The following is a 72,089-nucleotide window of genomic DNA, read 5'->3' on the forward strand; positions in this document are numbered from 1 at the left end:
TTGAATTCAGCAAGGAAGGGAGAGAGAGAGAGAGAGAGAGAGAGAGAGAGAGAGAGAGAGAGAAGAGAGAGAGAGAAACATCAATGATGAGAGAAAAATCATTGATCGGCTGCCTCCTGCAACCCCTACTGGCGATTGAGCCCGCAACATGGGCATGTGCCCTTGACTGTAATCGAACCCAGGACCCTTCAGTCCACAGGCTGGCGCTCTATCCACTGAACCAAACCAGCTAGGGCCATGATATCTTCTGATTCTGGTAAAGTGAAATGCAAATATTTAGTGCTGGTGTGTCAAAAAATGTATTAAGTGTTTATATCTTAAATGCAATTGTTGATGAGCCATTACTGTGAAGTTCACTACATTTCTCTAAATTGCTCACTGAGCCACCAGAGACCTAAATCCCAGCAAACATTTTCCGGAATCTGTAGCACAATCATGAATGACTACAAACCTCCTTGCACTTTCATTACAGGAATTAATATAGTGAATTGCTACATGAATTGTTGGATGCTGTGAGGGAAAGAATGCTAAAAGGTTCTCCTAAGACTGTCAGCAGTCCAGTAATTTGCAAAGTCAAATTTCTTTGTGTTTCCAGGTTGCCCAGCTCTTCTTGCTCAGTGTATCTTTCCTTCTTGGTCTAGCTGGCAGACTGCTGAAGGAGGAGAATGATTGTTCCATGGCAACCTAATGAAAGTATAACATATTCACAGGATTTGTACACTTGCCAATCCAAAGTGTACATTTTGAGGAATTTTCACAAAGTGATCCCATGCCAAGAACATGCATCCAGAATAAAATATAGAACATGACACTCTCTTGCCATCTTCTAGTCACTACCCTGCTCCCAGCTGAGGCCACCACTTTCTTGACTCTAACATCACAAATTGGTTTTGCCATGGTTTTTGAATTTTATATGACCTCCTTTGTGTGGACCATCTTTTGTTCAACATTATGTTTGTAAATTCGGAACCATTTTTGTGTGTGTTTAATTTTAAGAAAGAATGTAGGCTCATGGGTGTCAAATGAAATCATTAAACGGGAAAATATTTTGAACACATCAAATTCCCTTGCAACTGTAATGCTGAGTTTATTGCCTGGGCATTTAAGTAGTCTGGAATATTTTTATGTATTCTGGACAAAAAAAAATTGATGTCATTAAGTTATTACTGACTATTTCAGCCACACAATTTGCATTTGCAAATTTGACAGTGATTTACACAGGGCAAGTCATTTATATCCTAATAGATAAAACTATAAGATTTTTGGATATTAGGGTTCTAAAGGTCATCTTAGAAATGTACTCCCTGAGGTTTATTCTTGTACAGGTTAGTGGATAACTTCTTATAATTGACTAATTAAATGGAAGCGAAAGTATTTTTAAACCTAAGGCTATATCTTAATATTTATATCTTTTTATATGTAATTACATATATGTGTGAAGAATCTATAACATTTTCTCTCCCAGTGTCATACTATATATAGGATTTGGCTTACAGGTCTGACTGCACACTTGACTACCCTATTCTGAGAGGCTGAATATGTAATTACTAGAGGCCTGGTGGGGTCCCTCAGTCTGGCCTGCACCCTCTCGCAATCCGGGACCCCTCAGGGGATGTCGATCTGCCAGTTTGGGCTCGATTCCCACAGGCCAGGCCGAGGGATCCCACTGGTGCACAAATCTGTGCACCGGGCCTCTAGTATGCATATAAGATCTTTGGTTAATCTCTTCCCACCCTCCCCTATCCCTCTGGGATTCATTGTCTGCTCCATGTTTCCATGCCTGTGCATTGAGCATCTGCCCCCTGGTGGTTAGAGTGCGTCATAGCTACCGGTCGAACAGCTGAACAGTCGGATGGTCGCTTAGGCTTTTATATATATAGATTTTCTTGGAAAAAACATCTTTCACCACAATACCTCCCACTCCCATCAAAACCAAATTAAACCCTCTTCTTAGCAGCATAGTACAGTGGCTAAGAACATGGGGTTGCTGCTTTTGGATGTGCAAGTGGGCTCCTTAGCCTCTATAAGCTTCTTTCCTCCTCTGAAAATGATAATAACATTAATAACAGCACCTCTCACTGATGGTTGTTGGGAGGAGTCCAGTAACACAGAGAACTGAATACAATGCTCAGTGAATGCCAGTTAGTGTTGTTATAATCACTCCTTTTATAATTTCCCTTTTAACACATAGGGTTTTAATGATTTAAATCAAGTAGGCAATCCTTAGAAAAATTCTTTCTTAAACTTTAAAACAAAACCCCCTCCCCCATCCCTCAGGTGGAAAAGACTCGTTTCAACACCAACCAGACCAAAGGATGCATCTCTGATAGATTTTTATTTTTACAAAACAAAAGACCCCAAGAAGCAGTGGTATTTTAATGCTGGAATAAATGTTGCATCATTTTTCAATGTCTATCTGATGACAATCTGGTTATTAGGCTGTCATAGTTTTTTGACAAAATGTGGTGTTGGACTACCTAATTACATTGCTTCAGAGTCCAGTGGGGCTGCTGATCTGTTTCTTAATAATTTTGACCAGGGTTGTTTTTGTAAAGGCAGCCATATCAGTCATGTGAGAAATGTTTGCTTTTTATGTGCACTAGTCTAAACATAAAAAACCCACTTAGGCCTGATATTGTGGGGAGCAGTAATAACACAGAACCCACAAATCACATCCATCTGAAAGTTTTAGGTTGTTGGACAGAACTGTCAGAGAGCCAACAGTTCTGCAGGTTTTATTTTATTTAAATTTTGGTCTTGGAAAGTACCTACTGAAATCAGCAGTCTTAACTATGTTCATTTAAAATCACTTTTCCCTACCCCTCTGCCTTTGTGTTTAATTTTTAAAGACTATAGAGTGAATCCTTGGGCAATGGAGAGTACAACTAGAGAAGCACTTGTACACATCGTTGCCTGCATCAGGGCAGATTCAGGTTTTGTCAGATGCTTATAAATTTGGGAGGGGGTCCTCTTTAAGAAAGAGAATGAAAAATGATGAATACAAAATTAGATATAAAGGTTAGTATTTGTTTCAATGATTCGGTTAAATGTTTTGGTTCTCTTTCTTTCATGATCTCTTTGTCAGAAATGCTTACCTAGAAATGCTGCTTGGTGTCTCCTCCCACCTAGACCACTCCCGCCCACCTGCTCCCAGCACTGCTGGGGCCCTGCACTAGGAGGAGCCCTGAAGATTAGGCTTCATCAGCATCATGTCAGTCCTTCTATGCCTATTTGAACATGCTGCTGAGTCAGTCAGAATAGAACTGTTAGATGATATATAGAAAGTTATGATATGAAGAAGACATCTAGTTGGAATAAGCCGTGAAATCAAGTTTCAAGTCAACCTTGAGGTAGATATTACAGATTCTTACAAGTGAACTGGAAAAAAAGTTTTATAAGATTTAAAGCTTTAAAAGTACTTCTTGAAAAATAGAATAGTTCTAGGATGTAGCCTCTAAGAATAACTCATTGCAGTAGAAGATCCATTAGAAAATGTGTTGATAAAAAGAAGAGATGTTGATGTTTTCCAGAAAGCTGTGTTTCCCGAGGTGTTGACTTCTTCGTCTGACTCATGTGGTAGCTTTTCAGCAGCAGAGTGTCATCTGGTCTTGACATCTGTGTGAATCGTTAAGCTGTCTTTGGAATAAGATGATTGTAGCCCTGACCTACCATATGTGTTGTCTTTGTCACTATGGGCCTCGATGGCTCATACTCTGGAGATATCTGTTCAGGTAGGAGTTTCAGTCCTTGGCCACAGGTGCTCCGAGACCCAAGGAAATCTAAAACTCAGGTCAATCTTCCCATTCTGAATACTACTTACTTATCTATACATTTATTGTCTGCCAGTCACTTTGTTGAATACTCTGAGATACTGGTATTTGCCAACTGTAATTAGCTTATACAGAGATGAAGAGATCTTGGCTTTTGCTTAGTTCCAAGGGATGTCATCTGTTTAGTTCCAAGGGATGTCATCAGTCCACTGGTTTGGGAACGTAGATTAGTTACCTATGTTGTAAGATCAAAGCTGAGTCTAGCAGCTGTCATGTGCTGCTCATTATTTGGTGGAAGATTTCCTAGAGCTGTTTGGTGACTTTGATGGAGAGGTCAGGCTTCTGACTGGGTGGAGGATGATAAGAGGGACAGAGGTGGACAGAGAGATGTTTTAGGAGAGTTTGTGGTGGTTTAGGAATGTGATTTTCTCATCTGACATTTCTTCAAGAGAGAACATATATTTAAATTACTTGAACTACTTTTAATTATTTTTGTTTGCTTCTTTAAAAATATGTGCTTTGTGTGATAGACTAAAGCAAGCATGTCAAACTCGCGGCCCGTGGGCCACATGTGGCCCACAACGAATATTTTTGTGGCACAGCCAATATAACGGAATGTATGAAATGTTTTAATAAAAATTTTGTAACTTAATTTTTACAATATCCTGTTATAAATAATTATTAATAATGAACTACAATGTTCGCTAATTACTATAGACTGATTACTATATTCATGTTGCATTCATTTCCCTTATGCGCCAATTCTCTCCATTAATACTAGCAGCAAATATTTCAGCAGCTGATTGCCATGTCATTAGTCTTGTATTGACTTGCTTGGTGTGCGCAACAGGAAATATTTCACTTTTGGAGAACAAGAGAAATAGGTTTATTTGCATTACGCTTATTAATTTGTGCAGTTAGTCAGTGTCTGGTAAGTTAATGCTCAAGAAAAAAATATTAATTTTTATTAAAATGTTCTATTATTTTATGTTAATGATTACTCATTTATTTCAGCCCTTCGTATTCAGCATGTCCCTATTGAAGTAAACCTATGTTTTTAGGAAAATTGAAGCTTTTGTTTTTTTGCAGCCCACATAAACTTTAACCTTGTTTACTTGGCACATGTTAGCCTTTGAGTTCGACATGCTTGGACTAAAGGTTTTTCTATGCATTGCTGCTTTTCTTTTGGATTCTTCCCACAATTACAGTAGGTCCCTTTCTCTTAGTCATACTCTGTTCTTTATTGTTTCCTCATTTTTGTGGATTTCACAGCAACCCTATTAGGATCATTTTTCTCCTTTTCATTTAAGAAATGAAAAAAGTAAATACAGAGGATGTGCTTTTATGCTTTCTGCAAGATCATACAGTGCTTTCCATCTGGACTGGAACCCAGATGCCTGACTCCTACCTCTAATGCCCTACAAAGATGGATAAATAGCCCAGTTGGATAATGATGTCCTCTCTAGAATTCCATTGCAAGCAGGTACATAGAATTGAATGGTAACATCTTAATTGCCCATTTAACTTACATAGAAATGTGTTTCAAGAACACCCTGAGAAATATGCACATATAATCTGCAATTAATGAGTAGGGAATTTTTGAAGGTATACCAGTATCTAAACAACTGAAAACAAAGTTTGTCATGCCCATAGCATGTGAAAAATTCACTTTTTTTATTTCTTAAAGTATTACAAAGAGTATTGCACATGTCTCCTTTTTTCTCCCCCTTGATATTCCCCCGGCTTCCCCCACCCCCCAGTGTCTTGTGTCCATTAGTTATTCTCATATGCATGCATATAAGTCTTTTGGTTGATCTCCTACTCCCCCCAACCCTCCCCAGGGTTCCCACTGCAGTTTGACATTCTGCTCAATGCTGCTCTGCCTCTGTATCCATTTTTGTTCATCAGTCTATAATGTTTCTTATTATCCATAAATGAGTGAGGTCATGTGGTATTTTCCTCAGCTTCCCAGGGCCATCTCAGTCTCACAGGGGCCATCTCAGCCTCACAGGGGCTGTCCCCGCCTCTCAGGGGCTGTCCCAGTCTCACGGGGGCTGTTTCAGCCTCACAGGGGCCGTCCCAGCCTCACGGGGGCCGTTTCAACATCACTGGGGCTGTTCTGACCCCACCAGGGCCATCTTGACCTCACCGGGGCCATCTCAACCTCACATGGGCCGTCTCAACCTCACATGGGCCGTCTCAGCCTCACTGGGGCCGTTTCAGCCTCACCAGGGCCGTTTCAACCTCACCGGGGCCGATTCAACCTCACCGGGGCCGATTCAACCTCACTGGGGCCGTTTCAACCACACCGGGGCCCATTCAACCTCACTGGGGCAGTTGCAACCTCACCAAGGCCGATTCAACCTCACTGGGGCCGTTTCAACCACACCGGGGCCGATTCAACCTCACCGGTGCCGTCTCGACCTCACAGGGGCCGTTTCGACCTCACAGGGGCCGTTTCAACCTCACCTGGGCCGTTTCAACCTCACCTGGGCCGTTTCAACCTCACTGGGGCAGTTGCAACCTCACTGGGGCAGTTGCAACCTCACCGGGGCCGCTGCAACCTCACTGGGGCCCGATTCAACCTCACTGGGGCCGTTTCAACCACACCGGGGCCGATTCAACCTCACCGGGGCCATTTCAACCTCACCGGGGTGGTCTCGACCTCACCGGTGCCGTCTTGACCTCACAGGGGTCATTTCAGCCTCACCGGGCCCGTTTCAACCTCACCGGGCAGTTTCAACCTCACTGGGGCGTCTGAACCCCACCGGGGCCATCCCACCCCTACCGGGGCTGTCCCAGCCTCGCCGGGGCCACCTCAGCCTCACCGGGGCCGTCCCAGCCTCTCAGGGTCCGCCTCGGCCCTATGGGGGCCGCCTCAGCTTCATGGGGGCCGTCTCAGCAACACGAAGTTTAGCATTCTGTTCTTTGTTGGGCGGCTCCTTGCTGGACAAAATCTCCAGGCATTCCTGGTGGCTGAATATCTGGTATGCTTGCTTGGATTTCGTTTTCTACCAAGTGCATAGATTGCCTGTCTGCCGTCACCCAGCGTCCCATGTGAGACTGGAACTGGTGGGCCTGCCTGTGTGTTTGCTGGTACAGCGGTTCCACGTTGCTGGCCCAGCAGTGTCCGGCTCCGGCTTCCTCTGAACCTGATTCTGCTTCTTTATTGTGTCCCTTATGTATGCAAGGAGTGAAATCTGCATTCTGCTGGGCTTGGATGCAAAAGCATCAGTGGTTCTCTTTGTGTCACTAGCACAGCTTGGTTGGGGATGTAATTTGAGTAGGGCAGGGGTCCCCGGGAATCACCAGGGCGGGGCCAAGGGCAATGGCGTCTCCGCGTCTATTTGCCTCTCCGTGACTCAGTGACTCGCGTCCCCGAGTGCCGGTGAGCAGTTCCTCGAGACAGCCACTCTTGCTCTCTGGGTCGTTGCAAGGCTGTCCTGCTTCTCCCCGTAGGGGTCTGGGAGCTTAGTATCCCGCCCCAACCACGCTCAGTGGATTTGAGAGTCTGCATCCCCTTCTGATTGAAAAAAACCGCGCATCCAGTTGCAGCCAGCCTGGCGTGCGATTCCGTACCTCCGTTCTTGGAGCCTCTGCACAACCTACTCAGTCTCAATGCTCTTCTTTCTTTCCTTCCAGTTGTAGAGCTTCCACTGGGCCAGCTTTCCCATGGTTCTGAATGACAACTGTTTCTTTTATAGTTGGTAGTCTCGATGTTGTTGTGGGAGACAGCACGCACAGGTCTGTACCTTACGCCACCATCTTGGTTCTCTTTCTTTTATTATTTTTAAAATATATATTTTCATTGATTTCAGAGAGGAAGGGAGAGGGAGAGAGAGATAGAAACATCAATGATGACAGAGAATTATTGATTGGCTGCCTCCTGCACGCCCCTTACTGGGGATTGAGCCCACAACCTGGCATGTGCCCTTGACCAGAATAGAACCCAGGACCCTTCAGTCCACAAGCTGACGCTCTATCCACTGAGCCAAACCAGTTAGGGTGGAAAAATTCACTTTCTATAGAAAATACCTGCCAAATAAAGTGGTTTCATTTGGAATTTAACGGGAGGTTGGGTTGTAAAGATGGAATCCTGAGCTTTCTCTCTCTGGAGCAGTCTCTCTGTATAGATCACATTCGACAATGTAGATGGATCACACAGGTTTTAAAATCCTTTTCTGAGGCTTTATATTTAATGACATGCCTATTGATTTAGAAACTTAAAATGATAACATTTACTTACATATATTTTATGTGTTATTAAGTGTCTCCTTCCTCAGAATTGCAGGATAATTTTTTATCATGGTGGGTCTTGGTTTGGAAACCCTAAAGAGTCATCACTTTTTACTTTACAGTTAGACCATACGTAATGTAAGTGTATTCTGTATGTACCACAAGATCTTGGGGTTCCTAATCTGTTTTTTTATGTTACTTAAATACTGAGTCTTGTATCATGGGGGGAAGACATATGTTCGTACCTTCTCTAGCAACTGCCTTTTCCTGTATCCACTCTTCTGCATTTAGCCTTTAGTAATGGGACCATCCAGCCCCCACCTCCATCAGCTTTGTGAGCATTGTGTGGTTTACACATAAGTTTCCAAATAGTGCAGGTCATGATTCAACCAGAGGGCTCTTCTTTCATTGCTGTTTGTTTAAATAAAGCAGTTTCACAGTCAGCCTCCCTGGCACTGCAGAGGGTAGAGGGTGACAACAAACAGAATGCACATTAGGGACAGGCTGGCTGAGATGACTCAGAGGTACTTTAGGTGAGTGGGCTTTTAGTGAGGAGCAGTGAAGACTGGAGATCAGGCTGCTGTCGGATATGTGTATAAAGTTACTTCTCCTTAACCTGGATGGGAGCCCAAACCTCCTCCTAAAAGAGTCACTTTTAAGTGTTAAATTTATAACCTCAATTTCTTTTTTTTAAATATATATAGCTTAATAGTCTCTTTAGGTTCTCACAGGGTAGAGTGGTAGGGAAATTTTTTTTTTCATTGAAACTTTCTCCCACTCAATGCTTGTGGGAAAATGAGAACAATGTTTTGCAAATAAACCCCAGCAGTATAATGAGCCATGAACACATATATTTAACTGTGGAATACAGTCCATCAGAAATACCTTGCAATCCCTGCCACCAAAGACAATCTGGTAGTAATAAATAGTACAGTTCTTTAGAAACAACAACACACTCTGCACAATGTATGCAGGCATACACAGGCACACATACACAAACTGTTTTTTTTGTCCTTAGGTAAAAAAAAATTACGGGTAAATAACTTACCTAGCACCTTTTGTGGTAATAGATGGATTAATAAAATGTCAAACCAAATCAAAATATAACTGATTAAGTGTTTTGAAAAGATATTTTTGTTTGCTTTTCTTCCCAGCAAATCCAACCAGAATGCAACAAAAAGAGAAATTCTCATGGTACCTGGGGGAAAGATTACAGGACATACTGTAAACTGGTGACCTGCAGGCCACATCTCGCTACACGTGTACTTTGTTTGGTCTGCACAGTGTTTTAAAATTTTAGTTTAGTTTCCAGCATTTGAAAAATTGAGGTATTTAAAATAAACATTAGTTTCTAACGCATCTGGGAAGATATGGCAACATCTGGCCATCTTTCCAACATGGCAGGCTTTCCTTAGAGAATAGTTGCTGTCTCTCTCTGTCTCCTGGGCAGGGCGCTCACCACTCCTCATCCTGTCCTTGTCCCCAGGTGGGGGATGCACTGCTTATTTTGTCTTGGCTAGGCCTGCTTTACTCATTTACGTAACCGGCCTGCCCTGCCAGCTTTGGTTGGTGACCTCTCACTAAGGAGGACCACGTTAGCCTCAGCAAATGTTTTAAGTGCTGGGAGAGGAAGAGGCTTACTCTGTGTTGCGGAGAAATGCAGGTGAATAGGGGTTAGGGGTTGGGAGTGAGGTGGTGGGGCAGAAACATAGACTTTTAGCTCAGTGTCTGACTTAATTTTAGACACTTGACTTCTCTGCCTTGAACTGTCACAGGAAATAGTGGACATAGTCAGATGACTATGAAGAAAGGATTCCTCTGTTACTTTGGGAAGTGGACAGTATCCCCTTTAAGGAATTCTTCAGTGCTCAGATTTTTAAAAACATTTTAAATAGGTAATATAGTTAATAATTCAAAAGGTACTGGAAGATGTACAATGGAAAGTCAGTCTCCTTCTACTTCTTTCTGTCCCTCATGCCTCAGCTCCTCCCAGGAAGCAAACATTGTCTTTCTTATGTATCTTTCCAGTGATATTCTGTGCTTATACTGAATTAGGTATTTTTTCTTACATGAATGATAACTCTCTATATGTACTGTGCTGCCCTTGCATTTTTAAAGCAGTGATTATCCTAGCATATTGCATGTCTTGATCCTTGCATATTGGTATATGAAGAACAACCTTTTTATATTTTATTGATTTTTTTTTACAGAGATACAGAGAGGAAGGAAGAGGGATAGAGAGTTAGAAACATCAATGAGAGAGAAACATCGATCAACTGCCTCCTGCACACTCCCCACTGGGGATGTGCCTACAACCAAGGTACATGCCCTTGACCGGAATGGAACCTGGGACCTTTGAGTCCACAGCGACGCTCTATCCGCTGAGCCAAACCGGTTAGGGCACCTTGCTCCTTTTTAATGCCTTCATGATGTATAGTTGAATCATAATTTATTTAACCATTACTGTATTGAGTACATACACTGTATGTATAATTGAGATGTTCTCTATCTTCCAAGGATGAAATTCTGTGGGTCCACAATTTCCTGTGTTTGCAACCTCTCCCTTTTCCCTGTTACTTTAATTTTATTCACAGGACCGAATAATCAACGTGAAACTTTGGGTCTACCAGAAGGCTAAAAATTCAGGCTACTAGAATCACAATAAAATCTTTCTCAGAAGACACTATAAATAGTTGTATAAAAAATGATAATGGAGGGAATGTGCTAACAATAACAATCCCAGTTATGTTATCCCACAGTTTTAGATCAATGCTTCTCAAACTTTAATGTGCATAAGATTATTGGGGAAGTGCAGATTCTGAAACAGGCGAGGCCTGAGATTCTGTGTTCCTAACAAGCTCCCAGGATGCCAGGTTGTAGGTGGGCAGACTGCACTTGGAGAAATTAGACTCCAAGAACTTTGTTGGCATTCTATTTTAATATAGTGAGTAGTGTTGTTTACATTTCACAAATAGCCATAATCACCTGTTCCATAGACTGAGGTGCTGAATCTGGTGGCCAGTGTGGTATCTTTTGCCTATGTGACAGTAGGGTAAATAGTATATGCTTTGTTTTTGTTTCGGTATATTCTATAAAATTCTTGATTTAGGTGTATGATGTACTTTAGTGGGCATACTGTCAAATTATTATTTTAGTCTACTAAAATTATAGAGATTGAAATAAGTTTTAACTTATCATTTTATATTTTTCTTTGAAGATGTTATTTATATATGGATCCTTCTAGGTATAAAATTTAATTGCAAATTAAAACCAAAGCAGTTTGGCCAAGTTGGGTTACTTATTTATCTTCTTTTTTTTAAAAAAAATATATTTCATTGACTTTTTACAGAGAGGAAGGAGAGGGATAGAGATTTAGAAACACCGATGAGAGAGAAACATCGACCATCTGCCTCCTGCACACCTCCTACGGGGGATGTGCCCCCAACCAAGGTACATGCCCTTGACCGGAATCGAACCTGGGACCTTTCAGTCTGCAGGCTGACGCTCTATCCGCTGAGCCAGATCGGTTAGGGCTAGTTATCTCTTTTACTAGGCTGAGGACAAGAATTGCTTAACTGTTTGCCCTCTTATAAATTTGCTGTTGCCTGTAACAAAGACTCTCTCCTTGACCAAACTTGAGTTAGGCTCTCTGAGCCTTCTTCCTGAACTTGGCCCTCATTCTCTCTTTGGCCTGCCTAGACCCTTTTTGGCAAGAATCCTGCTAAGTGATAATCTGATCACCCTAAATATCTGATGATGGTCCTCGTCTCCCATCCTTAATGTCTAAGTCAGCGGTTCTCAACCTGTGGGTCGTGACCATCGGAAAACACATATAGCATATCAGATATTTACATTACAATTCATAACAGTAGCAAAATTACAGTTATGAAGTAGCAACGAAAATAATTTTATGGTTGGGGGTCACCACAACATGAGGAACTCTATTAAAGAGTCGTGCCATTAAGAAGGTTGAGAACCACTGATCTAAGTCCTTGGCCAGCCTCTAGCACAGATCCTGCCTGTTAAGCCAGTTTAGCAACAATATCCCTCCTCTTGATGTTTCCTCTTAGTGACTTTCCACCCACTGACCCCCTCATTCTGCTCTGTATTTAGAGTCGAACCTGATTTTTCTCCCCTATTGCAATAGTCCTGAATAAGGTCTCCTTTGCCATTTTTAACCAGTGTCAGAATATTTTTACTTTAATACTTGTTTCTTCTCCCTATGCACAATTTTTATTTCGCATCAATTCAAAAGCATTAAAAGGAGACAAGAGTTTATTTTTATCCCATTTCATTTTTCTATATGGTTTAAACTAATTTATTACAGTTAAATCATATTAGGTGAATATCACTCAAAATTTCAAGTTTTTAAAAATAGCATTTGAAATGAATCTGTATCCTTACCCACCTTTTAGATTGTTAAAAGATAATAAGATAATTTTTTGAGAAGGGTAACTTATATAGGTATAAAAATGAACATGTGCTAAAGGTTTTATTTTACTTATGTGATGTGAAGAAACCCAGCAGGTGTTGTAATTGGCTCAAAGGAAAAGTCAAAATAGCACAAATATGTACAGAATAAACTAATGTTGAGATGAATTGCAAATTGAGACAAAACTGGTTTTCCCACTGTGGGGTAGAAGTAAATTAAAATCACTATCTATCACAGTGATGGCGAACCTTTTGAGCTCGGCGTGTCAGCATTTTGAAAAACCCTAACTTAACTCTGGTGCCTTGTCACATATAGAAATTTTTTGATATTTGCAACCATAGTAAAACAAAGACTTATATTTTTGATATTTATTTTATATATTTAAATGCCATTTAACAAAGAAAAATCAACCAAAAAAATGAGTTCGCGTGTCACCTCTGACACGCGTGTCATAGGTTCACCATCACTGATCTATCAGTTACTTGCAACTTACAAAGTGGTCCAAATTAGCTCAAAAACAGTGAACTGGGCTAGAATTGGACAGTTGGACAGCTGGGCAGGGTATGCTATAGATGATACAGTTTCCTATTGAAATGAAACACTTTTTTCTACAAGGTGAAGGACATCTTTGACTTAAGGTGTATGCCTTAAATATTATCCTTCAACTTATCTTTGAAAAGTACAAAATGATCCAATATTTGAAGATGAACATATACAACTAAATGACAAAGAAGGCATGGAGACCAATATATTATGTATTGTTACAAAGCACTGGAAAAACTGGAGACATTCTGTAACAGATAGCCTCTAGTCTTCGACCTTGTAGCCTGAAGACTGAGAAGAAAAAGTAATATTTTCCTTGTACTGGGAAAATTTAACTTTGTGCTGTGAATCCACTATCCACCCAGATTGGGCTGTTTGTGAGAATTTATTTTCATAATTGAGCATAGTCACTTGAACTATTAAATATTCAGAGAAGACAAGATAGTTGGAAATCCACAAAAGCAGTTTGAAACCATTTCCTATTGTTTAAGAACCCAATTGAGCCAGCAAATGTGGAGTGGAGATACTGTTCCCTCCTTTCTGGGAACACAAGTTGGACACAGCTGCTGCTCAAGTTGAAACGGGGGTGATGAAGCCCTGTTAGGAGCTGACTTATGATTTCCTCCCTAGGACACAGGGTCAGGAAAATGAGACCTCCAGGTGAACTTGGCAAGGAGCGCCTCAGGCAACTGCCAAAAGGTCAAGTTCTTTCTGAGGCATCTTATAGCCATTCTTTGCATATTTATTTGTCACTCATATTTGAAATAACATTTCCAAGAATGTTTTTTACTTCTATTTCTGTGAATTAATATCTTTTCCTCAGAGGTCTGCAAACTTTTTCATTAAAGGGCCAGATAGTAAATATTTTAGGTTTTGGATTCTTTCACAGCTGCTCAACTCTACTTGTAACTTGAAAGCAGCCATGGACAATAGGTAATGTGGTTGTCCCAATGAGATTGTATTTATGGGCACTGAAATTTGAATTTTATATAGCTTTCACATGGCATAAAGTATTATTATTTTTTAACAATTTAAAAATGTAAATATCATTCATAGTTTGAGGCTGTACAAAGAGGCAGCTGCCCAAATTTGGCCCTTGAGCCTTACTTTACCAACCCTTTGCTTTGTAGGAGATAGTTGCTACATCAGATTTCTGTTCTGTCACCTGTTGAGAGATCTTGGGCAAGTAAATCTAGATTAAATCCATCATGTTAAAGCAGATAATCTACTCCTAACTCACCTATTCTCGTGGCTTATATTTGCACATATTGGATTTTCATATTAGACTTTCTGTGTCAAGATAAGCTTTAGTGTGTGTGTGTGTGTGTGTGTGTGAGAGAGAGAGAGAGAGAGAGAGAGATGAGAGAGGCTTTCCCTGACCACCATGTCTGTAGTTGCTCCCCTGGGCTTCTCCAGCCCCTGCAGAGATGTAGGTGACCACCTCTTCTTTATCATTTCATGTTGCTCCTCCACAGTGGCCATTCCTGCAGTCTGGGGCTCTTTCCTTTCCTTGTTGGATTAGTGTCTGCTTCCCCCACTCTTGGGATGGCAAGTAGCACATCTGCCTGATTCATTGCTGGGTAGCCAGGGCCTGCTCTCACAGTACCCAGTGAAGAGGACGTGTTTTAGGATACTTGTTGCCAGAAGGAATAGATAACATTTATGAAGGTGGCCATATTTTAGGAGCAGGGAAGATGCTTCATAGCTTTCTGTATTACAAGTGTATATTTGGTAAATTGGGTTGTTAAAAGGCTGGCATCAAACACATTTGAGTTTAACATGAAGTAAATGACTATACTAAAAATAAAACAAACATACAACAGAAGGGACCAATTATTGCTAATAATTAGGAGTTTGCAAATATGGACTGCTCCTTTAAATGTGAGGTTTATAAGTAAGGACAATCAGAAGAACCATATGCCAGGGTCCAAGGAACTCTTTAAAGAATGTCAGGCATATTTTATTCTACAATGTGTCTAGTGAGTGTCTTTTTCCTTAGGAAAGTGATATAAGCAAAAACAGAAGCATAGGCAGTGAAGAGTAGAGGGGAAAAGCACTAAATTTGGAATAAAAATACCTGGGTTCAAGTTCTGGATCTGCAGATGACTTGGAAGGACCAGCATTGTGTCATTGAGAATATCCACTGAATTGTCCAAAATAACAGGCTCAATTTTTTGTGTGACAATCAAACAGCATGTGTGCCAAGTGCCTGCATAACCTCTTAAGCACTGTACACATCTACTAGTAAGTTAGTATATTTTATTATAAATCACTGACAAAAAAATGGTGATATCAACCAGTTTTCTCCTACTCTGGGTGTCCAGGCCTTAAGAGTCTAGACATGGTGATGATGATGATGGTGGTGATGGGAGTGGTGATGAAATGAATGAGAAATGCAATAGCAGATATAATTTAAAATGTTCATATTTTGTCAGTTGCTTTGCTAGGCAATTTATATATATTACTTAAAAATTCTCATAACAATCCTATGAGATAGTGTTGTTATTATCCAGGTGAGAAACTCAGGTGTAGAGAGCTTAAGTATTTTGCCCAGGGTCTCACAGCTATAGATAGTGGAGTCTGGGTGACTCTGAGGCTCATCTTTATTCTGTGAGAGTGGTTTTCTAACTTTGTCAAGTATCAGATTCACCTGTGGGTCTTGTTAATACCCAGATGGCTGCCTCCTCTTCCAGAATTTCTGATTCAGTAGGTCTGAGGTACAGTCAGAGAATTTCCAAGTGACAGTGTTGGTGTAGGGACCGCATTTTGAGAAACAATCCTCTAAACCAGGGGAGGGCAACCTTTTTTCTGCCAAGGGCCATTTGGATATTTATAACATCATTTGCTTAATATAATTCACTTAATATAAATTTATGTGGCCCTGAAAAAAGCTCCCAGATTTATTGAATTTCGAGTCCCGCCTGCGGTTGCCTTGGCAGGGCCAGACCAAGTGATTTCGCAGACCTACACAGCCAGATGTTCCCCACCCCTGCTCTAAACCATGCTGCTCCTGTAACATGTAGGACTCAAGCTGGTTCCTTTTTTGACTTTGCCTTTGATCTGGTTTAAAATTCTCAGGAATTCCAAGGTTCTCTTGGATTTTAGAAGTCTGGAGGAGGGGAGAGGAATCTTAGATGGGTTCTGTTCAACTAGGTCCCTTCTAAAGTCTGAAGGAGTACCATTGTACCCTCCAATAGGTTATCTCCATGGTCTTCCAAATCATTGGCATTTATATCAGAGTACAGTGTCTCCTTTTCCTTCTTGGTTGGCTTTGGTCCAGATCTATTCTTCTGATTTGTAACAGGAGTCTTCATAGCCCAGTCCATTCATTGATCCCTGGATCTATTGCTTTATTGATGTATCAGCAAATTTGCTGCATATATTTGAACCCTCTGTGTGCCCAGTTCCTTGGGGAAGCTAGGACTACAATGGTGTGCACAACCAGATATGGTCCCTGCCATTAGAAAACGTTGATTCTAGTGAGGAAAGCAGACATTAGTCAGAAAAATTAGATAGGTAAGTGTCAGTGGTAAGTGCCACACAAAGGAGTGGTATATGGTGCAACAGAGCATATAACAGGGAGATCTGAGCCTGTTTGTGGAGAGAAGGGATGGTCAGGGAAAGCTTGTTTGTAAAAATAATGAGTGAGCCCAAACCTAAGAGCAGATAAGGGATTAGGAGCGGTTCTCAACCTGTGGGCCGTGACCCCTTTGGGGGTCGAACGACCCTTTCACAGGGGTCACCTAAGACCATCCTGCATATCAGATATTTACATTACGATTCATAACAGTAGCAAAATTGCAGTTATGAAGTAGAAACGAAAATAATTTTATGGTTGGGGGTCACAACATGAGGAACTGTATTTAAAGGGCCAGAAGGTTGAGAACCACTGGGTTAGTGGGTCCAGAGTCTTAAGTAGGGAGGAGGCAGAAGAATGGTATGTGCAGAGGCTGTGACAGGAGGGAGTATGGCACAGCTTAAGATTAAATCTGGTTCTTCTCATATTAAAGGATAATTCTAAAATAAAAGGCAAAATTGTGACTCATATTGAGATAAAATGAATATTTATTAAAGATTATTCAACCCATAATGAGAACACCCAGTCAGATGTTATAAACAGTCTAAAGAGAACCCAAAGAACACATTTGTAGATCAGGAATACTGAAATGAATGTTACAAAGGCAAAAATGGTTTCTAGGGGTGGGTGGTAGTCAACTGAATCTCAATGGCCAGGACATAATCTGCATGTCTATAGACGAGAATTATCCTGTATTACTATTAGTTATCTATAATTTACAAAGTTGTAAAATAACTCTCATAGAATCTGATAACCAGGAGGTTTCCTTTACAATGTTCCATTGATGCACATTTTATTTTCCTATCATTATTTTGATCATGACTTATTTTTATAGTTTGCAGCTAGTTGGATTTGATCTCAAGAAGTACATGGCTCATATGTAGACACTCCAAAAAATATGGGGTGCAGTTTACTGCTAGACCATTCTTACTGCACCTTGAGTATGACCCACTATGATGAGTAAAATGCCCTGCTGGTCACCCTTTGCTAAATACCTTTAAACACAAGTCTAATCGATGTCCTATGGCCAATTCCTTCCTTCCCATGGCAGAAAGCAAGAAAAATATCTTCGAGGGAAGGCAATCAGAAAGTGAGACTAGAACTTGGCCTTCATTCAGGAGCCCCTCTGAGAACAAAGGGAGACACCTTTCCAATGAAGTGGAAAACCAAAGTAGTTTTGCCAAGTTGAGGTCTGGCACAGCCTCCAGAAGGTTTGCAACAAAGAAGGATTTCTTCAAGTGTGTCAGGTGCCCTCTTAACTAAGAGAGGGGTAATCATTTGGTCAATTAACAGGATGACTGGTACTGGTGAGTTTGAATTGATGATTTGTTTTGTTGATTGTTAAACCAGCATTGACACGTTCTACAACACCTTAATTGGCAACCCACTCAGCAGCCATGTGTTAAACGGTTCCTTAATGTTTAAGAGCATGAATCACCCTCTTTTTTCCATTATAAAGTGGGTGTGTAGTGCAGGCTCCCTGTTTTCTATGTCAATGCCATACTGTACTAGGAGGCAGAATTAGAAAGGCCCCTTTTAATTCAATTTGTAGCTGATCAGAATTCAAAACAGCAGTTTCACAAATGTTTGATAAAAATGTCACTGGTTTTTATTGAGTTTTGTTATTAACCTCTAGCAAGTGTCTTTATTTTGTTTTTTGTTTTTTTTAATTAATGTGTCAGACTTCTCAGTAATGCATGCTGGCTCTAGTTTTGTTTCTGCTAGAAAACTCCAACCACTGGAATAATGCATTTCATTGGCTGGTTTAGCACAAGACTTTAAATAAAGAAATGGCGAAATAAATAAGTTACCTACAGGAGATAGTGCTCTTGGTATGTTTTTTCCTTCTCCAAAAGTAGTAAAAGATATTAAAACTGTCTCTTAAAAATAGCAATTTGTTTCCTTCTGCTATAATCACAGGTGAAAGTGCTGTGAAATGTGTATCATTTATTTGAACTCTAAGTGATTTAGTTAAAAGAAAAAAGTAAAAAATCCACATCCCAGAAACAGCAGTCTTTTTGCTAAATCAGACCTCTAATAGTAAACAGCTCAAAAAGCCTTCCATAATATTTATGAACAATTTCTCAATTTTATACCCAGGCATTTCTGTCATACTCTGCAAAGAAGTTAATCCTGGCTGAACAAAAGAGAAAAGCCTTTTTTAGATCCAATAGACTGGACAATTCAGTAGTGAAGTAAACGATTACCCATCTTTCAAGCAAAGCTTTTATGTTAGGCAACTTTATAACTTCATCTACTCCAAAGAGAAAAGCTTTAAAGACCATAGGGAAAGTAAAAGGCGAAAGAGAAATATAGAAGAGTTGTATCCTTTACATCTCTATGGCCACTTGTTTCATAACCAATATAAATACCACAATGTAACTTTTAAAAAGGTGTTTCACTGTTCCCATGGCAGTCAGTCCTCACAAATAAGCGAACACGACCACCATTATTTTTCTTTGCTGTATTGTTTTAAAATATACTCATCTCTTCTGTGTTTTATTGTGTACGAAAGGGTAATAAGAGTCATCAATAATAGCCATCTTAACATGCTGCAGGAACTGTCAAGAAAGTGATTGCTGGGAAAAAAACAAGAGATCTTTCTAATTTCCTTGTGGCTCACAGAGTAATCTAAGTCAAGATTTCCAAGGTCCTACTTTTCCAAAGAAACAAATACAGTTATTTTTTCCCTTGAGGAGTTGAATCCATGTGCATTGATTCCTGCCTGTTGGATCACGCATGTTTCCCAAAGCTCACTTCTCCAACCATCTGCACTTGCAAAGGAGGCACTTGCAAAACATGCTGATTCCTGGGCTCTCTCCTGGGCTGGCGTAGGGTGGGGACCAGGAAGATGCAGTTTTCTCAAGTTCCCCAGGTGACTTGTTAGCACATTTAAAATCTGAACTTTGCTTTATGGCAATGAAAAGCCTAGTGATTGGAATAAACTGTTGAAGGTGATTTAGGAAGAAAATATGTAGTAGTTATGCAAATGTGTATACTTTATTAATTCCTTCATTTTCTGGTATAAAAACTCAAAACATAGCCTTTTTAACCTGGCATCAAAGTTCTGGGGAACCTCTTCTCATAGAAGCAGGCACGTGCACACGAAGGTCTCATTTTGCACCCAGTTTCAGGGGTTGATGAGTCCTTTGCACTTCATTCATGGGTATCTATGGATGTGCCTTATATCTCAGGAACCCTTCACCAGATGGGGATTATTTTAAGGGGAAAAGGGAAGCAAAAACACCAAGTGAATAAGGAAGAACAGGGCATAGGTATCCAGACCACCCTTATAGTTGAACAAAGGTGCCTGAACAAAGGTGCCAATCTGGGGGTGTGGATGGGCTGAAATGCTGCTGTATGCCGCTGGCCATGTTGTACACCCTGAGGTGGGACTTTGTCTCTGAAGGATGGGGAGGCTTTCTATATTTTGCCCTGTATGTATAGATTTCATCAAAAACACAAGCCTAACATATTCTACCTGTCCATCAATGAGGCAGGCTAATTTCCTTAGTGTCCCTCTCAGTGGATCAAAAACTTCAGGAAGACCAATAGAAAATATTAGCCCCATTTATCTCAAAAGCATTATCTCAGATCACATTGCAAAAGACACAATTATTTATCAAGTATTATTAAAATAAACTACAACTTTCAGTCTAGACCAGGGGTGAGGAACCTTTTTTCTGCCAAAGGCCACTTGGATATTTATAACATCATTTGTGGGCCATACAACTTAAAAAGTAGCCTGCTATATTTGGTCAAACATTTAATTAATTCACCCCTAATGCCTTGGCAGGGCCAGACCTTATACGGCCCATGGGCGGGACATTCCTCACCCCTGGTCTAGACCAAAGCCAGAGAAAGATCAGGTATTTATTAAAAGAACCCGTATTTTTTTTTAGGGGTAGTAATATTGGGCAATCATACTTGGGTCTAAAAAAAAGTAGCAGCAACACTGGATCCTGGATCCATACCCAATATCATGAGACTTTACCCAGTCTACTTCTTTTAAGCCATCTAGTCATCGCAACTGCTAGAAGGACTTGTCACCTTGTCATATACTGGACTGCTAGGGTTAATTATGGTGTCTGGCAACGTGATTCCCTTCCCTGACATAGTTTATAGAGCTTTTTAAAAATAAGGATCATGTGACTGTGTCTTCTCATTTGCTGAAAAGCATTCGTTCTTTTGTTTCTTATAGAACCCACTGCAGTAGTGAACTAGGACCTGGTGTTGCTATTTTATAAAAATGTCCTCAAAAGCAAATATCGTTGAATATAAACACATTTCCAAAGCAGTTGATGATATGAAGAAGGTAAAAGGAGTGAACACATGTGAAGTGTTTTGATCTTTATGTCAGAGATGAAGCCATATTTGTAAGTGGAGGAAGTAGCAAGGACTGCCTTCATGAAAGAGTAAGGGATGAAATGCCTGTGTTAGTTAGCACTACACATTTAATTAGACACCTCTCTTTAATTTACAGTTTCCTGAAAAGACTTGAGTTCTTCTTCTGGCTGCTCATGGTTTTATTTGGTTACCAATAATGGAAACTAGTTGTTTTTCAGGAAAGGTGTGCGTAGATAATAAATCCTGTGCCTTGCTCGACATATTGATAGTTCTGTTGATGAGAGGTTGCACAAAGTCGATAGTTGATTCTGCTTTGTGGTGACATTTGCATTTAATAAAAAGTCATGTTTATTGCAGCTGCCGTACAAACACAACTGGCACTTAACGTGTTGTGGCTAAAAATGCTCCGTGGAGAATTTGTGTTTGAGAATGAAACATAGGTAAGGATGATTATTGTTATTTTTTGTTTTAAAACAATTTGGGCCTAAGGTCACAGAGATAGATTAACTATAATTCTTGGTTCATGACACACTGTCATCCTCAGTTCATGCGTCAACCCCATTCTGCTTTATTTATTTACTTCATAATATAACAAATAGTCATGAAGCTAAGAACGAAATATTACGAGTAACTCATATTCAGTGTGTGTTCTTTTAATTCCTTCTCTGCCTCCTCCTAAGAGGTAATTGCTAATCTTATGCTCATCATTTCTTGTTCTTCTTTTAAATTTGTATAGATATTCCCATCAATGGCCATTTGGTTTGTTTCTTTTTCTTTTTTTTTGAAGAATGGTGCCACTATGAAAGTTCTTACACACATTTCCTGGTACCCATGTAAGAAAGTAAAACATTGCGGGTAATTGAACATAAGCAATGATCAGAATAAGCCATAAACAAAGCCGTTCTGTAGCCCTATGAAATTACTGAATATCCCTCTCTTCTGACCATCACTGCCTTTCTCTATGTGATCACTACTTCTAGGCCGATTCCTGTCTGCTTTGATCCCCAACCCCTAGAAAAAGCCCTTATGAAGATGCTCCCAAGGTTCTCTTGGGGTAAGTTTCTCCTTTGCTGTCTAGAAAGTTGAAATGCTTACCTTGGACTGCCTGTGTGTTTCTGATGGCCTTTCACTGGTGGCCTTTGAAACACATGCTAAACTTTATCTTGACCATTAATATATATTCTTAAGAATAAACTTGTTGGATGATGGGGAAGGGTATGTGAATACTTGAACTTATAACTTTCTCAAAATCTTGTCAATTTCCATCCAAGTGCATCCTATCACATTTTATTTTCATCCACCATGAAAAAAGTCTACCTGACTCATTGCTGCACACAAATTAAGTGCACAGGGCGATGTGTGTATAGAGATGTGTATCCCTTCCAGCATATGGGAAGCTCACTTCTTTAAAGAAATACATCTTTATTCTATCTGTTGTCCTATGGCATTTCAATAGTGGAATATGGTTAGCATAATTTCTTTTGCATTTTAGCTTGTGGTGCATTCATATTTTTAAAAAGTCAGCTGAAAAGTCAAATCTATGTGGTTTTCTTAATAGTAGTTTTCTTTCTAATTTTGAGAGCGACCTAGATCAGGGTTTACAAAGTTTATTAGACATATATGGATCATTCCAAAGATCTCCATTTGAACAAGAAATGCCAAAGGATTGTAAGGTGAAGAGGGTCCTACAATGTGTTGCGAATAGATCTATTAGTTGCCAGAGCAGAGAGGGAAGCTCCATCTCTCAGAAGATAAAGTATTGGATGATCTTGTGAATTATAAAATGATAATAATAAAGTAGATGTTAATCTGAATGAGCACATGTAAGGATTACACAGTAAGTTTGTGGTATTTAGTGAATGAATTTGTGAAATGCAGGGGAAATTGTGGACACTGCACCTCTTAAACTGGAGGTTTAAGGTATGGTATTCTCTTGAATCTTTAAAGAAGTCATACCTTCAGTACTCATTGTTAGGTATACATGGCAAACCAAGCATATATAGTTCCTACCTTCAGGGAGCTTAGAGACTTGAGTGGGAATATAGACCATAAATAAATAATTGCACATTATGCAGGGGCAGTTTTGATAAATGCTATGAAGAAGAAGTTCAGGGTGCTATGAGAGTGGGCAACGGGAACCTCCCCTAGTTTGGCAACTCTCTAAGGTCAGAGATGTTTTCATGAAGAAGTGAGGTTTAAATTGAGGTAGTCAAATGGGTCAGGGATCCCAAGACCACACCCAGGTTCATGATTTGCTTAGAGTACTCATGGCTCTGATTTATTACAGCAGAAGGATAAAAAGCAAAATCAATAAAGGTACGTGGCATATGGGGTGAGGTCCAGAGGAAATTGGGCACAAGGCTCTGAGAGTTGTGTCCCAGTGGAGTCACTCAGGGACTGTGCTAATTGTGACAACACGTGTGAAAGGTTGTCTTAACAGGGAAGCTTTTTAGAGGTTCAGTGCCCAAGGATTTTATTGGGGCTGGTCACTTAGGCACCCTCTGCCCAGGACATATCAAAACTCCAGACTCCCCAAAAGAGAGTGGGTTTGGCATCAACCATATTGTTTGTGCAAACAGTTTAGGTAAAGGGAGCTACTCTTCTCAGTTCTGGGAGTGGTGGGAAGCCCCTGAAATTCAAGTTCCCAGGGGCCAGCCAAGAGTTGACTTTGTGAGCCAGCCTTTCTTAGTGTACTTTCCACAGGCCTGCTGTGTTAACTTCTTCTGTACAGCAGAATGCCTGAAGAAAGGAGGGATGAAATGACATGAGGTATTGGCCTTGCTTTAAAACAGGGGTCCTCAAACTTTTTAAACAGGGGGCCAGTTCACTGTCCCTCAGACCGTTGGAGGGCCAGACTATAGTTTTAAAAAAACAACTATGAACAAATTCCTATGCACACTGCACATATCTTATTTTGAAGTAAAAAAACAAAATGGGAACAAATACAATATTTGTATTTGCATGTGGCCCGCAGGCCATAGTTTGAGGACCCCTGCTTTAAAATATTCAACAAAGAAAAAAAGGAGGGGATATATGAAGCAAATGTGGGAAATTCTTGATCGTTGTTGGCCTTGAGTGGATGGGTAGTGGGAGGTTTGTTACATTGGTTTCTCATTCTGTTTGAGAATTTTCATAATAAAAAGTAAAAAGAAACCAGAGCCCCCAAATCAAACTATAGATATAAAAAGAAGAAAGAAAGGTAAATGTTGGCCAGGAGGCTAGATTTTGCTTTAGTTCAATTTGGTTCAGGTTAATTATAAAAATGTAATTTAATAACTAATTCAGTATAATTCAATTAATTCAAGATTTTTTAATTTTTTTATTTGAAGCCTATTATTTGGCAGGGCTGTAGCTACCTCCTGTGAAAGGTGCAAAGATCAACAAGACACCTGATCTTCGTGTCTCTGGGCTCATCTATGAAATGAGTGTGTTCATGAGTTCCCCCTCATTTGGGTGTTGCAAGGAATTGTTGGATAGTGAGAGAAACCAGCTGCTGCAAGTTCCATTAGCAGTCGTGAATGCTATAATGCATGCAGATTGCCACCATGGGGAGGCATGTGATCCTCTCATTGCCTTAGAAGAATATTCAGTGAGCAGAACCTTCCTGAGGGGAGAGGAAATGATGACAGAGTGTTTGCCTTGGAGCATTGCCTTGGCAGTGGCCTGGCCGGGGAAGAGGGCCTGTCAGGGTCCTCCCTTGGAGGAGATCTGGATGAGGAAGGCCAGATGATGGGCGCTAGCTTTTATGTAAAAGGGAATAGATAAGCTATTGAATTGAAGCACATCAGAGGTGGCTTTATTTGAAAATGCTTTCAAAAGCTGTTTTGACAAGATCAGGGAGGAGGCGATGGTATCATTAAATAAGCTGGCAACTTTTGTAACCAGCTTTTTGGTTTTCCACCTCAAGGGAGAGCCAATAAACTTTGATTCCCAGCGTTAATGTAATTATTTTGATTTTTCTGGCTCATTCTAAGTAAGGCAGCAGAACTGCAATATTAGATGGCCGAAAGCAATTCAGAAATCTCGTGTCCCCAAGGACACCCGCTGCCATTCAGAAGTAGCAGGAGAGGGGGTGGAATAAATTATTTCCTCTGATCTTGTTAGTGTTGAGCATATTATGGGGAAGCAAATGCATTGCAGCACTAATGCCAGAAGGTTACTGCAGGCAGAGGAAAAAGAACAAAATTTCTCTGCTTTTTCAAAGGTTTACTTTAAACATTATTTCCTCTTTATATATTTTAAAAATTGTTGTGTGAGGGGTTTTCCTCTTCCCTTCTGATTCTGAAGGGTCTTCCTTCTATATCATCATGCTGCCTGTCATCCAGGGATTCTCCCTGATACTGCCCCTGGCAGCTGTAATAGACTTCTTAATGTCTATTGTTACTCCAGTCTGTGTTCGGTTCATTTAGCGTAAATGGTCCTATCATTCTGGGAGGTTTCCTTGGGCCCAGTGAGAAATGGCTTTCATGAATAGACAGGCGTGCTTGGCTAGGCCAACCTGCCATGGTGAGCCTGGTGATCCACCCCCCCCCCATGTCCTCTTGAAAATACACTGTATTTAATTTTTTTTCGTGTGTGTGTGTGTGTGTGTGTGTGTGTGTGTATTTCAGAGAGAAAGGGAGAGATAGAAACATCAGTGATGAGAAAGAATCATTGATTGGCTGCGTCCTGCTGGGGATTGAGCCCGGAACCTGGGCATGTCCCCTGACCAGGAATTGAACTCTGACTTTCTGATTCATTGGTTGATGCTCAACCATCTGAGACACACTAGCTGTGCTGTATTTAATTTTTAAATACCAGCTGATTCAGGGTTTTTAAGATGATGGACAGTCACAAAAGGAATACAGTAATTAAAATTTTCTAATGATGGAACAGAGGCAAAGAATATATTCATCTTGAGAAGTTATAACAACTTTGATCCGAGGATATGTATATAGTTGTAAAATTTGTCCCCTAAGCAATAAATTTAAAGATGATATGTATGCACTTATATGATTCTTTTTTTTCCAGTTCGAGGGTTGTTAATAATTTAATATTGGGCTCCTCTTACTGTAAACGGTAAACAAACCTCGAGGACTAGGCCACTGGCATTGGCTATAAATCATCATCTTCACATCAGTAGTGACAGCTAGGCCTTGACTTTCATTGCGCTGTGAACATTGTTTCCTGGAAGCAAATTTTACCTTGAAGTTTTAGGCCTCTGATTTTGGAAGGCCAGCAGGCCAGGCAACATTCCTTACTTAAATATATCTTTACCTGAGAAGGGATTTTCACTTTTATTTTCTCCAGTGTCCTTCTCAATTTTATATCTACATCACCAAAATTATCTGTCATGGCAATTAAAGACAAAAGAACAACTGAAGCCAACTCATTAGATGTTTGGAATTTTGAGGACAGGGGAACCTGGCAAATTCACATATTTCCAACTGGTGTTCATTGTCATTGATCATTTGATTAGTTTCCATACCCTACTTTCTACCTACTAAATTTTTATTTCATCCATTCAAAGAACCATAGGTTTTCCATATTTTACTCTTTCTGAAATTTGAGACCTTATAACTGATATGCTCATTTAGTGTTGATACCGAACCCAGGTTTGGCTGCCTGCTTCTTCACATGCCAGTACTCTAAGAGACAGGTGCTGGTGTGAGGAAAGGCAGTTTATTCAAGAGCCGGGCACCTGAGAACATGGGGACTCTTGTCACAAAGACCACTTTTACATCTCAGTGCAGCAGGGGTTTTTATGAGCCAGGAAGGGGAAGGAAGAACAAAGGAACCCGGAGGGGTTGTGGACTCTGTTGAGGGTGCTATGTTCGAGGCAGCAGTCTGCTCCAATAACCGTCTAGAGCTGGACAAGCAATGGTCTGGTTTTTGTCAGTCAGAGGTGAGCAAATGTCTTGGAGCTGCAATGCCTGAAGGCTGGAGTCTGCTTACTTTCAGGTTAGGTCCTAGAATCCTTTGAGCAAACAGGCTATTTATTCATAGCTACTTGTGAACTTAGAAGTCATCATTTACAGAAACAAGTTAAAAAAGTGGCAGGGTAGGTTACAGTGTCATGTTGTCTAAAAAGAACATTAAGTCAATGTTCTTCCAATTTATGGCATCTTAGATTCCAGGATGTCTGTTTTCTCTCAAATTCCTCTCATCTTTGCTGTTGTCACCTGAGTCTGGGCCACTAATGTCTCTTATTTAGACAATTGGAACAGCTGTGCAACTGGCCTACCCACAGCTGTCTTACCTATTTCCAGTCCATTTCCCATATGGATGCCACACTGATCTTATATAAAATGCAAGTGAGATTTTGCCATTCTTCTGTTTAAAGTCCTTTAATGACCTTTCATTGATTTGAAGATAGAGTTCCGTTTGTTTTTTTCTAATCATCATCAGAGGATATGTTTCTATTAATTTTTAGAGAGAGAGAGAAAGAGAAAGATGTGTATGTGAGAGAGAGACATGTGAGGGAGAAACATCTATCTGTTGCCCCCTGAATGTGTCCCAACTGGGGATCAAACCTGCAACCTAAGTTTGTTCCCTGACTGAGGATTGAACATGCAACCTTTTTTGGGTGTATGGGATGATGCTCCAAGTCACTGAGCCACCTGGCCAGGGCAAAAGAAAGACCTTTTAAATAGAGGTCATTACATTGGCCTGCAGGACTTTGGATGGCCAGGCTCTTGCTTCCTCATCCATCTCATTTCAAACTCTCTTCCCTCCCTCCACCTCCATGCTGTAGCTCAGAGCATCCCCCAGTTCACTCATCCAGGAGCCCTATATTTACCATATTCTTGTCCCACCTGTACTCATATGCACTAAAACAAAAATTTTGCTTACGTTTTCTTAAATTTATTTTAAAGGGAAACTTTGTCTTACTACTCCAAGTGGAAAATAGAATTCTTTGAATATATATTTTCAGACACTTTATTAACATTTAAAAGTTAGCCTTTTTCTTTTTTTATCAACAACACCAACTTCAGTGTTTCACTACCATCTTTTAGCAACAATTTCTCCAGCTCAAGTTCTCTGCTTTCTGTTCTCTCAGTGTTTATTTTTATGATTTTTTTTTACAAGAGGAGATCTGGCTTAGAGGGTTTGGCCTTCCTTTCTGTCTCTCCTGACCCCTTCCCTCCCATCAGCTAATCTCACTCATCCTCTTAGTTTCAATTTAAACAACCACAACTCCAAACTCAATTAGCGTGAACTATCTAATCCCATCAGATAGACTGCCTTCTTTTTATAAAGAAATTTTTGAGAGAGAAATGAGAGAGGAACATTGATTGGCTGCTCCCATAGGCACCCTGACCAGGGATCGAACCCATAGTCTTTTGGTATACGGAAGGACGCTCCTGACCAGGGCAAGAATATTTTCTTATGTCTTCTTTATTATCATGAAATTCATAGATAATATTATCTATCTCTCCACATACTTTAAAAAATGTTATAATGGTTTAACTGTAATATAAAGAAAAAAGAAAAGGGAAGCAATTTACAATAAACTAAGTGTAAATGGTGCAACTACATCTGAAGACACAATGTATTAGTTAACTGCTTATGTCCACTTGATCTGAATAAAATTGGACTTAAGAGATAATCAGAAGCCCTTCAGTTGAAGGAGTACTGAAAGGAAAGAAGAAAAGTATTGGGACAATAGAATAAAAAGTAGTCTTAGGATAAATAATAACATATATGATGAAATAAAGAAGGAGATAATCTCAGTTGAAGTAGTGCTAACATGCTAAATAGATGACACAGTTTTGAGGTAGAGAACCTAACAAATATGATATTCCTGGAAGTGAGTTAGACTTGTTTATAAGAGTAGTTGCAAAATAATTTCTTATGTTTTGATAAGCGACTGCGTGGTATTAAAGAATTGTAAGAAGAATACCTCAAATCTGGAAATCCTCCCTCAGCTTGAGGCATATATTTGGTCTCTAGTTCTTAAAAAGCTCTTCAGTAGGCACCTGGGAATAGGAAATGGATTGGAAAAAGAAACAGTAATATAAAAAATCATAAAGATGTTGTGTATGAGATCTCTAGGGATAGTTTCAATGTAAGACTGAGAAACAAGAGGCAACTTTAAAAAATAAGTAAATAATTTTAATTAGTAATTTTTACAATATAGATTTCTTATCGTGCTACAGGGTTTTTAAAAGGCATATATTATGGCAATAAAGTGAAATATTTAAAGACACTCTCCATGAATGCAATTTGGTGGTATCCTGTTTATCATGTATCATGGCCAATTATAATATTTGCTGCTTAGCCTGTTTCTCTCTTTACATATTTGCATGTGACAGATATGGATGCAGACTGATGCATGGTGTTTTATATTGGTAGTCTGAGTGTCATACGCCCCATTGCTGTGAGTGATGTGATTTTATGAAATAGTGAACAACCGGTAAGATGAACAAAACAAAGTACAGTCTTCTTTTGGTTTACATGCTAGTTTCATTCCTGAAAAATTCAGTGAAAATTAAAAATGTGCAAACAATACTTTGGGTTGTAGGTTGTACATAGAACAGACATTGTGTTCCTTTTTTTCACCTCCCTGAATACCTGTGGGACATTTGAAAGTTATGGGGACACAGGGCAGGTTTTCATTACGTGGGCCTGTCCTGCATATTGCAGAGCACCTGGCGTACCTGGAACCCTCTGCAAACACTGGTTTCTCCCCCTCAGAATTCCAGAAAGTCAGCTTCGGGACAGTATCAGCTCTGTTGAGAACAGTTCTCAACTGCCAAGGAAAAGCCTTTCAAAGGGCTTGCATCGTCCTCCTCACACTTAGCATACTGCGTGGCTTTTTTCTCGGACAGATTGAAGGTTCTGTGAGCCCAGGGATGACAGAGCTCATTTACCATTGTATTCCCCATGGCTGGGGCCACGGCAAACAGCGAAGACTTTCAAAAGTTATGTGTTGAATGAACGAAAGGACAGAGGCAGCACCTTAGGTTCCATGTACTTAGTTACCTTGATAGGTCCATTAAAAGGGTTGGAGGTGACACTTGACTAGCGTACCTACCAGTGCTAGGACTAGAATTGTAGTTTGCTTAGGATAGTCCCAGTTTGTATCAGATTTCTCTGCATCTTGTCAAGTTTGGCATTTGTCCTGGGCATAGATCTAGTTATCTAGCTATGGAAAGGGTTCAGAATATGTCACTTCCAAATATGCCCCTTTGGCATCTTAATTATTTTGAATTAAAGGTACATATTTAAGAAACAGCCAATGCAAGAAGGACACTCTGTTCCTCCTTTGTCCTCCTGTGGGCAGGAGATACATCTGTGTGGAGGGAGCCTGCCTGAACCAGGAGGAGAGAAAACATGGCTATCACCAGAGACAGGGAATTTAGCCCACAAGGCTGTATAAACAAAAGGTGTTAAACTGACCTGTATCATCCTAGTTAACATCATTACTATTTTCTTCACGAATTCATTGGTTCTCTGTGTGAAAGATATAAAAGCTTCTTGCTCTGGTCACTTCTTCGGGTGTTTTATTTTCTTGTGAGGGTTTCCCATGTACATATAGAAATTCAAAAAAATTCATATTTTATTGAAATTTGTATTTCCTCCTTTTAATCCATGTTATTTCAGTTTAATTCTTAGGCCCAGCCAGACACCCAAAGAGGGCAGAGAAGAGTTTTTCCTCCCCTACAAAGCACACACACACACACACACACACACACACATACACACTTTTAAAAAAATAACTTTATTTTTGGAAACTATTTGCAATAGGACTATTTTTTATGCCTGTCAGTATAACAAAACCAATTTTCTAGTCAATAAGTGAATATCTTAAAAATTAAATAATTATATTCATTTTTAGAACCCCTTTTTAGTCTCAAAAGAGGGTATGGGGAGATAAATGATGATGAAAAAAAGAAAAGAAAAGATATCCAAATGTCCATCAATGGGTGAATTTGTTACCATTGTAACTAGCTAGTTATCTTATCTAATAAAGAGGGAATATGCTAATTGACCCTCTCACTGTCACAAAGATGATGGTGCCCACAGCCAATAAGGAGGGAATATGCTAATTGACTGCCATGCCCTCAAATATGGTGGTGCCCACAGCCACAAGATGGCGGTGCCCAGTCCCCTCAGCCCCGCTGGGGCGGCAGGTGCGCGGCCACTCCATGTGCCTGCCTCCGGAGACCCCCAGTCTCCTCAGCCCCGCAGCTGCCCAGGGCTGCCCGAGGCTCATGTAACCAGGGCCGGCCGAGGGTGTGCTGACAGCAGTGGCAGCAGCAGAGGTGTGATGGGGCGTCACCTTCCCCTGATCGCCGGGTCGCCTCCCGCCCCTGAGGGCTCCCGGACTGTGAGAGGGGCAGGCCGGGCTGAGGGATCCCTCCTCCAGTGCATGAATTTTCATGCACCGGGCCTCTAGTTAATAATAATAGTAAAGGAGCAAAGAGAAGGCCAGACATTATAAGCATGGTCATTTGGGCACCTTCACCAGGAAGCTGCAAATTCACACTCCCCAGGGAACCACCAGTCCATTCCCTGAAAAGATCACTGGGGGAAGGGGTCCAACAGAGAGGAAGATAGGCGCAGGCATGTGAAATTGGGGGGTCTCAGGAAAGGTGCTTGTCAGTCTAACCTGGGGAACAAAGATAATAGGCTAGAGGGGCTGGAGTCACTGCAAGTGCATGAAATCTTAGAAGGTTAAAATCCTCAGACAAAGGAATTCTCTCTCTTGTGCCTCTTGTTTCACTCCTGCTTCCTCCACAGCCATATGGCCCTAGAAGCTGCATGGCCCATGGCAATGTGGACCCCACACACAATGGACTGCAGCTGGGAACACAAGCTAAGCTAGCCTGATGCTGGATTGGACTGTGCCAATGTGGAACGGAAACTCTGGACACTAGCTTTGATCTTAGTTCTGCTGAAGACGAAATGGGACTTTTTCCTTGGCAGGACAGTGGGAAATTGGACCTTGGAAACTCAGGGGTTTATTTCTACAGAAATAAAGCTTTCCAAGATACCTCTTCCTCCTGTGGTGGCTTCTGTAAATTCTTATTCCAGTGGCATCCCAAGAAGCCCACTTCCACCAGCAACAGAGGGGCACACAAAGGACACCCACCAATAACAGTACTATGGGATACTACTTCCCCCCAAATGAGCAACTTATATATACAACAAAATAAGTACATCTCAAAACCATTATGTTGACAAAAGCCACAAAGCAAAGAGTACACACTGTATGATTCCATTTATATAAAAGTCAAGAATCAGCAATATGAATCAATGGTAATAGAAGTCAGAAAAATGGAGGGATGGGGAGACAATTGCCTGGAAAGGGTCATTAGAGAATTTTCTGGAAATAAATTTATATCTTGTTTTGGATGGAGGATCATTGGGTTCATGAAGATGTTATGGATCTACACACTTAAGATTTGTGTAATATATTGTATGTAAATTATCCATCTAAAGCAGGGGTAGGGCCCTAACTGCTTTGGCTCAGTGGATAGAGCATAGGCTTGCAGACTGAAGGGTCCCCACTTCGATTCTGGTCAAGGGCACATGCCTGGGTTGCAGGCTTGATCCCTAGTAGGCGGCATGCAGGAGGCAGCCAATCAGTGATTCTCTCTCATCATTGATGCTTCTATCTCTCTCTCCTTCTACCTTCCTCTCTGAAATCAATACAAATATATTTTAAAAAATAAAGCAGGGGCGGGGAACGTCTGGCCTATGGGCTGTATGAGGCCTCCGAAATCATTTGGTCTGGCCCTGCCAAGGCATCAGGGGCGAGTTAATTAAATGTTTGACCAAATATAGCAGGTTAATTTCTAGTTCATAATTTTGTATGGCCCGCAAATGATGTTATATCCAAATGGCCCTTGGCAGAAAAAAGGTTCCCCACTCTGATCTAAAGCATAGAGGAGAAAAAAATACATGTAAGAAGTTTCTTTTTCATTAATAAGTGATGTGTGCTTGTTTAGAAATCAATAAAAATTCAAAGAAACTAAGTCATTTAGAGTCTCATCACACAAATAATTTCATTAGTTTTCTTCCAGCCTTTTGTCTGGGCATGGGTTATTTGTTTTGTTTTTCTTTTTTTCCCCTCTTGTTTATTTCTCTTTCTTTACTCCTTGCTTTGGCTGTCTCTTTTTGACATATTTAATGTTGTTGTTGTTTTTTAAAAAATATATTTTATTGATTTTTTACAGAGAGGAAGGGAGAGGGATAGAGAGTTAGAAACATCGATGAGAGAGAAACATCGATCAGCTGCCTCCTGCACACCCCCCACTAGGGATGTGCCCACAACCAAGGTACATGCCCTTGACCGGAATCAAACTTGGGACCCCCCATTCCACAGGCCAACGCTCTATCCACTGAGCCAAACCGGTTAGGGCTAATGTTGTTGTTTTTAACTGGACTTCTGAATCTGGGAATTATTCTTTCTGAAGAAAAATGATTGTAGAGGAAATTATTTTGTTTATTTATGAAGTTATATACATGACAGAAAACCTTCACATTAAAAAAAATCATGAATATAATGGCCTCGAAAGAACTTGGGATTTATTTATTTATTTTTCCAAAGGAAGAAAAAACTGGTTTTCTTATAGCTGAATGATATGTTTCCAGGCTTCTTGTTAAATTTTTTTTTTTAATTTTAAAAATTTATTTATTTGTTATTATTTTTTTTAAAAAGTCCTCATTCTAGGATATGCTTGTTGATTTTTAGAGAGAGTGGACAGGAGAGAGAGAGAGGAAAAGAGAGAGAAAGAGAGAGAGAGAGAGAGAGAGAGAGAGAGAGAGAGAGAGAGAGAGAAACTTTGATGTGAGAGAGAACATCAATTGATTGCTTTCTGTACTTACCCCATCTGCAATTGAACCTGCAACCCAGGTATGTGCCCTGACCAGAATTGAATCACAACCTTTTGGTATACAGGCTAACACTCCAACCAATTGAGTCACACCAGCCAGGGCAGAATTTTATCTTTTAATGTTCCCTGCTCTCCTGTTGTACTTGTGAGCAGGGTTGCTGCTGTAGACAAATCATTCTAAACCCATGGATATGAATAGTATTTTGTATATTTTTATATATTCAAAGGTCTTCTGCAGATCTTGATCAGTTTTTTTCTTATCTTCAAGGAGTGGCTATGAAGGTTTTTAGTATTGGGAAATTTGCGGGTATTGTGCAACCTGATATTGCAGCATATTAAAATTGAATCCCCAGATCCTTTATAGAAGAACCTTGGCACTCTGACTCACCTTATATTGAGCCAACATGACAGAAAAATACATCATTTTTTCCTACCATGAAAGGAAACAAGTGTGAAAATAATGGAAAAGATGCATAGTTTATAACTGGTTTCCAACGTGGGGCACTTGCCCTACAGGGAGACAATTTGATTTTTAAGGGGGGAAATTCAAGAATGAGTTATTAACAGTGAATTTTATTCATTTCTTATGGTTCTATGGGCCTCTATACAGTATATAAATATATATTGTGACATATTTATGCATTTCAGTTCTTTATTATATGTTTTGAAACTTTATTTGCTATTTTTTCATATCACTTCATATTATTATTATTTTTTAACAGTTTCTTAGTGATTTCTTCCTCAGTACTTCAACTGTCCTTTTGTTCTTTTATTTTTCTCTTTCATGGATGCCATGTTCTTTGGAAGCTAAGTTAATCGCCTTTTAGGCTTCCTCCATGTGAATAGGAGTTCACTTTTTTAATAATAAGAATTATATGTCACGGGGGGCATCAGGATTTTAGAGATGCTTACGTGTGGCATGGCCAAAAAAGGTTGGGAACCACTGGTCTAAAAGCAACATAATTTGAAGTGTGAGTTGCTTAATGTATTATGCAGTTATTATCTCACTTAAGCTCCCCAGGTAATATAATTGCTAATATTACAAAATCTGTTTTGTTTTGTCACCTCAATAGAATGTTTTACCTTGGGACCTAATTAATGCATTTCTCTGTTAAGCATATGTTTTAGACACAATGGGGTACCCTTAAATAACCTTAGGAACACCATGCATTTCTGCACTCGTTCACAGAAAACAGCAATAAAAAGAACTTGGGACTGTATATGCTCCCTGTAACCAGAAGAGAAGTATTTTGTTGGGAACATCTTTATTAGAGGCAGCTGTCAGTATGGGATTTTCCCCCAGGATGAAAACAAAAGGTACTACACAGGAATGTACATAAAGATAGCACCCATGAGGCATTAGGATAAATAAAAGTAGGCAATATTAATGATGCTCATTAGCAGATGTCACTGTTGGGGATGAAGTAAATTCCACACCAAAGTGTTTCATATATTACACTTTTCAAAACTGTCAACTTTTTGACTTTGATGTATGTCCACGTGAATAGTTTTAATAAGTTCTACAGCCCTTTCTTTGCATATATCCTAAAAAATCCTGGGCAGTTGCTGGCTGCAGTATCACAAAAACTTTTTTGCCTAATGATTGGTGCTTCACTGGGAAATGTGAAGGCTCAGATCATTACATTCCCACTTATTCGTGATGCAAATATTTGTCTAAGAATTAATTTAAAAATATTGTATGACCAAGCAGATTTTATAGGTTAAAGCAATCTTCCACAGGCTGTTGCCTGTATAACTAATAGAATTACGTATGCATAAATTGGCTTTTCCTGTAGAAGCCCAAATGCAGAATAATAGCTTGTCAACTGTCATTTGCAAGTGAGATCATAGATTTTATAGTCCAAATTAGGTTGTGTTCTTTTCCTTTTTGTCAGGTCATATTCTAATAACCATATTGTGCACTAAACCCTGTGATTATCCCAATACTTGACAGATGGTAGGCTGTTAATTTATGTGTAGGAGACAGTGATTGCCAGCACCCTAACAGCATTCAACAAAATGTGAAATGTCAGAATTCACTTCTGGTTACGTTTTGCTTGACTTCATCTTAGCAAGGTAAGAAGAGTTTCAGTAGCTTATTTTATGTTTAATTTTATTAGTCGGAATCATTTTACTAACCAGTAGAAATGGAAGGAATTAAAGAAGAAGCAATTTTTCTCGTTTATGTCATTCTTTCCACTTTCCTGTGGAGAATGGTCATCAAGCCTGAGGGGTTAATTGAAAGGGCTGCATGAGAGATGGGAAAAGACAAGATTTAACTGGTCAAAATTGAGGATAATTGTTGCATAATAGTAACATAAACTGATGTTTAGAAGTATGGTGGGGATCAAAATAATTTAAATGTTAAACTTAAAAGTGCATTGGCAAATCCACTACAAACTTTTAGAATGAGTAAGCGAGTTCAGTAGTATGGCAAGATACAAGATCAATATGCAGTAATCATCCCTGGCCAGTGTTGCTCAGTGGTTGGGGCATTATCCCTCGCCCTGAAGTTGCAGGTTCGATTCCGGGTCAAGGGCACGTATCTGGGTTACAGGTTTGATCCCTGGCCCCACTTGGGGTACATGAGGGATGTTTCTTTCTCTGTTCCTCCCCCTCCCTACCTCCTTTCCAACTCCATGTAAATATCAATGGGAAAAATATCCTCAGGTGAGAATTAACAAAAAATATGGTAATAATACAATAATTTTATTTTATACAGTTGCAAGAGCAATCTGAAAATAAGATTAAGAAAATCCCATTTACAATAGCAACAGAAAATTCATAGGAATAAACTTAACAAAAAGTACAAGACTCATAATGAAAACTATAAAAATTGTTTAAAGATATTAAAGAATAAATAAATGAAAATATATCCCATATTTATGGATCAGAAAACTTAACATTATTAAGATTCCAATACTTCTGCAAAGGACCCACAAAGAAAATGCAATTCCTTTCCGAATCCTAGGTGGGTTTTTTTTGTGTTTTTTTTAGAAATTAACAAGCTGATCCTAAAATTGATATGGAACTATGGAACAGACACAGAATAGCCAAGACAATCTTGAAAAAAAAAGATCAAAATTGGAGGACTGACACTTCCTGATTTTAAAACTTACTACAAAGTTACAGTAGTCATGAATATGTGATGCTAACATAAGAATAGTTCAGTAGATTTTAGGGTCCAGAAATCCTCATTTTTATGGTCAATTGTCTTTTGACAGAGTGCCAAGACAATTTAGTGGTGAAAACATTAGACTTGTCAACAAATGTTGTTAGGATAAATTGGGTTTCCATATGCAAAAGAATGAATTTAACCTCTACCTCACACCATACACAATAATTTTAGCTCAAAATCAATTATAGTCCTAAATGTAAGAGCTCACACTATAAGGCTCCTAGCATAAGACAGGAGTTAATCTTTTTTACCTTGGATTAGGTTCCTTTGTTGCAGAAGACCACAGAAAAACCAAGCGACGCTTTAGAGAAAAGGAGTGACACTATTTATTTATGCTGGTGGACTCAGGGAATAGCTTTCCAAATCTGAGTAAAGTAACATGCAGGGGGCTTCTCTTTATATCTCCCTGTGGTCTTTGTCCCGCTAATATAGATTATACTTCCGGTCCTTTTTGCGGGCCTTATAAGAAGGCCCCCAAGTGTTGGGGGTCTCCAGGCCATATCTGATGGTTTGGCCTGGCACCAGTGTTAATAACCCTCCCTCCGGGGCAGTGCACTGTTCACAGTTTTATGGCCTCTGTAAAAGGTTCTGCAAGACCAGTATCTGGGAAGGAGGTAGTGACTTAATTATAGGTTATCAAGAATGTACACTGAGCTTGCTGGCATGGATTCAGATCGCTAGCCCCCCAAATATCAGGGTTACATTGGAATTAGCTTTTTAGCCTCCTCACCTTAGATACAACACCAAAAGCACAGATGACAGACTACAAAATAGATCATTTGACTTCAGGAAAATTAAAAACTTTTGTGTGTCAAATGACATCATCAAGAAAGTGAAAAGATGGCCCATTGATGGGAGAAAATCATATATCTGGTAAAGAAAGAACTTCGTGTGAATATATAAAGAACTCTTACAACTCAATAATGAAGACAAATAATCCAATTGAAAATGGACAAAGGGTCTGCCTGGCATGTTTCCGAAGAAGATAAACAAATGGTTAATAGGGATATGGGAAGGTCCTCAGCACCATTCATCATTAGGGAAATGAAATAAAACCAATCAAAACCACAATGAGATACCACTTTGTATGCACCAGAATGGCTAAAATAAAACAATCAATGACAGTTGTTGATGAGGATTTAGAGAAACTGGAACCTTCAGATGTTGCTGGTGGGATTATAAATGATACAGCCACTATACAAAACTGGTTGCCAGTTTCCTAAAATGTTAAACATAGAGTTATCATATGACCTAGCAATTCTCCTAGATATATACCCAATAGAATTGAAAAATATATATATATAATTTATATATACTATATATATACACACAAAACCTTGCACATACTTATATTAGTTGAAAAGCAGAAAATCCCCAAACATCTGTCTACAGTTAAGAGATAAACAAAGGTGGTATAGCTATATAATGCAATATTATTCAATCTTACAAAGGAATTGAGTACTGATACATACTATAACATGAATGAAATTTGAAAACATTATGCTAAGTGAAAGAAGCCAGTTACAAAAGGCCACGGGCTTTAGGGGTTAAGGGAAATGGGGAGTGGCTGTAATTGATCAGGTTTCTTTTTGGGGTGATGAAATATAAAATTGAATGTGGTGTTAGTTGCATGACTGTAAATATAATAGAAATAAATAAATTGTACATTAAATGGATGAATTTTATGGTATGTGAAAGATATCTCAATAAAGCTTTAAGAAAAAAGCACATTGGCAATAACATCAGCAATAAAATAGAAAAGACAATTCATTTATTATGCTAGCATGATAATAATTCCCTAGACTGACAATACTGCATTACTTAAAGAGAAAAGAATGCAATTTCTCATTCAAAAAAACTCCAAAAACAGATCTGCAGAAAATTCTTTTTAGGTAATGATTTTCTTGCCATATCTGAATGCTAAGTAATGACAAGACCAAGACTGGTCAGTTCCATAACTGTTTAGAAATGTCAGCAACCAGTGGTTTTCTAATTGTGAGAGTCTATGTCTCAAAGCCAATCATACACATAACACATACATGATAAACATGCACTGTATATATTATATGCCATGTGTATTATACACAATACATATATACATTATGCATAAACATTAGAAACTTGTACTAAATTTGATTCATGACTTTTCTTCTCAATAATTCTTCCCATGATCTGCATGATCATTTTTTATAGAACTTTTCCCTGTTACTCAGTTGAATGATTTCTATTTATAAAGTATTTATTTTATATAAAATGAATTGCTAAAATTACATATTATTATAATTTAAAAATCAGTTGGGGGCCTCCTGGTGCTTACCACAGGCTGTGTTCTTACACTGACTGTACAGAAATAGGAGGCAGAGTAAACTTACCCCATATACACCTCAGCTCAGGCTCTTTGCCTGGTCTGTATTGTGAATGGGGAGACATTGAGAAAAAAAAAAAAAAAAAAGAAGAAGAAAAAAAAATCAGTTGGGGTCTTTCCCCTCAAACCTGAAACTTCATGATTGATTAGGCTGTCTTTAATTTTGTCATTTTGCAGGAAGTGAAGCACAGCAGTTGGTGCTATTGAGAAACAAATATGAAATTTAGTTAAATTAAAAAAATTTCCTGAACCCCCTGGCAATGGGCAAGGAGACACCTGATTGTTGGTGCTGCTCTTATACCAGTTGGGTCCAAGCAGAGATACAGTCTTAATTCATCCTACCTTGATGCCTGTGTTGGTGGCCAGAGCTGTTTCATGCCTGGGGCACATAAAAATAAATTCCCTGCCCCAATATGGTCTTTAAAGGCTAATGGCCTAATTTTGTTATTTAAAAAAATTATTATTTTTTAAGAACCTAATTTAATTTTTTTAAATTTAAATTATTGTTTAAAGTATTACATATCTCCCCCGCCACCACCACCACCACCATTGACCTCTCTTCGGCCGCTCCCACCCCCCAGCACATACCCTCACCCCCCTACTCTCTGTGTCCATTGGTTATGCCTATATGAATGCATACCAGTCCTTTGGTTGATCTCTAACCCCCCTCCCACCTCCACGCACCCCTTCCCTCTGAGGTTTGACGGTCTGTTCAATTCTTCTGTCTCTGGATCTATTTAACAGCCTAATTTTAAATGTTAGCAATTACTCCGATGTGTTTGGAATACCCTTTTTAATATAGTGTGTTGTAAGAAAGTCCTAATGTAAAAATGTTCATTTACAGAAAATTTGTGGAATAATTTTTCATTTTAAAGAGATTTAAATGTTATATCATAAATATTATTTTTCCTTTCAATATCATTTTTAATGGTTGCATGACTTTTCATATTGTTGCTCCATGAGGTACCGAAGCACAATACAAGATTTCAGAGAGGAGCTGGAGACTCTCCAGCCCACTCATTTAAGTGCAGGAAAGGTGATCCCATTGGGTTAGAACTCAATGAGCTTCACATTCGCACGCACCATTGCCTTGATTCATTTTGCATGCAGTCCTCAAGAGCATGAAATGATCCTCATTCCCATTGTTCTCAGATAGTGGGTGGGGAGGTAAAAGATGGCCGTGTAATACTAAAACTGCTTTTGACTCAGTGGACTAAGCTTTGGAATCAGGAAGAAAAGGCAGTTGGAGGAGAGGGCAACCTGGTATTTTCTATACTTAAGAGTGAAACCAAAACGGGAAAAAAGATATAATCAGAGCCCTCCACCATTCTAATTCAGCACAGCATGTAATTCTCAGTTCAAAAAAATGTTTTAAGAGAAAGCATTTTAAGATAATATCTCCACGAGCCATTTCTGTGAAAAGCTAGTGAAGCTTTGACTTCCCCCTGAGAAAATGCTGTGCAATTGGGCAGGTGCTGAGAGCCTGTGGCTGGGGAGGCTGATTGGTCCTTGTGAGTGTGAATGAGCTGAAGCCTGAATAGTGAGTGAGGCTGACCTAGAGTCATGGTGATGCAGATTTGCCACCTACTGAAGCCCTGGGGAACCAGCCATGGCCGGGATCTGGACACTTGTTAACATACCTCACTGCTTTTGACAACTGACATTGCCATTACAATCCTGAGAAACTGGAGTCTGCTCAGGGTCAGTCATTGATGAGGCTGTAAATGACCTCCATTTGGGACCAAATCTGAGGAACACAAAGCAGAGAACATTAGTTCTTGATTCGTGCTTTGTCCCCCTGGAAACTGTAAAAAGGGACTTGTAGCCACATCTGAGTTATGCCTTCTGTGTTCTGTTTCTGAGACATATTCTTGCTGCTTTGGTGGAGTGGCTGGGCAGGGTGCTTGGTATTGACATTCAAATGAACGTACCTATCAGACACCTCTCTGGGCTACAGAATTTCTTTATCTGATATTGCCACAATAAGCAGCTCCATGTGTTTGTCAGTATCACTCTGGTCTTTCATATGCTGACTGTTGAATGAAAGGAGCAGACAACTAAGACTCCTCTTTGAAAAGAAGTCCATTATCAGTGGCTTTGAAGCTAAAAAGAGTACTTTCTACTTGGATAAAGCATCACAATAGGTGGAAGGAAGCAAAGACAGCCTTATAAATTTCCCTGTGAACAAGCAGGCTTTTTGTTGTCTTTATTAAAAATATGCCTCCGCGCAGGTGGTCCTGTGCCCAGGGATAGCTCCCAGAGAATCTGCTTGAAAGTTATCACTGGGAACTTCTCATGTCCCTACAACATCTTAGGCTGTTTGAGAAATATGAAAGGAGATCACATTGCTATGCCCAGTGCTTGGTGTGTTGAACTAATTTATTCTCAACTTTTAAAACTTAAAACTTTGGCAATTATATCAACACAGATAAGTAAGCTAGTTGCCATCAACACATGCATTCTCCTTGTTCTCTGTACATCCCTGTACCTCCCAGAGAGGGCTGTGACCCAGATTCCATATGCATTCAAGACTTACATTAGATAAGAATGACATATACGTATCATTAGAGCATACTAATTAAAGCAGGAAGTGATCAAAGTAATGATGCTCCCTAGTGTCTCAAAGTAAAATATTCTCTGATATAGTCTATTTTTAATGACCTGGTATGCTATGTATGTTTAAAATATTATTTTGTTGTGAACTTGTGTTTTCATTATTGTCAACCAGCTTACTTATCTGTATTAATATAATTGCCAAAGTTTTAAGGTAGGACCTTCTTGTAGATCAGCGATTTTTAACCTCTGTACTGCAAGAATTTTTAAAACATGCAATACCTGACTATTTGGTCAGGGGCAATGACCTCTTTTTCCTTAGATTGTCAAATTAAAAAAAAATGACCACTAACACAACAACAGCTGTCTTGTGTGAATGTATAAAATTATACCTATTTGTTTTTGTCAGATGAGCAAAGAATATATTTTTTGGTGTGCTGCAGATTTTTAGTAATTGCTTTATGTGTGCCATGAGAGGAAAAAGGTGGAAAATGGATGTTCTAGAATGAATCAGGATGTTCTAGATGAATAAGGAAGGAGACCAGTGAGACCTACCAAGGGCTGTGGGCTTTGATTGCATACATATCCGGGGTGCATCCATGCATTCTTGCATTCATTCAGCACTTTGACTGCATGCTTTCTACTTGCTAACCTCTTTACTAGGTGCTGGGGATACATTTGTTACTAGGACACAGATGGTTCCTGACCTCAAGGAGCCCCCTTCCTTTGATTATGGTCAAAGCCATTTTTGTATGTCCTCTTTTGCATGCTCAGTAGTGGCAGAGTGGATGATGTGTTCACAGCTGCTTATGCATACATATGCTCTTATCTAGTCTTGCAAACTTTTAGATATTCTTGATTAATAAGGATAACGGAAGAAAATGTCTCCTTATTACTTCTATAGTTTTTCTCACATTTGTGTCTTGTTTGTCAGCTAAATTTGGATTATAAATTCAATGCCTAGAACTATGTCTAATGCTTTAGTGCTCTGCCTGGTATACTGTTGACGCTTTCAGAATGCTTGTTCCCCTCCCTCATCTCCCCTATGTCCCCCTAAGCAATAATAAGTCTGAACTAGATGGTTCCAGTATCTACACTGTGAATCAGCAATTCTCTCAAATATCAGCGGGTCTTGTATTTTGGGCCCTGTTGTGAAAATTGGCAAACTAAGCCAGCTATCGTTAGCTACAATAATATATAGAAAGCAGAATCTCCTTACATTAAGTTTATTAATTTCTAATAGCTTTTAGCCCCAGAGGAAGCCAAGAAGTGGCAAATTCCTCTGCGCTCACCTGGTTGGGAAGAGAAGAAGCCTGCCCTTTCTGTTAACAGAAGGTGTAAGGGGCTCTTGAGAGATGATCAGGGTTTGAACATAGATGAGCATTGAAAAGAGTTTCCAAACAAAAGCTGGGAAGAGAAACGGGAAGATGCTTTCCCATCTACTCATGTTCCCAGTAGCAAAAGCAGACATACCATTTTTGTTGGGTTGGTCATCTTTGTTGTGGTCACTGTTATCTCAGTCATCATAGTTGTTGTTTCTTAAGTATAGAAATCCTATCAAATAGGTGCCTCTATTCAAATGTATGGATGACCAAACCAGTTAGAGTGTTTAGATAACTGGTCCGAAGCCACAGAGCTGATAAGTGATGTAGGACTCCCATCCAGGGGTGGCTTTCTCTAAAGTGCTCTTGGCAACTCTATTCTGCCATCTCTCTCTCTCTCTTTCTATTCTTTTCTGTGCTCTTTCTTGTACAAACAGTTGTTAAAGGCCTTTAACCTCATAGATGGTGATGAGTTAAATATTCAGGTTGCCTTTGATCTGTGAGTGAACATTACCACTTTCTTTTTAAAATTTTTATTAACTTTATTGGGGTGACAATGGTTAGTAAAATTATATAGGTTCCAGGTGTACAATTCTTTAACATTGCCATTTTCTGGAGTTTTTTCAGATGAATTTTCTAAAAGTGAAGTCCAGGACTTGCAATGACTGCTCAATGGTGTGACTGATTGGAGGCCGCTCTTGTTACTCACATCCACACACAGTGCCTACCTTCCTGGTAGAGGTGGACCATAAACTCTCCTTGGATGATTATAGGGCCTCACACACATGAGCCAGGACTCACCATTTGAAAATGAGGTTGCTCTTCATGCTGCAGCAAAATTTATTGAAGTGTCTAATAAAATTCTTAAAAGAATTCCTGGCTATCTATTTATTTTCCTTTCTGCTTCTAGAAAGGCTTTGAGGTAGTTACTAGTATGTTGTACTTATCACTGAGAGCTAAACATTCAAAGGCAAAGTATTTTTACGAAAGAGAGCAGTGAAGAGTTTGATACTGGTACTGGAATTGGTTTTTCTCAGCACCAGTAATGGTGATTTAGAGTCTGGAATTAGATAGTTCTTGCTGTGTGACCTTGGACAAGGCTAATGGCTCTGGGCCTCAATTTCTTGATTTGTAAAAAAGGGGGGTTGGTAGTAAAAGTACCTCCTCACTGTGTGGGTCACCTGAGATAGTTCTTGTAAAGCACTCAGGACAGTGTCTGGTTCCCAGGAAGTGCTAAATAAATGTGACGATGAGTAGTGGTGGTAAAAGGAGTAAGGTAACACACTGCTTCATTTCTCCAAAGAAAGTCTTCCTTGGAAGCTAAATATATGAGTCTGATGAATTGTTTTGGTTGGGTGAGTACAGAGCCTGCCACAGAACACAGCTGCTAAAATACATCCATACAGATAGTTCAGAGATGATGACCGCTGCTTTAAAATGAGGGAAAGCAAGTGACAGCAGGCAGTGGTCGGGTAGAGAAAGCCCCGTGGGCAAGACACTGGCCGATTTGGGTTTAATTAGGGTCTGCTGCTTTCAGCTCACGTAATCTTAGGCAACTATCTTAAACTTTCCCAGCCTCAGTTTTCTCCTCTGTGAAACGATGACAGCAATAACCACCCACCAGGGCTGTTTTGAGAAATGTGTGTGATAATGTGTTGTGAATGGACTTTGAAGAGTCCCTGCCTACAAATGTTGCTTTTTGTTGAGGAGATTACACGAGGATGAAAACAAGTTTGATGTAGAGTTGCAAATGGAACGTTATTTATGGGCCAGGCTAGAGCCCTAGGCTGCAGTAACTTTATTTTCAAGATGCAACTCACCCAGCTGATCTCATTTAGTTGGAAATTCTATAACAGCAACATAACACTTTGAAGTCCAATGGTTAATTTTCTTTGGAGGCTTTTCTTCTTCTGGTTATCAGACGCTGTGCCTGTGTTCTTTAAACCTGGCAGTGAGGGGGGCATCCTGTGTGACGATGGATTACCTAAGTAGCAGCTGGATGGGAGCTGATGAAGGTCGGCCGCAGAGCCAGTCTACATTAGCCGAGTTAGAAGGATGTGCTGACTTCCATTTCAAGCCACGGGGCCCAGCAGCAAACTGCAGGGAAGCTATGGCAGCTGTGGTGTGACCTGTTGTGCTACCGTCATTCTTGTCAGCGTCACCATCATCACCATTAGGCCTTTATGAAGTGCCAGCATGTGGAGCTCCCCCAGGTGCCACTGCAGGCAGATAGGTAGCTGTGTGCTTTAAATAAGAGCTTTGTGCGGGGGCTGTGAGCTCAGGGGGCCCAGCTGTGATCCAAGGCAGGCCTGCAAGTGTGGCGGCACGAGTGGCGAGAGGATAGTTGGTGGTTAGAGTAGGTTTTTGTCTGTGGTGCCATCTTAGCCCATGGCCCATTTCTCTGAGCACTGCCCCCAACTCTCACTTTCTGGGGGTAGGCCCCAGCAGTCATGTTTGTAAGGTGTAATTTGGCTCTATGGCCATGCCCGAGTGGACCAAGGATGTACAGTTGACTGAAGTTGGGCCAGTCAGATGACCTTCCCAGAACTTGGACTTGGGACTAAGACACTATAGGTAGACTGGGTAAACAGGTAAACTTGGGAGTTGTGGAAAGTCACGTCTTAGTTTTATTTGCTAATCCTCCTATGGGATAGTTCCTATTCTTATTTCCATTTTGTAGAAGAGGAAATAGAGTCACAGAGAGGTAAAGTAATTCACCCAAAGCCATCTAGTTGGGTAGTGACAGAGCCAGGCATGAACCCAAGTATCATGAACTCATGTCTCTGTCCAATACACAACTGTCTTTCAGAGAAAGAGGAAGGAAAACAACAGGCTTATGGAGAAATGCAGGTTAAATGACTGTGAGGTTGCAGGGGGAGGGAGGAGGGGAAGAATAAGACTGATTGATTAAGAGAGCAGGTGCCTTGTTTCTGTAGCTTTCTGACTCCAGGGTCCAGACCTTAGTGACTGCACTTCCTACTGTTGGACTTTGAGAAGTATCTCTGTGTCCTTATAAATTTTGTGCACAAAATAGTTTCAATGAATGTTCATTAATTATTATAAAAATGTTGAGGAACCTAACACACCATCACAACTTGTTTAAAAAGACTGGGTCATCCATTAGCCTTTGTAGTTCCAGGTATCTCCACGTTATCTGTAGGTAGCCTCTAGGCTGGTGGAGGAGAAACGCAAGTAAACCAATGATGGCAGCATAGTGTGACAAGCTCTCTGAGAGGTAAGCATAAGTTGCTATAGAGACAGAGGTATAAAAAAAATGAATGGGGTAGGTGTGGGGAATCAGAGATGATGGTTTCTCAGAGAGGGGCTATTTGAGCAGTTTTTGGAAAATAAGTAGGATTTTGCTATATGAGGAATGGATGGGAGGAAGGGTGTTCCAGATAGTGAGAATGGTGTGTGGAAAAAAAAGAAAACCTATGATCTATTTTGGAAAGGATGGACAATTAAGTGTGATGGAGAAGAGGCAGGAAATGGGATAGATTATGCAGCTGGAATTCTTGGGTGGACCAGACCATATGCTAAGCTGTGGAGTTTGAACCTTATTCTATAAACTTAGCAGTTCATTTACTACCAGGCTCCTTCTCCTTCTCCAACTTGAAAACATTTAGATTTTCAAATGGGAAAGATCGCATTCTGACAATGTTAAAGATAGTTTAGAAAAAAATACCAAATGCAGAATCCCAACACCCAGCACTATTGTTTTAATTTTTGCACATTATCTTCTAGTTGTTCTCAAACATGCCTATTTTTGTACATGTTGGCAATCCATGCACATATCATTTTCACTCCCCAATAGGTCAAAAAGGTTTTCTATGTTTCTGTGTTGTCCTCTCCTAATTATTGTAACTTCACGATAAGGACACAGCTTTCTGAGGTGCCACACTGCTCCAGCCAGTCGCATTAAGTTCTGGTCAAGCAGAGACGCTTGACCTGAAGATCCTGCTTTTGAGTAACTGTGGATCTGGTGTGATACTTCTGCTGAAGATTTAACCACACTCATTTAAAGCATGTGGCTTTACTATCATTTTATGAGAAATGTATTCAGTTCTTTAAAGATTAATTGAGGAATTTTTTCCTGGCCCCGCCCCCATTATAAATGCTCTATGCCTAGAAATAGCCATATCTTCATGTGCTTCTTGTATGTCCATGCACTAGTACTTACCTAGTGTCTTTTTCATATCTTATGCTCCAAATACCCTGGAAGCCATTTGATGTTTAACCATAAACAGGCTCTGAATCAAGCTCGTGAGCCGGGTTAATTTGATTATGAAACATTATCTTGATTGTGGCAAGTGTCCAGTTGTCGTCTTTTTAATGATGCAGGCCTCCACAGCCTAAACTAATTACAAACCAGCTCCAGTCCACAGAGGGTTGCATTGCCTAACCAGCCTCCTCAAGCCAGCCCCGAGTGTGTTGGTGATGTGATCACATTTGCTTTTCCTTCCTCTGGCCTGTGGATATTGTCAATGTCATTCTCTTTCCCTTCCTGCTCTTGTGTTAAAGAAAATAGGGGTGATTGGCCAAAATTGTTCCTTAAATTAAATTTTGGCTCCTACCTCCAGCAGGATCATGAGTCTTCAAATGAAAAATGCAGATAATTGTGCAATCAGATTTACATTTTGGTCTGTAATGAGTTTAGCTTATCATGTTTTAGTTTCTCCCCTTTATGAGGCTTTGTTGACTTAATTTAGCTCTGTGGTTTGGGTGGTATTTTGTTGTTGGTTTTTGCTCGTCTTCATATCCAAAAGACCTTATTTTTTTCATTTCCAGTCTTATTGGTATAAATAAAAAACTTAAAGAAGTATGTTCATTAAAGAGTTTAGAAGTGCTCCATTATCCATGTAATGAAGAAATGGTAAGGAAGCTAAGAAAACCTTATTCTTTGAAAATCCTCATATCTGATTTAAGTGTGTGTGTGTGTGTGTGTGTGTGTGTGTGTATGCATGTTTAGACACAAGTCTGGAAGTCTGGAAGTCTGAATTATTGACACATACTCAAAATGGAGAAGATTGTTACCCCATAATGATGCAGGCATTCTCAGGGTCTGAGGACCTGCGGGCCTGAAACCCACTGTGGGTTCTTGGCTTCGTGCAGGAAAGAATGCAAAGATGAGCCAGCACAGAGTCTAAAGTGAAAGTGAGTTTATTAGTGAAGCAGTGAGACAGAATGGGCTACTCCACAGACAGAGCAGCACCTTTTTAGTGGAATTTTCTGTCTTTATTGAAGTTAATTTAATTGGGGGTAGGGTATTCAATGAGGGGGAGGAATTTAGGATCTTCCCAGGAGTGAGGTGGAGATTTCTCAGGGGAGCTCTGTTGCCTGTTTTGTGTCATTATATGGTCTTTCCCATCATGGCGTAGGGTGTTTTGGGGTGTGTAGTTTAGCATGCTAATGTATTACAATGAGACTAGAGGTTATGGTAGGTGAAATTAGTCACCTTGTTGGATCAAGCTGGTCTGCTGGTTTTAAGCCATAAATCTGTTGGGGGTTGGTCTTACTATCTCCTTTGACAGCTCCTGGAGCTTTTATTAATTGCAGTTGTTCAGCCACTTACCTATGTCAATAGTCCTTATACATTTAAAAAACTCTTTTAGCTTCAGTTTTCTCCCTTTAAAATAGGGACAATAATAGTTCTTACTATATACAGTTGCAGAGATAATTTATTTCTTTATGTTGCAAAGTGCCTGGCACATAATAAATGCTCAATAAATATCTACAGGTAATATCATGGCTCTTGTCCTGCAGGAATGCAAAGATTTCTTTATGCTCTTAACTTCACACTATTAATAAATCCTAAGTTAGTATCTTTATAAAGAGGCCAAAAGCATTGTGAGAAAGCTAAAACCTTCAAAAAATTTTCAAGCCGTTTTTCTCCTAGCCTTCCTTCCCTTCTTACTCAGCCTAGGCTGAATGCTTAGTCATTTCCACCTAAGTTCTCACCAATACCACCTTTGTGGCAGATTCCCCTGGTGGCCACAGTCCCTGTCTCTGATTTCAGTTGCCACTGTGGTGACAAGATTTGTCATTTTCTAACTCTAGCACCTATTCCTTATCTCCTTTCTTCCCTAGGACCATCTCTCAGGCTGGAACCTGCTTGGCCTGGGCCTCAGAGGAGCCTGGAAGAGTGGGGGAATAAATGTCCTCAGGGGCCTCATCACCCACTGGGCATTGGGACATGTGAATAAATGCTCCCGCCTTCCATTCTTCAGGTGCATAATTCTGGATGTGTTCTGTACACTTCTTAGGGGGTCCTGGCCAATCAAGCCCCTTGCTTTCAGTGGCAAACTTGATAATGTACCCTTCTATTGGATTTTACTCCCTTCCTGTCTTGCTCTGTATTCCCTTATCCCTGCTTCCTGGAACCACCTCTCAAATAAACTCATGCCCTTAAGCCTTTGTCTCAGGCTCTGCCTTCAAGGGAACCCAATCCATGACTGCCCTGGAATCTCCTGCCTCCTGATGTTTTTAGGCCCTGCCAATGTCACCTTTAGCCCTATATTATTTCTGTTTCCCTTCTAGCTTGGAGGAAAGAGATATGCCATGGATTTTCATGGCCCAACTCTTCTTTGATCTTGAGCTTATCTCCTCTTTAATCCTCTGGGCCCTTAGACTGTCAAAACTTGTTTACTTCTACTCCCTCCAATGTAGAGCTCTTGGTTCATAGTCGGAGCTCAACAACTACTTATTAAATGAGTGAAAAAATGAATTATTCCCTTTCTCCTGCATGTTTTTAGTCTCCCTCTGTCCACACTCGCTGTTCTCATCATTGGTTGTTCTTTTAGACTTTATTTCTGAAAGTCCAGAAATCTTTTGCTGCATCATGGCCTGAATCAAAGAGCCCACCTCTTTTTTAGGTCTACCAGCCAACTCACCCCTTGGCAATATTGGAGCTTGCTGGACACTTCCTCTTTTTTGAACTCTGCCTCTCTTGGTCTGTTGAAATCTAATTTTCCTGGCTCTTTGAACTCTCACACTTTTCCTTCCTAGGTTTTTGTTGGCTTGTTAGCTGATGCTACACTTGGCTTCTCCTGAGCTCTTTCTTTAATTCTTTCTCTCTCTCTCTTTTTGGAGTTTTATGTTTAGTCTGAGTAAAGCAGATGATTCCTAAATCTGTAATTTCCAGATTGACTCTCCTGAGTTCAAAGCTTTGGGAAATCTCCACCTGGAATTCTTGCAGATATATAAGCTGGAATACATTTCCTTCTCCTTATTTTCACCTCTTCCTCTTTTCCATGCCCTGGCTTAGTCGATAGGCTCACCATCTACCTGGTATTGCAGTATAAAAGCCTTTCTGGGTCTTTAACTGCCTTCCATTGTTTTCAAGAAATAATTTTTGAGTTTCTGTTTTGAGCCAAACACTGTGCAGGGTCCTGCGGATACATGAACAACCATGACCCTCTAGAGGCTCATAGTCTGGTAGCAGATAAATATATTAATCTGATTTCTCTCACAAATATAGTTTTACAAACTAAGGTAAGTGTGGTGGAAGTGAAAAGGAAAATGGCAGGGGCGGGGGGGGGGGGGGCGGGGGGGCGGTGGCTTGCAACCTAGTTCAGTATCTGGTTAAAACTGTAGTCTTACTTCCCCACTCTGACTGACTTGGGCGGAGCTGCAGAGCCTAACCCCAGGGCCCCACCACAGCTGATTTGGGGCGGAGCTGCAGAGCATGCCCCCAAGGCCCCACCAAGACTGACCTGGGCAGAGCTGTGCGGACTCTCAGGGGCCGCCACAGGAGGAGATATATAGGTTAGGGCCTCCCCACGAGTTCAGTTCAGGCTTTGGAGCCGGAATTCCCCTGGACTAGCAGATCTGCGAAATAAAGGTTAAACTTTCCTCCTTCAGAGTGCGGGCTGATCGTTCTCCCGTGCATTCTGCCACAACAGAAGAAAAGTCCAATGTTTTTTGAGAGCATGTCACAAAAAGGCCTAATTTATTCCTGAAGTTTGCACAGCTTCCTTTAGGAAGAGTAGCATTTGCTCTGAGATCTAAAGGATGAGTAGGAATTAATTAAGAGAGAGAAACTCTTCCCTCTTTATCACTATGCACTGCAGTCACCAAGTCCCTTCGATTGTGCCTGTGAAATGCCTCAGTTATTCTATTTTCTGTTCTCAACCTGGTCTATTGCCATTCCATCTCCACACCTTCTTCCCATGCATTAGTTTTTGTGTTGCTGCCAAAGTGCTTTTACCAAACACAAATCTGACCACAGATTTACTTCAAGCTAAAAACCAGGGTAAAACCGCAACCATCTGGCATGGCAGTCAAAGACTTTCCAAATCTGGCCTTTGTTTCATCTCCTGCCACTTCTTAGCACATGGCCACTATGGGCTGTGCACATGGCCACTATGGGCTGTGCAGTTTTCTGAAGACACCATGTCTGTGAGGCTTTCCCGCCTCAGCTCATTCCTTTGTCAGCTTTGAGTTCCTCTATCCTTTGCACCTGGTCAGCTCCTACTGATACCATTGGGTCCTACATATATGTCACATCCTGCATGAGACTTTCCTTGGCCCTTTACATGTGTTCCCATATTAAAAAAATGTTAACATCAGAATTCTATGTGATTTATTGATTCTTTTCAAGCAAGGTGAACCTGGTAGGGAATCTGCATGGAATCATTTTATTTTTGTTGCTGTATATTATCATTGGGAGAGAGGGCATAGACTTAAGGCAGTACTGCAGTCAGAAGTAAATGTTTCTTCCAAAATTATCTACCAGGCCTAGCATCTGGCCCCTGGAGCAGAAGCTGACTAAATTTTACTCCAGTCCCCATTTTGTAGAAATACTTACATATATACACAGATAATTAGAATATATATGTTGTAAATATGTCCCAATACACATGTACCAATACACATACCCAAATTAAAACTGTCTTCTAGAAACATGGCTGGAGGCTACCCCTTGTCTCTTACCACTCTTTGGGCTTGCGGTTTGAAGTAGTGATTCCAGGTAGGTAGGTCATTTCAAGGTCTAGACTTGGTGAGAAGTATTAGGAAGCCTGACTGCTGATCTAAGCCTTAGTTTTCTTTTTAATTTTATTTTTACTTTTAATTTATCTTTATTGTTGAAAATATTACAGATTTAATACTTTTTTCCCCACAGCCTCCTCCACCCCACACCCACACCCCCCTCCCCCCAGGTCTTCACCACACTATTATCTGTGTCCATGGGCTATGCATATATGCATATAAGTTCTCCCTCCCCTTACCCCAGTCTTGCCTCTGAGATTCGACAATCTGTTCCATGCCTCTGTGTATTTGTATTTGCACATTTCTCTCATGGAGCTATGAACCTAGAGCATGTGTGCCTCTGGGATCAAGACTGTGCTGTGCTCATCTCTCCCTTCCCAGGTGTTCAGTAAATATTTGTGATTTAATTGTCCAGGTGTGAATAGAGTAAGGGAGGCAAAGACATTAGGGGACGGGAGGACAGCTGAAAAAGCCAGAACTTTTCTAATTATACTAGAGGCCCGGTGCATGAAATTCGAGCACTTGTGGGGGGCGAGGGGGAGTCCCTCAGCCCAGCCTGTGCCCTCTCACAGTCTGGGAGCCCTGCAATTGATCGCCCCAAAGAGGTAGGCCCTGCCCACCTTCCGCAGCTCTGCAGGTCGGTGGCCTGAGCCTCCTTCTTTGGGGCAGTCCTGGAGCCCAACCCTCCCTCCCCGCATTGATTACCCCGCCGACCCATGGCCTGGGCCTCGGGCCTCCCTCTGTGGGGCAATCATGGGGTGATGGCTGGGCCCCTGACCAATTGCATTGCACCTGCATTGGCTGGTCTGGCACCAGTGGGAGTCATAGCATGGTCTTCTGGACGGTCGTTCCACTGTTTGGCCATTTGGTCGATTTGCATATTACACTTTTATTATTATAGATGAACTGATGATCCCAAGCAGGGCTTGACCAAGACATACATGTAGGACCCAGCCAGAGTGGCTTAGTTAGTTGTGCATCGTCCTGTGCACCAAAAAGTTGCCAGTTGGACTCACTGGTCAGGGCGTATACCTTGGTTGTGGGTTTGATCCCTGGTCAGAGCACATATGGAAGGTAACGGATTGATGTTTCTCTCACATCAATATTCCTCTCTCTCTCCTCTCCCTCCTTCCCTCCCTCCTTCCCTCCCTTCCCCTTTCTCTAAGAATCAATGGAAAAAATATCCTTGGGTGAGGATTAACAACAACAACAACAAATAGTGAAAGGGTCAGGGGGAACTTAACATTTGTCCTTTCCCAGTCTTACTGTTTTTTATTTTCCCTGATTTCTTGAACAATGATAATGGGAAGTGACTAATGATCAAATAATTTCTTCCATGTTTGCCTTGTTTGGAGGTGTGCTGTAAATTCAGAGCTGCTGACTCTTTGGGGAAATGGTAAGAAAGCAGCATGGGGAATTTTATATGAAAGCTCTTAGATCTTCATGGAGGAAGTGCAGCACTGAGCAGCAGGACTCGTGAGTAACACGACACATGGAGTTATAGGAAGTGGCGGAAACAGAGGTTCTTTTTTGCAGAGGAAGAAGCTATCCTTGGACATACTTTGCTAGAAATAATATCTCCCTTCTCTGATTTCCTGTAGCATTTCTTTATATCTTTCTTATGGCTTGCATTGCTTCTTATACTATACTGTGGTTATTTTTATAGTTAGCATCTTTCTTTCTAGACTGTGGTTTTTTTGAGGAAAGGAATATTGTCTCATGTGCTTTGACAACTCCATGGCACCTTGCATAGAGCCCAAATGCAGGAATTAAAAAAATATTCATGTTTCTGGAGTTTCCAGATACTCTCTCATTTATGCAATACTGTTTCATTTGAATATTTTACAGTAAGCATGATTTACCATGCAATCAGGGGAAAAAAGATATAAAAATTTTCTGAATGATTAAATGGATAAGTGAATGATTAAGAATTCAAGGCTGCTAAGGAAATTTGGAAGCAAGATATCATTTACTGAATATCTAAAGCACTGGTTTTCCAAGAAGTATAACATTTTTATGCTTATTATCCTAATTACTTTTGCAGTATTTTGATGAAATGGAGGGGCATAGGTGTATAGAGTAGCTGAGATAGCCAAAGTGCAAGCCTTTCCCTTCTTGATTCTATACAGTTTCTCTAAGCTTCAAAGATCTTGCTTTGGATTTGTTTTTTGTCCAGATATTCACAAAGTTTTAAGGGAGCAGAGAGATTATTATCCATATTTATCTCTGTGGTATGAAAAAATGAAGTCATCATTTCTCTTGGGCTCCAGAGCAGAGTCAGTTCACTGAGGGAATCTGGTTCGTTCATTCCTGAGCTCAAACATGCTCTGAAGTTCTCATCCACTTGAGGTCCTTCATCTCTATGTAGTCCATCACCAAGGAGTCACACATGGAACCAGAACAAAAACCATGCTGGAAAAGAACATGCTGGTGTTTGTTTTATTTTTAATTGAATTTATTGGGGTGACATTGGTTAACAAAATCACATGGGTTTCAGGCATACAATTCTACAATACTTCATCTGTATATACTAGAGTAGTATTGTGTATTCACCACCCTAAGTCACCACGTATCCCCTCCTTACCGTTTTCTGTCCCACCCCTTCCCTCTGGCAATCACCATACTGTTGTCTGTGCCCTTCTTTACTTTTTTCCCTTTGCTTACTCCCTTCATCCTTCTCACCCAGTCCCAACTGCCTCCCCTCTGACAGCTGTCAGATTTTTCTCTGTATTTATGAGTGTGTCTCAACTTTGTTAGTTTATTTTACTGATTTTATTCCACATATAAATGAAAAATCATATGGTATTTGTCTTTCTCTGACTGATTTATTTCACTTAACATAACGTTCTCCAGGTCCATCCATGCTGTCGCAAAGGGTAAAATTTCCTTCTTTTTTATAGCTGAGTAGCATTCCATTGTGTAGATGTACCACAGCTTTTTTATCCACTCATCTACTGATGGCACTTTGGCTGCTTCCAAATCTTAGCTATTGTAAATAACGCAGCAATGAACATAGGGGTGGATATATTCTTTCAAATTAGTGTTTCGGTTTTCTTTGGATATATTTCCAGAAGTGGAAATGCTGGGACATAGGCAGTTCCATTATTTATTTATTTTTTATATATTTTTTAAAGTTTGGACTTTTTAAAATTCTTTATTGATTAAGGTATTACATATGTCTCCTTTATCCCCTATCCTCCCCCTTCCCCAGCACATGCCCTCGCCCCGCCTTGTGTCTGTGTCATTGGTTATGCTTATATGCATACATAAAAGCCCTTTGGTTGATCTCATTTTTTAAATTTTTTTGAGAAAAATCCATACTGCTTTTCACAGTGGCTGCACCAACTTGCATTCCCACCAACAGTGTATGAGGGTCCCCTTTTCTCCACATCCTCTCTAGCACTTGTTGTTTGTTGATTTATTGATGATATACATTCTGACAGGTGTGATATCTCATTGTCATTTTAGTTTGCATCTCTCTGATGATTCAGGTCCTTTGTCCATTTCTTTATTGGGTTATTTGTTTTTTTGGTGTTGAGTTTTGTAAGTTCTTTATAAATTTTGGATATTAAGCCCTTGTCAGATGTATCAGCAAATATGTTCTCCCATTCAATGGGATGCCACAAGTTACCCTGTAATTTTTTCATTGTCAACAACTAGAATGATTTCAATATTGGCAGCCTCTTATTCAAGAATCATGTGGTTTGAATGTTTACCTGTGTGCCTGTGTCTTAGACTAGGACTGCCATGGTATAGATGAACACACAGAACACTCTAGAAAATATTAAGGAGGCAGATGCTTTCAAAGATCAATACTTTGATTGTAGAGTGTCATCATCTTATGTGGAGCAACATACACAATTCAGTAATGTCTCACTTGACCTCCTTGGAATTTTTGCAGGTCACAGTTTTTGGAGCTCGGCATTTTTCCTAGGTAAGAACAGATTTCAGGTAGGAAGCATGTATGCAGTAAACTTCTTGAATGACTTTCAGATTGAGCATTGGAGAGGAAGAAAAAGAGGTAGTAGATAACCTTGAATCTCCCAGAAATACATTGGCAATTAAAAATCAACTTGTTTTTCCATAAGGTGTTTTCCTTTTGAGAGCCCACAGTTTCTTATTCTTTTCAATCTTAAAACATCAGTTAAAATCCCCGTAGCGCAGGGTTTGAAATCAACAAACTAAAGAGGTCTCAAATGATGGCTGCTTGCTGATTGGGCATCATTAATTTTTTGGCACATAAAGAGAACACCCAACTAGGACAGGCCCATATATGACCCATGGTAATGGGGCAATCTCATGAAGCACATGTAATTGAAAGCACATTTCAGCTTCAGAGAAACTACTGCCTATAAGTAATTGCAGGTTAGATTAAGAAAAATTATGGCCTGGCCCGCATGGCTCAGTGGTTGAGCATCAACCTATGAATCAAGAGGTCATGGTTCAATTCCCTGTCAGGGCACATGCGTGGGTTGCAGGCTTGATCCCCAGTGTGGGGTGTGCAGGAGGCAGTTGATGAATGATTCTCTCTCATCATTGATGTTTCTATCTCTCTCTCCCTCTCCCTTCCTCTCTGAAATCAATAAAAGTATTTTTTTAAAGAAAAAATTAGGGAAGAATGATAACCTTTATTTAATCTCTTCTATATCTACCTAAAATTGTGGTAAATTATGTAATTTAACCCTTCTAACAAATTTAAGAGATACTTTTATCTTTTATTATAACTGAGGAAATAGAAGGTTCGGGATGTTAAGAAATGTGCCCAGTCACATAGCAAGTAATTGGCAGACCAGCATTAGAACTGAAATTATTTCACTTCAAAATTATGTTATTTTTATTATTCCTTGCCCTCACACTGTCCTCTCTATTATGATTATCAAGTAGGTCCTATAAAGTCTTTCTTTTTCAGCTGCAGTTTATTCCTTTTTTTTCTAATTATTATCTATTTTGCTCACAATGTCCTTGCATTAAATACGTTTGTATACTGAGTTTTCTCTTAAAAAATTAAAAATTTCAAGAGTTAATCATATGACCTTTGTTAATCTCAAATTTCAGATATAGCACCTTATCCATAAGAAGTATTCAGTAAATACTTGCATAAGTGAATTTCAAATGCAGTATATGGTCAGTCATACAGCCATGATACTCCATTTTTTACCCATATTTAACATTTACCCATGTTACCGAAGCTGCTTTTAAAATAACCAACCATAGGCATTTAGAATACCTTCTATGTGTAGAGCAAAGTGGGAACTACAAAGAGATATTCTTAAGAAAGCTTACTATTTAATTGTGCTAGACAAAACTGTCAGGGGCTCCATTTTCTATTCATATTTTTATGTAACCCATCCTTTGTCTTCTGTGGTTATCACAAGTATATCTTCCTGATATTTCATTTGCCTATTAATAGGCAAATCAATACACATTTTGCTCTTTAAGAGTTTGAGATGCTTATCTCACCTGTAGATGTCTTTTATATAAAAGATTCCTTCTGGGACATTGTGTCATGACAAACAGTTAAGCAGCAGAACAAAATATGCATGGCCATGGCAGTGTCTAATCTTCTACCCAGCATCCAACCACTCCTTACCCTTGGGCCTCTCACTTGGACTATTGCCATGGCTCCAGACTGGTCTTCCTGCTTTTTCCTTTGCCTCTTTCAGTTGAGTCTCAACACAGAAGCCAGGTGATTTGGATAGGATAACTCCTCGACTCACAACCTTCTCATTTTCATTTGAGAAGAGACCATAGTTATCACTGTGGCCTATGAGGTCCTACATCATTTGTCCCTACCCTAAAGGTTCTCTGACCTCTCTTACTCTCTTGGTCACTCCTTTCCAAACTCTGTGCTGTCCTAACAGCCTTTCACGGGTGCTTTGCTCTCGTGTTCTTTCTTCAGCCCAATATGTTATATTCCCTTGAACTTGTAGGGTAGGGCTTACTCCTCCCCTTCTTGAGATATTTAAGACTCCTCCAAGGTCTATCCTGACCACCCCATTCAAATGCAGCCTCTCTTACTGCCCACCTCTGATTCCCCACTGTTTTTCTCTATAGCTCAGATCACCAGCTAACATGGTATATATTTTACTATTTATTTTGTTTTATTGTTTATCTCCTCCAACTAGAAATGAGACCCAGAAGGCTTGAAGATAAGTACTTTGGTCTGGTTTTTATTTTCTGTCTTGTTTATTGCTGGACCCTAGTGCTTAGAATGGTGTCTGAACAGAGTAGGTGCTTGATAAATATTTGACTGAAGAATGAGTGAAAATGTAACTGTGAGACTCATATATGCCATAGATGCCACCTTCAGCTCTTTGAGTACTATGAACTTTATTGATTTACTCATTCATGCCCTGAAGATATAATGGCCCTCCTGGAGCTTACTGTTTAGTTAGAGAGACTGACATTCAACATAAAGAAATGTCTAATTTGCAGTGCTATAGCTGTGGCCCGGGAGCTCCACAACGGGGGTGCTTGACTTAGTCTGGGAGTGGGAGCTGGGAAGGCTTCCCTGAGAAACCCTGTCTAGCCCTGCTTTGTGAGCTGAGCTGTGAGCAGGGGATAAAGGTAAACTTTTGCACACGTTTCTTAAGCCACTGCGGTTTTCAAACATGGGTGGCATTAGAATCACCTGGCAGGCTAGTTAATACAGACTTTTGGGTCTTGTCCCCAGAATTCTGATCCAGTAGGTCTAGGGAAGGGCCTTGGAATTTGCATTTCAAATGAATTCTCTGATGATGCTGGTGTTCTGGGGGCCACACTGTGAGAACAACTGGATTATAGGGTATGTCTCTATCCAAAATGGGGAAGCTGATTCTGGAATAAGGGCCAGGAAGACTTTTGAGCTTGGACAAAGGGCCATCTGCAAGGAATTTTGCCAATAGTTGTGGTTACCCAAAACCAAAGGGTAGGCATAGAAGGAGCTAAAAATAATAACTTCTTTTAATGCACCCACAGATTTGAAAGTTTGATATAATCACTGCTGATGTTACCTTGTGAGAGGCAAAATACATTTGGCCTGGAATGTTCAAATTTTTGCCCTTCTGGAATCAGACATAACAGGGTTTGAATTTTAGCTCCATCAATTATTCACTGTGGAACTTCAGCAAGTGCATAGCTGCGGTGAACTGGAGTGGGGGCAGCGGTTCAGCCTTCGAGCCTGTCCTGTGGAAGTAGCATCTTTTAAAGGTGGTAAAATGGTGATTGCTAAGACTGATTGGAAATCAGAAGCTAAAACATGAAAACAAGTGGCCACTTCCTTCAGCCACAGCAGCCTTTCCCCCTGGCTCTACCCCCTGAGGGTAAGACTTGGCTTAACGCTGGATTGGTCATTTACTTAATACTCAGAGTGGTAACTGTCTGTCCAGTTAGTTTATCTGTAAAATGGGATCAGTGATAACTACTTCACAGTGTCATGTGGATGGAAGATGATTATGTATGTCGAAGGCCTACTATATTGCTTGAGCCCCTATAAATATTAAGCATTGCTATTATTGTTTTAAAAATACCCTTCAAAGATTATCACTCTTTCCATCCATGTCCCTCTTTCCCCACTCCCCAAAATTCTGATTGCTCCACCATCCTTCCTTTTCACAATCAACTCTGGTCTAAAACAGGGAACATTGGACTGCATAGTTTTAACCTGACCATTTTATTGTTCGTATCTTGAGGAAGAGATAATTGTTTGTCAGAATGATTTTTATAGACTTTTGAAAAAAATTTAAGCCACTACTAGAGTTGTGTGGTTTGATTTTCAGTGTTTTGGGGGCATTTACTTCTGGGTCCTTTCTACCTGCTTGGAAATTTGGAGATTGTCCATTGCATTATTCATGAATTATTTATGGAGGATGATTACATATTTATCAGGAAAATATAATTAGAGTAAACAAGAACCTTTTTTCTTAGTCTTTTCTTTTACTTTGTTTTTGACAAATAATTTTGGAGGCCTATTGTATTCTACATTTTCATGCATTCATGTTGCCTACCATGAGGTAGTTTCAGCTACCTTTTCTTGTAGTAAAAGTATTTTGATTGAATAGGTTAAAATCTCAACTTGTCCATGCATTCAAATGTATTAACTTTTTGCTTCTTGTTCAGTTAAAAAATCCCAATTGTAATGGTACTTCTTAAATGCAAGTGATTTCTTATTTCTGTGTATAAACTAGTCTTCTATGAATCAAAGGTGTTTTTTTCTTCTTTGACAATTCCAAGGGAAAAATCTTTCTTTTGTACTACATTAACCTCATTCTGTATTTATATTAAACAATATTCTTTGGAGAAAGAAAGGTTGGGTATACTTAGTGAATTATGTCCCCTCCTAGAGGCACTGCAGACTGTTAATGCTTAGAGGAACCCAGCGGTTGTAACTGATGAAACATCAGCATGTAGGCTATAAAATAAAAAAGAAGTAATTGGGGACATGTTGGGAGCTGGCAAATGGAAAACATTAGCAGATGTAGAACTGAAAAGAGAAAAGAAAAATTTAAAAAATCACATTTACTAGAAGAGGAACTGCACAGATGGATGATAGAAGTCAACACTTCATTCAGATAGGAAGTGGATTAGGAATTATAGTTCCATTTCTAGTATTTAAAGGGATACTTGAACTCTCATAAATAGTCATATAAAATTGCTTTTACATCAACCACATATGCCTGAGATGGATGTTTGTAAGTATGCTTTTTGTCCCCTTAAAATATAGTTTAGACATTGATGGAGTCAACTTGTACCTCTTTGTAAGAGGTGATTATATGTATCTCTTTTCAACCCCCTTTTCAGTGAAAGCATGTTGATAGCTTGAAACCAGCCATGGTGACAGTATTTACACCATAGAAATTTGCAAACACTGTAATAAATGTATCTCCCAAACCCCCAGCCAATTGTTAAACCTTTACCACCATGCTACCATATATGGGGTAGAGGAACTGGGCTTGAGGAGAGATGGAACATTCAAAGAAGGATTCTCTGCCTGGTTAGTGTGCTGGGAAGTCTTAGACCACAGGTCTCTTCTTAATGCTGAATGCCTTCTAATACATAGGGCAGTGTTATGCCAGTGGGGTTTTAAATATAAAATTCTGATCCTAAAACACATTTTGACCCAGTAGTTACCCCCAATCCAGACTTGATATGTCTATACATTATGTTGTCTATTGTGTAGGAGAAAGTTCAACTATCTTTCTTTAGTTGTATGCTCCTGTTTTTTTAATTCTACCTTCCTAATTTTGCTTTTCTGTTCACATAGTTCTGTATGCTCTGAATTGTGAACTTGGCAAGAATGGGCTGGTGGTTCAAGGAAAAACTAGATCCTATTGATTCTACATTCTTAACATAGTTCTTCACACATTCTTCACATAACCTATTTCAGGAAGAAGTAGATTAAAGAGACCCTACCCCATGACTACCTTCTGTTCCTGCTTCTTATGTATTTGGTGAGTTCCTACCAAGTTTCATGTTAATATCTTACTATTTTAAAAACTGTTGAAAAAGTTCTATTTTGAAGAATGAATCCTGAGGACCTACTCATAGTTAGTGACTTCTAGAAACATCTCTGTAAATGAGAAGAGTCTCCTGATATTTTAGGTAAAGTTGGCTTGCTGAGAAAGATGAGGGAAATTTTATTCTCCAACCAGTGATTTCTGATTTGCTGTTGAGTAAACATTTCTCTGTAGCCTTTTGACATCAAGACTCTGAAATCAAATATGGTAATGTTTGCTCCATTGGAGGGCTTGGTCTATAAATTGCCTTTCTTTAGTGACCATATAATATAAACAGACTACTGGGATTCACATACCCAAAACACATCTACATATAATAATATTTATTGAATGACTCCTTTGGAAATGACACCTTACTAAGGGTTATACATAATAGCCCACAATAATTTTATTGAATTTTTATAAAAGCCCTTTAGATAGTGGACTGAGCTTAGATTAAGTGACATGCCCAAATAGCAGAACCACCTCTTGATTCTGGTGACAAAGTAAAAATTGAACCTAGGCCATTTGAATTTAGAGCTCATGCTCTTAGGTACTCTACTTAACTACCTCTTGTAGCTCGGTGGCTATGTAGGAAATTGACCTTGCTTTGCTTCTCCTCACTGGGAAGTTTTTGTGTAATTTTTGCAGGAATTTGTGTTTGTGGCAGAACTCTGAGGATTTGCACCAGAGAGTAGCCATTCTCACAGCCCGGTGCAGTGAGAAGCAGGGCCAGGAGGGGCAGAAGTCTGAAAAGGGGAAAAATGCAGGCTGAGGCAAATTCAGTATTCTGGAGAATTTGAAAAACGAATGAGGAAACTTATTTTCTACTCTAAGTAGGTTATTTTATTGTTTCTACTGATTTTCATTTTCATTTCTCAAGTCCAAGGATGCCCAAATCCAAGGTCTATATTTGTAACCATTGATTGTGCTTCAGATAAACAATGACCAAATTATCAAGCCTAATCAGAAGATCTGTGGAGGTGTAGGCAGAAATAAAGGAAGTATTTTGGGAAATGGTATGCTCTTCTTGTCAAGAACAACAACAACAATAATGGCCAACACTTGTTGTGAGATACTCTGATCTAGTCATTGCTCTCCCCAGAAGTCCATTGGCCTGTGGATGGTTTCTGTAAGAAACTACGCTCTCTTGAATGACCTGGCTGGTCATCTATGGACACTGCTGATGTGAGGAGAGCCCACTGGGAGAGAAAGCTTTGCAAGTAGGATCACTGCTGTGGAGATAGGTGAATTGCAACCATCAGCCAACTGAATACAAAAACAGGTGTAGATTTGGGACTGATGACTTCAGTGACCTCTAAGGGGGTGAGGCGGGTGGGGACTATGCTACCCTTTCCTGCCAAGCTGAAACAAAGATGCCCAATAAAAGAGTTACCATTCATCCTTTATTAGGCTATTTCACAATAAATGAAATTTTACCATCTCTAGTACCATTGATGGAGCCAGTGGGAGTAGGATCAAATTGATCATAAATAACAGGGATAAGTCCTGCTTATAAGAGATTATAATAATTAATAAATAAATAACATTATTGAGCTCTTAGCATATGCAAGATATGGCTCCATGTACTTTATATTTAATTCTCACAATGACATTACAATAGACACAATGAGCCCTATTTTATGAATGAGGAAACTGAAACACAGAGAATCTAAGTTATTTGCCCATAGTTACAAACTGGCAAGTGATGGAGATGAGGGTTGAGCCCAGATAACCTGGAGTGTTGAACAGACTGCAGGTGATGTAAAAAGTGATACATGTAATATGTAGAGAGCAGTCAATTTGCATGCCAAGAACTTGTCTCTCTTGGCCTTGATTTTGAAGAGAGAGTGACTTGTAGATGATCTAGCTTTAAATTCTAGGCCCTAGAGGCAGAATTGTCATTCCTTAGTCACAGCTTTAAAAGATCCTCCGGTAAACATAGGCCCTTCTTGCCATGCTCATGGCTCAGACTGTAGGTAGTGTCCACTGCGGCCAACCTCCCTGGGAATTTTCAGGAAATGACAATAACCAGGGAAAATGAACAGTAATTACCTGGCATTAAGTTGAGACCTTTTGTGTGAAAGGCATGTGAAGATAGGCCTTTCAGCGACTTAATGAGCCTTATCATGAGCCTTCAGCTTTTCTGAATGAATTTGGAGGTAATAAAATGTTGGACTTTACTTTCAAAACAAATTATACTACACTATCATTTTAAAAGACCTTTGGAGCAAGTGACTGAAAGTTGTTTTCTCCCTCTTCCCTGAAGATAGGATTAGTTTCTCCTTATTAATGAGAAACCAGAGTAATTTCAGAGGATGGCCAGTAAATAAAAGTATTTAATGAAATGAAACAGAATCAGATTTGTAAAATGAACTCAAAGGAGCACTGCATCCTGTTCGTCATCCAGAGCTTGGTTCCCTCAGAAATGTAGCAACTCCGGACTGATGCCAGGCACTGAGCAGGGCATTGAGTGGCACAGGTGATGCTGTAAGGAACCTGAAGGCACAGCTCATAGACTGCAGGTGGACAAATGGAAGGAAATAATCAGAGCTTTTGAGAAGTTCTAGGAAGGTACTGTCAGGGAGCTGCCCTGGGGAGTAATGACCTGCCCTCGCTAGGTGAAGGCACAAGCTCAGTGAGATGCCATTTTGCTGAGGCCACCTCTGAGCCACTCATCAGGTAACATGAGCAATCAGTCAGTGTACATGTTTGTGGAAGAATGTGTCCTTTTCAGTGATGATGCATTCAGCCTTTCTGTACAGTTTTGTCCCTGTGGCATCCCTATGGCCTCTTACACATTCTCTGTGGTATCTAGGGCCATCCAGGGACTTTTTATACAAAATATGCAGGTACTTTTTCAGACTATATACTCACTCTTCCAAATCAGTTTCTGGCATTGTATCTCATGGCTCATTTGCTGCAAAAGTAGGGTGATTTTAGTTAACGTAGGAAGAATTTCAGGACAGAAATATGCCCCATTTCCCATTCCGTGGTACATTTGATTGAGTAAACTGAATTTAAACAGAAAGCACCTGCCCCTCAAGCAAGGTGACCTCTCCTGGGGGAATTAAATCATGTCTCCTGTTGCTTAAAAGTTGTTGCTGCTCTAGACAAATGTTGAGAGCGACAGAAAGCATCATGGAGTCTACTCTCCCATTGTACTCATCTTTTAAAATACTATAAGAGAATTCATTACCATATAGGCTTTCAGAATAAAATGCTGGAAGCTTTCTTTAAAGTTTGCTCATTATGGTTTTTGTACTGTAAACTATCTGGTAAATTTAATTTATATGCAGTTTTATTTAATGACTAGTGTTGATATTATGACTCATCACTCATTTACTTAATTAGTAACACAACTTTATCAATTTGCACACTGATTTATTCAGTTAAATAAAATTATGTTTAGGGAAGATAAACTCCCCCCCCCTTAGATTTAAAGCATGCCTTTTAGTTTTTGTTCTTGAAAACCACCAAATATAAACCAGTGAGAGTAGCAAGGTGAGCACGTGCTAATATACAGCAGAGAAGGCACCGTTTCTCACAGGTACCACTATGTACCGTAGTAACTACCTCTCATGAGAGAGAATGCATTTAAAGACCACTTAATGTGATTTTAATATTAACATTATTATTAATATATAGGATTTGGAGGAATGAAGAGTGACTTCCAGAGGTCATGACTCCTGTTCCTGCTTTAAGGAAAAACCTCCTTAGTCCATCTCAGATTAATTTCATGGTTCTCAACTTGGATAATGAATTTCACCCTGCATGCAGAGCTATGGACAAGGACGTCCCCAAAGTCAGAGGCTAATTGAGGCACATTCATAGCACATAATTTTTCCTTCAATATTTGGGGGAATTAAGCACATGTGTATTTGTATTAAAATCAGCCCGATTACATAATGCAGTAGCATGCAAAACTTGCATGGATTTTTAAAATCCTAGACTAGGCTTCAAAAATGGTTTTCATTTGTAGAGAGGTAAGCTTAAAATTGCACCCACCAGGACCCTAGGATCATTCTCTTCTGTTATTCTGAGTACTTCACTGGAAATGTTTTAAAAACACTAGAAAAATTGATGGGCCATTTACCTGTTGTAAATATTGTTTCTGCAATGAAATTCCTAGATTTTCCTCAGTCATACCTTTTATCCTTGTTAGCATATTCAGATGGGTGGGAGAGAGTGAATGATATCACCCAACTGATTTTGTTCAGCTGATAAATTCTAAAGTGATTATAAGTGGCTTGATGTATAAAGTCCTTTGGCTGTTTAGAAGGTGGTCTTATCCTGCAAAAAATGCCTGTTTCTTGGCTTGTGGAATTCTGTTATTGTTTCACTCATGCGTCTCTCATATTAACACATTGCCTTTTCCTGTATTCAGCCCTCTTTTTTTCCACGCTCTTTTCTTTCCCACAAGTCACAGTGATCAGCCCAGACTTTTCCTCTGAGCTACATGCACTTGTATATGGTTGTCTCCTTATCATCTCCTCTCAGCTGTTTCAAGGCATTTTGAAGAATGAATTCTTAGTTAGTGAATGGCACCTCCATCCATCTGTTTACACATGCCACAAACCTAGGAGTCACTCTAGGCCTCTACCTTGCACTCACTCCCCAATCCATTCTATCATTGGGCTATTTCTATTTCATTTTCTGAACATCTCTGGAATCAATTAATTTCCTTTCCTGTCTACTGTTGCCCCTCCTTGTCTGGCCACCATCATCTTCTTTTTCCTTTCACCAAATAACAAGCCTCTGCCTTCTTTTCCGGCCTCATGGCGCAAACTACTCTCTCTGACTCTGCACCCCAGCTGCCTGTCAGGCTTTAGTGCCACTGCTGGGCCAGGTTCTCTGTAGACACAGCACCTCCCCTTCACCTGGTGAACTCCTAGCCCTCTGCAAGGCTTCTGCTTTTTGTCTCCCAGTCTAAGGATGGTTAACCTGGTTTTTCAATTGTGATTATATATTTATTATACAGAATAGTCAAGTATTCTTTCTAATGGTTATATCTCCAGCATCTTGAGCAAACACTCAATCACTATTTTTTTAATCTTCACCCAAGGATATGTTTTCATTGATGAGAGAGAGAGAGGGAAAGAGAGAGAAACTTCAATGTGAGAGGGACACATGGATTGATTGTTTCCTGAATGTGCCCTGACTGGGATGGAATCTGCAACCTAGGTATGTGGCCTGACAGGGAATTAAACCCGCAAGCTTTTGGTATATAGGAGGACACTCCCATAAACAGAGCAACCAGGCTCAATAGTTAATATTATTATTTTTTAATTTAAATTCTTTATTGTTGAAAGTATTACATTCAATAGTTATTTTTTAATGAATGAATAGATAATTTGCCACATTACTGCCATGACAGGTTCACATGTGGGTGGGAAGGGAGGTGGTATATTGGCATATCCATCATGAGTCTACTAGATTAAATGGCTGTTCTTAAGGGGGAAAAGCATCTTTTAGCCCTGGTGTCAAATACAAAGTTGTTTGGACCATGTGATGTTGAGCCTGGAATGGCAGGCTAGGTTTAAACTATATTAGATGCGTGGGGAAGCTGCTGTAGGTGAAGAGTCCCTGGCCTAGGGATCTCACACCTGGGTATCCCTGGCAAGGTAGAGATGAGCATATGCTCCGTGCTTTGCCAAGACCAGGACCACTGGGTTCTTGAGAGAGTAATGGACTATGCGGGTGGGGTGGAGGAACACTTGAAATAAAACCCACTCCCTACAACTTTGCATTAACAAGACAGGCATCAGGGTCAGAGTCCAGGTTCCAAGGCACGTTTCTTTTCACTCACAGCTGACTCTATGATGACGAGGAGTAAGATGATGAAAATAGGCACCGTTGATGGGTTTCTTTCTCTCTGTGCCAGATTCTATGCCAAGCACTCATGTGAAGTAGGTAATATTTTATGGGTGAGGAAACAGGTTGCAGTTACATAACTTGGCCAATGCCTCACAGAAACCTACGTGGTTGAGCTGGGATTGGAATCCAGTTCGGACTGACTCCAAAGCTCAGGCTCCGAGCTGCCAATAATCACAGTAAGACAAATATTAATAAGAGTGAATGTTATTAACAATAATAGCATCCTTATTATGTGCCAGACACCAGCTCAGGGATGCACATTTATTTTCTCCTTTTACTCTGATAAACCAGGTGAGAAAACACTTGTTGCTACATTCCTTGGAGTACTGATAATTCAGTATGTTCCACTAGGTAGTATTCCTTACGTCCTGAGTATTCAGTGATAATAATAATAAACTTGAAACAGTATAGGTAGGAAATGGAGAGAGATCCTGAGGAAAGACTGGGTATGATTTCACATACTCTTAAAACTTCTCTAATATACTTTTGTGCCCACTAGTGTTTATTCTATAATTAGCCTTTAATATACCTTAATAGCCATAGAGAAAGCCTCTTTTGCTTTCTAATGTCTGTAAAAGACCCTCGTGATAATAAGAGTTGCTCTTGTTTGTTGATTGCTTGATGTGTTTTGATGCAAAAGACTGCCAAGCCCAGAGAGAGACCATGTGCTGCAGGTTAGGAGCTTTGGAGTCTGAGTTCAAATCCTGACTTTGCTACTTACTGGTTGTATTAACCTGCCATGTGTCTTAACCTCTACACACTGCCTTCACTGATTTGTCAAATGTTTATCAAGGATCTACTATTAATTAGGTGCTACATTAGCAGCAGGGGTTACATTGGGGAACAAAAATGGACCTGACTCTGGCTCTTGTGTTGCTTATACTAGTAGTTCAGTGCAAGTCATGTCAAATACACAAATGAGTTTGTGATAAGATTAATGACAGAGAACTATTTGGTCCTGTGAGAATACAGAACAATAAAATGAGCAGCACACAAAGTTTTCTCAGGCTACCTCAGGCTGTGTAACTATAACTGTCAGTCCATGTATGCAAAGTGCCTAGTACATAGTAAGTGTTCAATAAATAGTCTGGCCAGTGTGGCTCAATGGTTGAGCATTGACCTATGCACCAGGAGGTTTTGGGCTCAATCCCCAATAGGGGGCGTGCAGGAGGTAGCTGATCGATGATTCTCTCTCATCATTGCTATTTCTATCTCTCCCTTCCTTTCTGAAATCAATACAAATATATTAAAAAAATAAATAGTAGCTATTGTTAATATGTGATTCACTTTCCCCGGCAAAGAACCATAGAAACAAATACATTAGTAGAAAACAATTGATATGGTTGCCTTTTGTCAGTATCTGAACTTTACAATATAATCCTTTGAACCTCTTTTTTTATTTGTTCTAGACCAGTGGTTCTCAACCTGTGCATCGAGACCCCTTTGGCGGTCGAACAACCCTTTCACAGGGATCGCCTAAGACCACCCTGCATATCAGATATTTACATTATGATTCATAACAGTAGCAACATTACAGTTACGAAGTAGCAACGAAAATAATTTTATGGTTGGGTCACAACATGAGGAACTGTATTTAAAGGGCCAGAAGGTTGAGAACCACTGTTCTAGACAGAAATGAGGTTGGGATGATTGCTTGGGAGAATTGTTCAAGAATAGGCCACTAATGAAGACATATAAAGAGCCATCTTGTTCTGTCCTTAGTTCTGAGATAAAGTCAGACAGAAATAACTAGAAGCCAAGGCATTCGGGGGCATTGTTTGTTTGGTAAATTTTGATTCATGGTCTCATTAATGTCTCATCAGCCTCTTGACCACTAGTCTGGGCAGGTAGCTTTTGGTGTGGGGACATTTCCGCTCTGGCAGCTAAGACATGGTCGTCCTAATGATGATTGCTTTCAGTGTCTCAGAGCCACTGGTCCCCGAATATGAAGCACTGTGTATATCTAAACAGATTCTCATTGTTTTCATCCTGTGTGCAATTTAGCAGCAAGAGATTTCGTATCTAACAGCTTTCAATAGTCCTACTTAATTAGGAACTGCTTGTGACTGGCCAGCTAATGGCCATAGCTGCTGAAGTGGACATGTTTGCCCTGAAAAAGGTGGAGAAATGAAAAGAAATTTCAGTAATCCTTGCGTAACTGAGAAAGGATCAGAGAGTTGTCAGGGGCACATTGGCTTTCCTGATCGCAAAACTACCTTCCAGGTCATGACAGCACAATTGGAAGGACACCACAGGAAGGGCCAATGTGAGGAATACGACCTCAAATCTACACCTGCCTACCTTCGCTGCGGGTTCCCTCTTGTTTTATTGTTAGTTTTTCTCCTTATTCCCAGGCATATATTTTCACTTAGGGGGGAAAAATAGTAAGGCAGTGCCCATAGAGTGCTAAAGCAGCTCCTCCTTGAATAAAAAGAAAAGCATCAAAGTTACTCAGCACACATTCCATGATAAATTTACATAAATGTGTTGCAGATTATACACTGGTGAAGAGCATGGGCTTTGAGTATTATAGTCAGATCTTTATTCTGCCACCTGTTAACTGCGGACTTGGAGCAAGTTACTTCTGAGTCTCCATTTACTCATCTGTAAAATGGGGTATGTAGCTGTAGTTACCTCAAAGAATCTACATTAAAAAATTAAATGAGCTTAAATCTGTAAAACAGCATGTATAGAGGCTGGCAAGTACCTCGTGCTAGATGATTGTTGACTGATTTGTGAGTTCAGTTTTGATTCAATTTACGACTTCTGCTGGCTAAAAGTTAGGACTAAATTAAGACAGCGGGCGCGTTTCAAAGTTAGAAGACTCAAATTACACACACACACACACACACACAGAGAGAGAGAGAGAGAGAGAGAGAGAGAGAGAGAGAGAGAACGGACATCGTAAGGCTTCAATAAATACTAGTTTCTTTCCAGTTATAGCCATGTTGGCATTAAATTAATAAGACATCCAAAGCTGAATTGGGCAGATGTGAAGATGATCTATGATGGTAACTGTTGACATTGTATTTCTTTAGAATTTTAAAAGCTCTTTCAAAATACATTGCTTTATTAAGTCCTTACAACATACATTATTTATTTAATCCATACAATTAGGGAGGGAGGTGGGGAAGTATTTTTCGTCTACTTGTTCATATAGTCTTTCCCGCATTCAGACAATGGGAATGGGTGCCTGGAGTGTGTCAGGTACTCTGCTCATTCTGGTGAAACATACAGATGGGATCCTTGTCCCCACGGCTCCAAGTGTCTTGAGTGACACTGGAAATGCGTGTCTTGAGGAAGTAAGAAGTGAAATAGGCAAGACTGGTATTTCCAGTGATTCATGTTTTATAGATGAAAAAACTGAGATTCAGCCAGGCTGATAAGTGACAAAGTTCTCAGACTCCAAATTCCTAGTCTTCCCATTGGATCCTACTGCCTACCTCATAGAATATATATTTTGGAACAAATGCTAGAGATAGCCTGGTATAACCATTCATTTTACAGATTAAAGGCACTGAAGCTTAAAATGGGTAAATGATATGCTCAAGACCATCTCTACTTTAGGAGCAGCTATCAGTTCCAATGAGGAAGCCTTGTGACAGCATGCTAAATCTTCCCATGCAGACAGCCTATTCCGCGATAACATAACAGCTACATTTTAATAAATGCCATGTTACCAAAAATTGAGTTAAAATGTTTGTTTCAGGGGACACAGTGAAGGGGCACTAGAGAGTTTCAGACTGGCAAATCAAAGGTGTTTTTTTTTCTAAGAAATAAGAATATTGCTTTATAGTCATATAACCTAAATGTCACTGAGCAAATCCTGCATTTGATAACATCCAGCTTTCCTTCAAGAGTAAAGAACTTTCACTTCCTGTCACACAGCACTATCATTAAGTGTTTAGACCTTGATCACACACTGTTCCGGGAGATTGAGTTCAAGCCACTCAAGCAAAGCAGTTGTATTTTGTAGATGCAGCGGTTTCTTCTCTCTGTGCTGGCTGAGTTTTAATCAAAGCAGTTGGAGAGCCTGCTCCAGGCCAGAACCTCTCTAGGCACAAAAAATGAGCAGAACAGATCATGCCCTCACTCTGATGGAAGCTTATATTCTACTGGGGGAGAGATAATGATTAAAGGAAGGGAGGGATGGACGGAGGGATGGAGGGAGGGAGGTGAGATTCTGTCAGGTACCATAAGAGCCAGGAGGAATTATGAAGCAAGGTAAGGTGAAATAGAGTGAAGGGTGGAGGTGGGGGCTGATGCTGCACTATTTTAGAGAGGGTGATCTAGGACAGCTTCTCAGGGCCATGCCAGAGATGTGATTGTAGTGAGGGTGCAGCCATGGAGCTCCCTGGAGGAAAAGTGTCAGAGGGAGCAGCACATGCAAAGATCTGGAAGTAGAAACATTCCAGGCCTGTTGGGCTGGAGGGAAGAGTGTAAGAAGGAGACAAAGAAGAGGCCCAGCAGAGTTGGGGTCAAGGGCGAGAAGGACCTGGTAGGATTTTGCTGTGATGATGAGGAGGTACAGGAGGTTTTTGACCAGAGGAGATATGTGATCTGACTTAGTCTTGGCGGGGGGGTGGGGTGGTGGGGGTGGTGGT

At 40.1% G+C, this 72,089-nt stretch overlaps 1 non-coding gene and 1 pseudogene across 1 annotated transcript; both read left to right on the plus strand.

The window, feature by feature from the left end:
- The first annotated feature begins 39,207 nt into the window (after positions 1–39,207).
- LOC111826128 lies at positions 39,208–39,339 on the plus strand. Its single transcript, XR_002829371.1, has one exon. It is a non-coding gene; the product is annotated as a small nucleolar RNA SNORA51 (small nucleolar RNA).
- Positions 39,340–39,519: 180 nt separating this feature from the next.
- LOC111826125 lies at positions 39,520–39,664 on the plus strand (annotated as a pseudogene).
- Positions 39,665–72,089: the final 32,425 nt, after the last annotated feature.

This window comes from Myotis lucifugus, unplaced genomic scaffold (assembly GCF_000147115.1).
Source record: "Myotis lucifugus unplaced genomic scaffold, Myoluc2.0 scaffold_55, whole genome shotgun sequence".
Taxonomy (NCBI): Eukaryota; Metazoa; Chordata; class Mammalia; order Chiroptera; family Vespertilionidae; genus Myotis; species Myotis lucifugus.